This window comes from Pinus tabuliformis, chromosome 3_2, assembly GCF_031772625.1.
Source record: "Pinus tabuliformis cultivar Carrire ecotype Pingquan chromosome 3_2, CPIR1, whole genome shotgun sequence".
NCBI classification, from domain to species: Eukaryota; Viridiplantae; Streptophyta; class Pinopsida; order Pinales; family Pinaceae; genus Pinus; species Pinus tabuliformis.
Window position 1 is genome coordinate 283,291,304 of NC_142302.1, and position 72,089 is coordinate 283,363,392.

Consider the following 72,089-nt stretch of genomic DNA (forward strand, 5'->3'; position numbering starts at 1 on the left):
CATGTGATTTCTTGGTCATGAAATTTCATTAGCATGGAGGAATTCTTGGATTGACGTTGGATTGCTTAGCCTTTCCATTTCCTAGATAGCCATGGTGTTGTGGGTTTCTTTCCTTTTGTTTTTTGGTTGGTTCTCATATTCCTTTGGCTGTAGGTTGAGTTACTAGTTCCTGGAAGCCTTTGTTGGACAAACACTATGGAATACCTGTAACAACTTGGGTCGAGTTAGTGGTACTAGAAGCCTTGGTTGGTCAAACTCTTTGGAAGCCCTTGGTGGGTTGAGTTAATAGTCATGGAAGCCCTGGTTGGACAAATGCTCTGGAAACCCGATGACAGTTGTGGGTTGAGTTACTATACCCGGAAGCCCTAGTTGGAAGAAACACTTAGGAGCCCTGGAAAACTTGGGTAGAGACCAATCTGGCAATGGTTAGTGATGTCCGATCATGAGGTGGAATCATTGGTTGAGGGTTGAGGTGGTTCGGCCTCTTGAAGCCCTCGTTTGGTTTTGTTAGATGTGTTTCATGAGATATCACATTCATGCTTGGAATATTGCACAGGTATGGTTGGATGAAAGAGAGATTTGGTTCAACCTAGTCTATGGTCAGGTGCTTAGTGGAAGTCCAAGACGTGGTTGCAATTTTCATATGTTAATAAGAGCTTATTTCCTCTCGTATTTGATGGATAAATATACTTGTTTATATGTGGTTTTTTATTACTATTACATCCTTGCTATTTCTATTGGTTATGTGTTGGTTATGAGCATGTTTTATGATAGTGGTGATGTATGAATCTCATCATTTTTTTACTGGTAAATGAATGAAAAATTAATATATGACCTAATAGATGATAATGCAGTTATTGTGAGAAGGCATCAATTCTTCTTAGCGATTCTCAAATAAGGTAGAGACCCCTATGCTCAGATCTATTGTTATGACCTATAGATTTCATATTTGTGACATGTTTGACGAAATATCTGTCATGGCTAGTAGGGGTCTAGTCATGTCCTTGTTCAATTATTTGCATCTGTATCATTGCTTTGATAGTACTTTTCATTTCTGAAAGTTCCATGGAGTTATGGGCAGTGAACTGAGACTTGGCCCTGAAAACGTGGCACAGAATCTGGGGTCGTTGGCCCTGAACTAGTTGGAAAGGACCCTAGTTGCTTGCATGCCCTTGCTCTGAGAGCAAATGGAGGACCCCAGTCACATGCATGCCCATGTCTTGGGAGAAATTGAGGCTCTATGGAAGTGAAGTGTCAAGTTGTCTCAGGGATTGATCACTTGGAAGGTTTGGTTGGCTCCTGTAGTTTGTGTGACATGTGAAGAAGGCTAGATTGGTTGTGTTGTGTCGGTTCGACATCCTTAACTATAGATGGGGAGTTTAATCAGATCATAGTAGCCTCTTATCACATATTTAACCTAATAAACAAGTTAACGTGAGTAAATGTGTGAAGTGAGCATTACAATAAACTTATTTAAAACAATGCAATTAGGTGTTTCTAAATTTTTCCATCAAAATTGTGTTAAAATAGAATTTTGTTATTAAAATTTGAAAATAGCAAAACACTTTTTCTTCCACATGAAAAAGGTGTTTATTTCCTACTATTGAAAAGTAAGTTGTTTGGTACTGGAGTTTCTTATTTACAAAATACACTTTAGACTTTGTAACATAAATGCGCATGCTTGCTTTTTATGGAATCATTATTTTACGAATAATATATGAAAATCAATATATTAATAGTATTTTTCGCAAGTTTGTTACTCAAAGAATATACTTTAGGCTTTGTAATATAAATGTTCATGTTTTTTTTAATGTAAACATCATTTTATGAATGATATATGAAAATGGATGTATAAAGATGATTAAATAGTATTTATTATATGTTTTAGATTATTAAAAAATATTTAATATATTTTTTAGATTTTGGGACTGATGTATCAAAATCAACATGTTAATAATAATTTCTGAAGTGTGTTATTTAAATAATATATGTATGGTGTCATACGAATTTTTTCATAGGTTGTTATGAAAAATATTGTTAATACTCACTGCAATAGACTTTTATTTGTCGTTGTTTAGTTTTAAATGTGGTTTACAGTTATTTTAGTTTTATTTTAATTATTTTTAAGTTTTAGTTTATTTTGGTTATTTCAATTTTTATAATTTCATAATTTTAAATTTTACAATAATTTAATTCAGTTTAATTTCATAATTTTGTTTTGATTCTTAATTAATATATTTCTATATTATTATAATTCAGTTTATAGTTTAGTTTGAATAATTGATTTTTTATTTTATTTCTTAGTTAGGTTGTATTACTAATTTCATTTTAGTTAATATAATTATAATTTAGATTTTTAGTTGTTTTACTTTAGTTTTAAATGTGGTTTAGTTATTGCTTTAATTTTATTTTAATTACTTTTAGTTTTTAGTTTGTAGTTTAGTTTTGAATGATTAATTAATTTTTAATTTTCTTGTGTTACTTTAATTTTTATTATAATTTAGTTTAACTTAGTAACTTTATTTTGATTAGTAGTTAATGTATTTTTATATTATTTTTTAGTTTGCTATTGAGTTTAGATTCTTGATTTTTTAACTTTATTTTTTATTTCGGTTGTATTATTAATTTCGTTCAGTTTTAGGTAATAAGATTATAATTTACTTAAATATAGTTTTAATTTTAGTTTTATTTTGATTACAAGATAACAACCATGATCCCCATGAAATTTAGTGAGTTCTCAAAGTGTTCAAATTTCATGGGTGACATGGGACACATGTCAAGAAAGATGAAATAAAACACACAAACTCTAAGTCAATCAAATGCTAACAATTTTTTCTTCTTTTTTTTTGGCTGAAGCAAGAGTCATTCCTTCTATTTCATTAAGCCAAAAAATAATTTACATAATGTACAAACCTCCATCCGTCACCGTGGACCTAGGAAAATTAAAATGCTAAGGCATAATCCCCAACCCTAGAAAGGTAACTTCCGAACCCTTGGAATACTCACAATGTTTGTGCCATGAGATCAAAAGAACTTGTGAAAAACCATTGAGTCTCCCGCGCACCTGCAACCCGGACATGCAACTTTAATCAAGACCGTCCAATCTTCTCGCGCAATCCAACGACAGAGGAAGAGATCGGCCAGCTAAGACGTTCGAGGTTTAACGACCTAGCCCCACCAAACTGCACGAGCATTCTTGTCTGTAGATCTGCTCCGCGAAATCCAACGGATAAGAGTAATATCACAAGGTTCAAGATCACCGAACATTAGTGTGCGATAGGGGCAGTATTCCATTCCACCCCCTGCCACGTGTAGGAAGCTGAATGGAATCGATTCCAAATTGCAAAAACCATTTCCCACTTGAGAGTCATGCGATCAACTGAAAACCACCATGGAAGTGGTTTTACCTCCTGAAAATGGATATTAGGGATATTATGGCTGCCAGAAAAGACGGGAATCCCATCCCTCGCATTGTTTCTTCTATGCTTGAACCTGAAACCATAAAATGTTGTGATCCTTCCCACTATTCGACCACCCGATAAACTGAGAAATCCAGTCAACATACACCGGGGTTTTCTGAGGCCGACAGTGCCCTGCTCCCCACACAAGAACCTTCTGATAGACAATGGTGAATCAAACTGAGAACTAGTCATTTCAAACCTGCTTCCTTGGCTTTGTATTGAAACACTTCCCTATCCTCTTTCGCTTGCTCGCAACAAAGAGCTTTTAGTTTGCTCTAAGGCAACTCCTACAACTCCATCGAAACCTTGCATTCTATACAGCTCACACCTTGGTTGGCCAAAAGGTCTGCCAGTTTATTGGGCATTTTGCGAACATGGTTGAAACTTACTGTGCAAAGTCCTTGGAGATGACCCTGAATTCTTTGGAAAACCCGAATTAGCCTCGAGTGTTTTGAGACCTTTTCCGGCACCATCCCACAACTAATTCTTTTCACCGAGTTAATGATTCACTCATAGTCCACTTCTATAATTACATTTAAGCAGTTGTCCTGCTTCAGAAACTCTAGGCATTGCTCCAAAGCCATTAATTCAGCCATGTTGTTGGTGGCTCTTCCTAAATGGAAATGGTAGATGAAGATAATGCATCCTTCTTCATCCCTTAAAACTCCTCCAAAACTAGCAGTTCCTGGGTTGCCTTTTGAAGCCCCATCGATGTTATATTTCAAATAGCCTTTCAGGAGAGGATGCCAGAAATCCTTCCCGATTTCCATAGTGATTACTTTCCTCTCCAGTCCTTGAGGAATGAGCCCCTGCATACCCAGTTGCCTAAAGAATTCTCAAAACAGCCTCTCAGGGAGGATTCTTAGGGAGATTACGAACTGTGGTGCCAACTGTCTCCTTAAGCTGTTTCAAAATCAGCTCAAACAGTCGATGAGGGGGATTCTTTTCATCCTTGAATATTCTTTTATTCCTTTCTTTCCAGAAATTCCATATAATGAAGCTTGGTGTTAGGGCCCAAGCCAAGCTTAGAAAGTCATAATCTGAAAAGTTTCTTCTCCAATTATTTAGGGTATTAATAATAATCCCTTTGTCCCTATCAGTCTGTTGAAAAATGGTGGAAAATGTATCCCATAACCAGGAGCTCCATTGTCTCCTCTTTAGCTTCACAGAGCTAGCATCTAGAAGGCCCCAGAACACCCCTCTTCCTGATATTATCCCAAGTCAAGATTTTCTTGTGATGTACCAACCACATAAAGAGTTTGATCTTCATCCACCCTTGGTGCCTCCATAGATTCTGCCAGATCTTATCCGGAACATGGGAATCCAACTCAAGGAGAATACCTTTTGATTCCTTGAGATTAAAGGTGCCCTCTTTATTGTTACCCCATCTTAGTTGGTCCCGCCCCCTTGTTACTAAGATCATCCTTTGTTCCAACATTCTCATAAGTGCCTCTGCTTTTGTTTTCAAGGGGCTATTATCCCTATAGTCAATGTTTCTCCAGATTCTCCACTTTCGTGTATTATGAGTTTGATCCCAAAAATCCTTCACCTTATTTAATCCTTGGGTATCTGTCTCGTACTTAAGGCCCAAAAAGTCCTCTTTTAATAGTGTTGGTTCTTGTTGCCATTTGTCCTCCTAGAATAGTGTTAGATTTCCCTCTATGATTTCCCAGAAACTATTTTTTTGAACTACGCTTTTGTTCTCTGAGGCTTTATTCCAGATGTATGAGCCCTTTATATTTCCAGACATTCTTATGAGATCACTAGTTTGCCAGGAGCTGGCATATTTTTCTTTCCAGATACTTGCCCATTGAGCCTTTGGATCTTAAACCCAATGCCACCATAGTTTGGCCCCTAAAACTTTGCTAAGAATCTCTTGATCATCCAAGCCTAGGCCCCCGTGGTTCTTTGGTCTACAGATTTTTTCCCATGAAACTAAGGCCCATTTCTTCCTTGTCTCCTCCTTACCCCAAAGAAAGTCTCTTTGGATGTTTCTGAATTGTTGTAAGACTCCTTTTGGGGCTGGGAGAGCTGATAACATGAAAACAAGGATAACTTGCAGTACAACCTTTTTAAGTACCAACCTACCTGCCAGATTTAAAGATCTGATTGTCCATTTTCTGACTTTATCTTGCATCTTATTGATCAACGGTTCCCAAATGCTCTTGTGCATCGGTTTAGCAGTTAGAGGAGCTCCTAAATATTTTGAGGGGAGGGAATCCCTTTGAAAGTCTAGAATTCTAGAGATGTTTCTCTGAATAGCAATATTAGTATTAAAGAAAAATATTTTTGATTTAGAGAGATTAACTTCCATACCTGTAGCCCTGGCAAAGTCATTCAGGATTTGTTTGTAGGCTTTAGCTTCTTTAATTGTAGGGATTCCCTGTAACATGGTGTCATCTACAAATTGTTGATGAGTCTGTGCCTGACCATTCTCAGTTAGTTGAAGGCCCTTAATCTTACCTGTTACTTTAGCATGCTTGATAGACTGACCAAGTCCTTCCATCATGAGGATGAAAAGAAAGGGAGAGAGCAGGTCTCCCTGCCTGAGGCCTCTAGAAGGAATAAAAATCTCAAAGGGAGAGCCATTCACCAATATTGAAAAGCCGGAGGAAGTCACCAGGGCCATAACCCATCTGACATAGTTGTGATCAAATCCAAAAGAAATAAGAACTTTCTTGATATAGGTCCAGTTCACCTTATCATAAGCTTTGGCTATGTCCAATTGCATGATCATTCCAGCTTGCCTCTTGCTAGTTAACGAGTGAACCACCTCGTGAGCTTGAATGATGTTGTTTAGAATTTGTCTGCCTTCCACATAACCGGATTGTTCCCTTGAAACTAGAGTAGGAAGTAGAGGTTTGAGTCTATTGGCCACTACCTTGGATATTATCTTGTATACCACATTGCATAAAGCTATGGGTCTATACTTATCAGGTGTTTGAGCGATGTCCTGTTTAGGGATCAGGGAGATGAAGGAGGTATTGAGCACTTTAAGAATAGTTCTGTTCAACCTAGAATCCTCCACTACATTCAAAATATCCTGTTTAACAATATTCCAGCAAGCTTTAAAAAAATCCACATTGAAACCATCCGGGCCTGGTGCTTTGCCATTCTACATATCTTTGAGGACCTCACTGACCTCCTCTTTAGTTACTGGCCTGTTAAGGTTGAAATTGTCCTCTCTAGACACCATCTTAGGTATGTGTCTAGTTACTTCCTTGATGAAATGCTCTCTATCTAAATTGTTTTCCTGAGTTATGCCTCGGAAGTGCTGAACTAACATAGCTTCTATATCCTCATGGGAGATATGAAGCTCCCCATCCTCGTCCTTGATCGAAGAGATTCTGTTGTGAGATCTATTTGCCATGGCGGATCTGTGAAAAAATCTAGTGTTACGCTCTCCTTCTTTTAGCCATTGAACTCTAGACTTTTGTCTCCAGAATATTTCCTCTTGTTTACACAGATTCTCCCATTCTTGATGATGTTTAACAACTTGATCACTTTTGACTTTATCAAATCCTTCCGTAATCAGAGCTTGGTTGAGTTCCTGCATTTGGTTTTCAATAGATTTTGTTTCCACAAAAATGTTGCCAAAATCATTCTTGTTCCGATCTTCGAGCCTAAGCTTGATGTGCTTTAATCTTTTATGTAAAAGGAACATTCTTGTTCTCTGAATCTGCAAATCTTCTGACCACCATTTTTCAATATTGCTGATGAATTCTGGGTGGGAAAGCCAGATATTCTCAAATCTGAAAGGTTTGTTCCTAGGAGTACCTATGCCCTTGATCTCTAGTTGAACCGGCCAGTGATCTGAGCCTCCAAAGGGGAGAAATCTCGCTATTATTTCCTTATCTATAAGCATAAGATCCTCTGAGATAATGAATCTGTCTAACTTGGAGGCTACATGAGACTCTCCTCCTCTTTTATTATTCCAAGTAAAGAGGCCATTGTTCATATCAGTATCAACTAGTTTCATATTATCTGTAAAGGTTTGAAATGCTAAAGAGTCTTTACTTAGAGCTCTGGTTCCCCCCTTTTTCTCTGAAAGAGATTTGATCATGCTGAAGTCCCCTCCCATAATCCAAGGTATTCCTACATGTCTATCCCTGTGATCCACCAGAGAATCTAGAAACCTGAGTTTATCATCTATTCTTTGTGGGCCATAAACATTCGTGACCGGATAGGTATCCCTATCTCCTACAGGCTTAATAACTACTGATAAATAATTCCTAGATGCCTCAACATCTATTATGCCAATTTTTGGAGGGTTCCAAAGAGTGAGAATGCACCCTGCTATATTCTCTGCTTTGACTTCTAGAAACTCAAATCTACTAAGCAATTTGCTATGAATTTGTCTTAATTTTTGGATGGAACATTTCATTTCCTAGATGAAGATTATATTCGGCATTGCTTGTTTCATCCTATTACTAAGCATTTTCTGTTTTCTTTTACTACCTAGACCCATGATATTCCAAGATGTGAACTTCATAATTAAAGATTTGTAAAGGAGTAGCTAGCTAGATCCTTCATCTTTTCTGAATCTATCATTAGCTTTCCACACTCTATCAAGAGCTCATTCTGTTTTTTTCTACCTCTTTGCTTTCCTAGGATTCTAGTTGCTAATCCAGGAGTTGTTTTCATTATTTTCACACCTCTGTTATCCTACTTGTCAATGTTTTTTCCTTTCTCCAACCCCTTAGCCTGAGTTTTACATAAAAACAATTGTTGTATTCTATTGCGCTCTTCTTGAGGTAATGAATCTACCCCTCCCGTGGTTCCCTGTATCAAGAACCCTTCTAGATCTAGGTGTTCCTTGTCAAGAATCTCCTGTAGCTCATGGTCCTCCAGGTCCATTTCACTCTGGGTCATTTCCTGATCCATCTCCAGTTCTGCATCACTCATCATAGTCTCTTTTTGAATATCAATATCCTATGTTTGTTCATGATTTTCTTCTTTCCCCTTTTCCCCAGGACTTCCTTCCATTGCCTGATCCTCTTTTGTAATCTCTTCATTCTCTTCAAGAACTTGGAACTTGTTCTAATTAACCTGTTGCCCTTCATTTTGATGTTGCTTTAGCCCTCTTTTGTCGTTTTTTCCTCTATTTAACACTTTGTGAAAGTTATCAGTGTCCTTCATTGTGTTAGCTTTGCTTTTGTTTTCTATTTTACTGAGAGGGCAGTCTTTGAATAGGTGCCCATGTTCATGGCATCTACGACATCTGAACAGAATATGCTCATAGTCTACTGTTTGTGATGAGCCCCAATTTTTGGTAACAATTTGGGCTCATTTGGCCTACTTACCTTGCTCAACCCTTCATCTTTTATCACTTATGCATCATTTCTTAGTATATTCGTGTTATTTGTAGGAAGAAGGGCATGCATTATTCCTATGTGACTAATACATGATGATTTCAGGTTTTTTGACATTAAATGGAGCGAAGAACACGCAGATGGAGACAAGGAGACAGCAAAGGTGGAATTGCGGGTTTATAGGGAGGTTGTCTACAGCCTTGAATGACCTCCCTCATGATCTCCACCCTAACTCCGAGCTCCAACAGCTATCCCCACCGAGCTAAAAGGCAGCCAACGGATTCTACAAGAATAGCAGTTTACTTTTAGTTGGACAGCCAAGCTCCACTAATTGAGGAAGCCAGCTTGGCCCTCATCATGTATAAATATTGAAGTCGTAGCCTTTGATAGGAGATTTTTGAACCTTTGAACTACTGTTGCAATTTCTGAGTACGAGCTATAGCTCGGTGTTCTTGCTTTTTGTAAGCCAGTTTTGGCATGTTGTTAGACTCATGATTATTTAATAAAGGCAGGCAGATTTGGATTTGATCCGGAGTTCTTAAGAGGAGCTATAGCTCTCAAGTTAGGGCCCAACCTGAGAGCAATAGACCTCCTTTTCCTTGTATTGTTATTTGTCTTTCCTTTCAGCACTTCATTTCTTTGCTTTGACATGCATTTGGAAAACACAGTCTACTGATTTAATTTCTTTAATGTGATTGAGTAGGATTAGTTTATGGTTAAAGTGCTTTCAGTAGCTTAGATTAGAGTAGGAGGATTAGCATTCATTAGAGCTCCAAGAAAAGGCTGACAGTGCACTCACTGCCATCTCTGTTTAGAGATTGGGGGTGTAGACCATACCAACCACCAAAAAAACGCAGTCTTATACGTTCATGCAAGCTGCAACACAATCATTTCAGTCATAGAACCGTCCATGCATTCTGATCTTGAGCAGTACTTCTTTGTTCCAACACCATGTACGATTTCTCTCTGAAGTTTACATTGTTGTTCGTTGGTTTAATCACACAATTAGAATAGGTTGATGGAATTCTTGGTTTTGTGCAGGACATAGGTGATTTGTTCCATTTACACTGCGCATTATCACTCTGTTATCTTCTTCTTCTTCTCAACCGCGCCTAAGCCACCTGCTCAACCTCTGTTCAGCTCATTTGCCTTCCAACCCTTCTACTTTTCACGTAGCTCCATCTTTTTGACTTCTCATTGCTTCCACCCTTCTATCCACCAACCAACTGTATGCACTCTCTCTCCATCCCATCTCTCTGTCCCTGAACCATCACTAGCTCCCTTTCCATCCTACCTATCCACCCATACATCTCCTCCACTCCTCCATCACCCAAAACTCCAATCGCAGAACATCCTGTAGAAGTTAGCAAACTTCCTGTAGAAATCCTGAGCTTCCTGTAGGATCCCCTGCAGACATCCTGTAGAAGCCTACAAACTCGGTTGCTGAGCACCTGAATATTGTGGACTTCTGTGGAATGATGTTAGGGATCCCATGGAACCTCTCCTAGCCCTCCTGACCTTTTCCAAGCCTTCCTTCCCTTCGAACTACCCCTGCACAGTCAAAACCTAATAAGAAACAAAGTCATAATAACTCCAACCACTTAAGAAAAAATATAAAAACAATGTTCTTTTCAATGGAAGTAGTTTAAATTCATGCATCTCATATCACTAGAAGTAATGGCATCATTTTTAGGAGTTACATTCCCATCGTTGCATTGTAAGGATTAAACTAGTCAGATTAGGGTTTACTAGGGTTTCCATGTTTGGTTGGCTTTCAGTTCATTCTTGCAAAGTAGGTTAATTTCCTTTGAGATAGTCTTCATTCATCATTTAGAAAGCTTCTTCTGAGAACATATAGAAGTTGGCTTGAGCCCTAGCGGACTTGTGCCAGCTGACCAAGTGACAGCTGCGACAAGAGCTAGTACTTGTGCATACAACACCGTCGCTTCCAAGTTTGTTACGAACTACCAGGTTGATAAAATTAGAGAAGGAAGCTCCAGGAGTTGTAGCATTATTGCTACAATACTGGAGCCCACCATCTTTTTGGCGCCGTTGCCGGGGAAGCGTCAAAGTATTAGTAATTGTTGCTTTTCTTCTACTTTCCTACTCTTGCTTTCTGCTAAGTAGTTTATTTCATTTCCATTCTGCAAAAGTAGCACAGACATTTCCTGCTTTCATAGATTAGCTTTTCAATTCCGCAATTTCAATTTTGCAAGCGTAGAATAGTATTTTCAATTCTGCAAGCGTAGACTAGCATTTCCATTCCTGCAATTTCATTTGAGCAAAGTAGATTAGTTCTTTCCTTCTTTCAATTCAATTCTGCATCTTTATTTCAGTAAGATAGTTAGTTGTAGATCAATCTGTTTTAGTTTTGCAGGTACCAGAGAAAAAACAAAAGCAATCAAAAAAGTCTTTCCATTTCATGCCTCGTAGGAATCGAGATAAAACAGGCAAATTCTTACCCAACACCCCCACCACATCACTGAGTCACCCTTCTCTCTTCTTCAGTGACAGTGATCCAGAAGAACCTATAGGTGAACCTCCTGAGATATACGAAGATCCTATAGCAGAAGAAGAATTAGAAACCATCCCATCTGAAGCTATGGCTGACAATAGAGGAGAAGATGAGAGGATAGAAGGTGCCTTCCCCATCCGAGAGACCAATGGGGACATGAAAATGAAAAACATTAGTCCCTCCGCTCTACCTCACTTCCATGGACTGACTACTGAAGATCCTGATACCTTCCTGTTTGAGTTTGCTGTCCTTTGTAGAAACTATGACTATACTGAAGATGAGCAGAAGCTAAAACTCTTCCCTTCCACTCTTAAGGATGCAGCATTACGCTGGTTCATGGGCTTACCTAGGAATAGTATCACTACTTGGGCTCAGATGCAGCAAGCTTTCAATACTAAGTACCGGGATTACTGTAGGTCCAAGGAAGCCAAGGGAGAAATCTTCTGGATGACCATGGGAAATGATGAGTCCTTAGAGGATTATGAGGAGAGGTTCCAACTTAGCTATAAGCGGGCCAGGTGCACACTTGACCCTGAATCCCTCAAGTTGGTCCTGCTCCGAGGAGTCCCTGAAGACCTCTTAGATACCCTTCACATGTTAGCTGGGGGGGATATTTACCAACTGCCTTATGAGGACATCAAGACTGTGTTTAGAAACCACTCCAGGGCAGCTCGGAAACGAGGTAGAGGAAACCTCCTCTCAGCTGGTGTCCCTTTCTCCAAACATGAGTTTGCAAATCAATTAGAAGATCTTAAGAGCGAGGTGAGACAGACCATTGCCATGCAACTGGACACATTCAGGATCCAGCAGAAGAAGGAAGAAGCTGAGAGAGCCTTGGCTATCTTCTGCCCTAGATGTACAAGGAGACACCCTAAGAACGAATGCCCATTGCATTCGGTTGAAGTGTGTTTCGTTTGTGAGGAGGACCATCCCACAAACCAATGTCCAACCTTACCTGGATTTAAAGCCATGTACCAAGGGACAGAAGCTCCCACTGAGCCTCTCTATTTCCTCAACCAAAGAAGGCCACAAGGACCTAGACCTTACCAGCAGGGGATGCAAGGGGCACCCCAAGCTTATTACAGCCCCAACCAATCGACTCCTATGCCTTCCTGGGGTCCCCCTGCTCATCCTTCCTGGTCTATGCCTCCTCCATGGTCTTACCCACCTCAGTACCCTACTCAACCCACTACTCATTCCTATCACTCACATGCCCAGCCACAGCCTCAGTGGAATGCACCTCAGTCGGGGTGGAGGCCCCAGTACAACACTCCTCCCGCCATTTTGCCTCCACCACCAGTTCAACCTCAACCATTACCTCCTGCTCCTCCAAGGCAACCTCAAATACCTGCTCAACCAAACCCGAACCCCAATAATAGACAGGCCCAGCAGGTATACACTGGGGAAACATCATGCCCTACTTATGCTGTGGAGATCCAGGAGATCAATCTTTGATCTGGAAAGACTCTTCCGGATCGCCAACCTCCTCCCCCAGAGGATGAGGAAGATAAACAGGAAAGTGAACCAAAGGCTATTCCACCCTTTCCTGAGAGACTAACAGCCACCACACAACCCAACCCAGAGGAGGATGAGCTTCTGGGTGAGCTCAAGCAGTTGTGTGTGAAAATACCACTTCTCCAAGCCATCAAGGATGTGCCAATATACAACAAACTGGTTAAGGAAAAGTGTTTCAAACACCCAGGCAGGCGAAAGAGAGATTCTTCAACCATCAATGTCTTAGGACAGTTGTCTGACCTTATGTTAGGACAAGTCATCTGCCCAAAGTATCTAGACCCTGGGAGTCCTGTAGTAGATGTCCACATCAATGGCACCATCATACCTCACACCTTGATTGATTTGGGGGCTGCCATTAATGTGATGACCAGGGATACCATGCTCAAACTAAATCTTTAGGGCTCCTTGAGGAAGACCTCGACAGTTCTGCAACTTGCAGATCGCTCCATTGTGACTCCCGAAGGGATTGTGGAGGATGTCTTGGTCTCTGTCGACTCTTGGGAATACCCTGCAGATTTCTTGGTTCTGCAACCCAAGGCAAAGCTTACTGGATATCCTCTTATTTTGGGAAGGCCTTGGTTAGCCACTGCAGATGCTTACATAAGTTGTCGTGCAGGAAACATGACCATCAAAAATGGTCCCATGTCCAAGCAGCTAGTCCTATACCCTTCTGCCCAACCCTCCTTAGAGCATGACTTACCACTTTGGTTGGAGGAAGGAGAAGAGGATGAGGTGTACTCAACACCTTTGTGCACCCTAGATACCACTAGAAGAGACCCCCCAACCGAGGATGACTTGATTGAGACCTTGATCCAGAATCCACCTTCCAGTGCACTATCCTTAGAGGAATTGGTGGAGGATGCCCAAGCCAGCACCTTAGTGGATCTTTGTACAACCAACCCTGTCACTCCCAGAGTCAAAAATGTGGAGTTCGGCCCTGAGAGAACGTTGAAGATCAGCTCCTCCCTATCTCCTTCCCAGGAAAAGGAGCTGTGTAGCCTGTTGGCTAGCCACCTAGATGCTTTTGCTTGGAGCTATAAGGAGATGAAAGGAGTCCATCCTTCGGTTTGTGCCCATCACATATACATCAAAGAGGATTGTAAACCGGTTAGACAACCTCAGAGGAGAATGAATCCAGCCCTTAAGGACATTGTCAAGGAAGAATTGCAAAAATTGTTGGATGCCGGATTCATTTACCCCATCTCAGATAGTGAATGGGTGTCCCCTCTGGTGTTGGTTCCCAAGAAAAATGGGAAGTGGAGAATCTGTGTGGACTACCGAGAACTGAACAAAGCTACCAAGAAAGACCATTTCCCTCTACCTTTCATAGATCAAGTGTTGGATGGACTGGCAGGAAAGAAGTTCTTCTCTTTCCTGGATGGGTTTAGCGGGTACACCCAGATCCAAATCAACCCGGAAGACCAAGATAATACCACCTTCACTTGTCCTTGGGGTACCTTTGCCTACCGAGTTCTTCCCTTTGGGCTATGTAATGCTCCTGCTACCTTCCAGAGAGCTGTCTTAAGCATCTTCTCGAAGCTGGTCCATGATGCAGTGGAAATCTATATGGATGACTTCACTCCTTATGGGGCCAACTTCCAGGAAGCATTGTCCAATCTGGGAAAAGTCCTAACCAAATGCATTGAGATGAACCTGTCCCTTAGTCCTGAAAAATGTGAATTCCTGATGACTGAAGGGACCGTGCTAGGCCATACCATTTCTTGCCAAGGGTTACAGGTGGATCCTAACAAAATCGCTCTCATCAAGAAGGTTCCACCTCCTCAAAAGGTAAGGGATGTTCAGAGTTTCTTAGGATTAGCAGGGTATTACATGAGATTCATTAAGGACTTCAGCAAGCTAGCCTCGCCATTGTTTGGCCTGTTGGCAAAAGATGTGGAGTTTAAATGGACTGACGATTGTCAGAGGGCTTTGAATGAATTAAAGGACAAGTTGGTGTCAGCCCCAATCTTGAGAGGTCCAAACTGGGCCCTACCTTTCCACATCCACACTGATGCCTCGAACAAAGCCATAGGTGCAGCTTTAGGACAAGTTGAACAAAAACTTCCATATGCCATTTACTTTGTTAGCAAAAACTTGTCCAAAGCTGAACTGAATTACACTGTAACTGAGAAAGAGTTTTTGGTTGTGGTCCATGCACTGAACAAGTTTCGACATTATATCACTGGCTATCAAACATTTGTACATACTGACCATGCTGCAATTAGATATTTAATGAATAAACCAGATGTGAATGCTCGTATTATTAGATGGTTACTTTTGTTGCAGCAGTTTGATTTGACCATTGTTGACAAACCAGGTAAAGAAAATGTTGTTGCTGATTTTTTATCTAGATTGGATTTGTCTGCAGATGAGGATGGAACAGTGGATGACCAAATGCCCGATGAACATCTGTTTGCTATCTCAACACTCTCTCCATGGTTTGCTGATATAGCAAACTACCTTGTTTCAGCACAGTTCCCTCCGCACCTATCTTCAAGAGAGAAGAGCAGAATCATCAGAAAAAGTGCCTCATTTACTTGGATCGGGGGCAATCTGTTCAAGCTTGGCCCTGATCAGATCTTAAGGCGTTGTGTAAGGGAGGAGGAAGTCTTTGATATCCTCCTCACCTGTCATGATGGGCCTTGTGGAGGATATTTTGCAGCAAAGAGGACTGCCTTCAAAATCCTGCAGGCAGGCTACTATTGGCCCACACTTCATCAAGATGTCAGAAGATATATCAGCCAATGTGACCAATGCCAAAGAATGGGGAAACCGACTCAAAGGGATGAGATGCCTCTCCAACCTCAAGTGACTCTTGAGCCATTTGAGAAGTGGGGTATGGACTTTGTGGGTCCAATCAACCCTCCTTCGAGGCAAAGGTCTTACATCATTGTGTGTACTGACTACCTGAAAAAGTGGGCAGAGACTAAAGCAATCAAAGCAGCAACAGAAGAAAAGGTGGCCGAGTTCTTAAGAGAAAACATCTTCTACAAGTTTGGCTACCCAAGAGAGCTGGTCACCGATCAAGGAAGCCAGTTCACATCCAACCTGGTTGAAGACTTACTAACTCATCACAAGATCAAGCATAGGACTTCCACCCCCTATCACCCTCAAGCAAATGGGCAGGTGGAAGTCACCAATAGAGCATTAGAAGGGATCTTGACTAAGGTGGTGAGCAGCAGCAGAAAGGACTGGGCAGATCGCCTCGTTGAGGCCACATGGGCTTACAACACCACCTGGAAGACCACAACCGGCTTCACACCTTATGAGCTGGTCTATGGGAAGAAAGCTTTGTTGTCCATTGAATTTGAATACAACACTTTGAGGATGGCAGCTCAGCTGGACCTAGATCTCAGCCATGCACAACAAGAAAGGTTATTGCAGCTGAATGGACTGGACGAGCACCGAATGCAGGCCCTCCTTCACTCGGAAGTGGTTCAACTTCAGAGAAAGGTGTGGCATGACCAACACCTCAATGACAAGCAATTCCAGCCAGGAGATTGGGCACTGTTGTATGACTCCAGGTACAAAGATTTCAAGGGGAAGCTGAGAACCAGATGGCTGGGGCCATATGTAGTGGAGAAATGTCATGACAATGGATCTGTTCTTATCCGGACCATTGATGAGGAAGCCATCCCCATGCTTGTCAATGGGCATCGATTGAAGATCTACAGGAAACCTCTCTCAAGACAAGAGTTCATCAAAACTATGGAGAATCAGTGTTGGTCATAGAGAAGGGTTCTGCCTCTGCTTTGGGCATACCCTGAAAGATCTAAAAAAAATAATAATAATAAATAAATAATAAAGATCCTTGGATGAAAACCTTTCTGAGGCACCCAAGGCAGGTGGTAGGGGTGAAAACCTCACTGAGGCGCCACAATTGTCTTTCAAAAAAAAAAAAAAAGAGATTTGAAAAAGATCCTTGAGTGAAAACCTCTCTGAGGCGCTTAAGGCAGATGGCAAGGGTGAAAACCTCATTGAGGCACCCCTGTTATCTTTCAAAAAAAAAAGAGAGAAAAAAAAAGAAAAAACAATAAGCACAAAAGACAAGGACAACAAGTTCATAATGTGAAAATTGCATGCAGGTTGCAGGTGTTCTATGGAGGAGAGGAAGCCTCTCAACTCAAATCCAAGGTTCCTTATCATGCTATCAGGAGACCTCACCAGCACCTCCTCCAAGAATACTCATTTTCTCCAAGGTATATGCACAATTTCATCACGGCTTGAGTTTTCTACAGGAAGATGCAGATTTTCTACAGGAAGGTGCAGACTTTCTACAGGAAACGCAAACTTTCTACAGGAAGCTCTGTATTTCTACAGGAAACTTCCTGTAGAAGTTCGGGACGGCCCAGAATTCATTTTATGAGGAGATCTAACGACTAAGGATCAGTTTGAACGCATGCAAGCTACTGTTATCTCCCTTGCACACTGCTGTCACCTCGTTCTACCATCCTTGTCGACATGCAACGAAGTTACCTGCACCAGCAAAGCAGATCGTTGAGTTATCAAAGAGAAAGCAATTTTTAAGATAAAAAAATGCTGAGATGTCATACCATATCCATCCCAGCCATCCATGAGCTCTGGGAGCGTGATCGTGAGGCCAAATCCTTCGTCGTGCAGCAGGCACCCGAGGAGGAAGAACTGTTACAAGACATCCCGCGGGAGTCCTGTAACAGTTAAGCCCGCTAGAGTGTACACCATTCACAGCGCTGGGCCTATGCAACGAAAACACGGGCGCATGCAGCCAAGCATCAAATCCATCGTTGGTAGCCTGTAAACATGAACCTCCGGGCCTGTGCAAATTCATCAGCAGCAGATAGATCCACTCATCATCGTCCAAAAACCGAAAAATCGTGTTGCAGCCGCACAGGTAAGTGTCTCGACCCTTTCTTCCGTCAGATTGCATGAACTTTACTTTGAATTGTTTGCAAAGTGTGAAGTGAATGGGTTGAGCGGCCGTATGGCCATTTGACTGGCCACGTCGACCAGTTAATGGTCTAGTCGGATGTTTGGGTGGCGGCCATGAAAAAAGGAATGGGCAGCACACACGTGAGAGCAATCCCGTCGGGAAAAACGTATTTAGCAGAAGAGACGGCGGCGGATCTGCGGGGGGATGATGCGGCAGTAAGTGAACTCGCAGGCAAATGATGGGACGACGTCATCCAACGGTCCGGCGAGGACAGCTCACCCCCGCGCCACGGATTCCGCCGATTCAAATCTAATCGGCTAGATTGCACCCCATGCATTTATCATTCACCGTTTGGAACTCGAGTGATCATCCGGATCCCTCTGCAGTTCGTAACTCCGAGCCTTTGGCTATCAGAACACCTGTGAAGCAACACCGAGAGCGCAGACCAACTGCAGTCTTTCCCAGAAATCGCGCGCTGCTCCTACAGGAAAGTTGTTTCTACAGGAAGGCGGGTTCCTCACGTCAAAAGGTGGCAGATTAAAAAGGTAAACTTGAACTCTCCATGCAATTGGCTTTTGAAGGTGGCAGAATCGTCGTCTACAGTTTGGTCGTAGAAAATTGTTACAATTGTTGTCTGTTGTGCATAAACTGTCATTCTACAGGATGTCAGTGTAATTAAGCTGTGTTAAGGTCCTCAGAGATAAGCTTCGTGGATTATGTGCATGACAGAAGCGTAATTCTACGCTCTGTCTCAGTAAACCAAATTTCTTCCGCGTTGCCACCTCTAGCTAAAGCAACAGTTTTTATCATGCCGGGTGGGTTCATTAGAAGAGAACCCACTGATTCAACAAAGTTAAGGGAAAATCTTGAGGTGGTGGAGCTCTTCACATGGGTGCAATGGATATCCTTCTGTGACAAATTGCAGGGTTATGACGACGAAGTGGCAGAAGAATTTTTACAAGCTTTGAGGCCGAAATCTAAAACATTGGCCACCGTGAACTTCAGGGGCCTAAGCCTCACACTCACCCCGCAATATATCAGTCGAATTACTGAACTTCCAATGGGTTTGCCATGGGATAAGGAAGAAAGGAAGTTGAGCCAACAGGCCAAGAAAGAATTCTTTCCCCCAGAGGAGGAATTCTCGGAGGACAAAAATGGGGTGCGTAGAACCAGTTTGCTGCCACCATGGAATGAAGTTAGCCTGCAGATCATGAAGTATATAACCTGTGAAGGTCGTTTTAGCATTGTGTACGGGTATCACTTTAGGTTGCTCACTGAATTGAGGCACCAGATTGATCTTCCTGTAGAAAACAAACTGAGCATCCCTTATTTCCTGCTACAGTCTCTAATTGAGTGTGCCACAAAATTGAAAGAAGGCATACCAGACCAGGTAGCCCACCATGGATTGATCAAACTTCTCGTGGAGGATGCGCTTCATTCATACAAGGTTCCCCTCTCATGGGAAGCATTCAGAAATTTGACAAGAGATGGAGACATAAGGACGTTGACTGAAGAAAGTGATTCCTCCAGCAGTGAGGAAAAAGAATCAGTGGCCGCGGGAAAGAAAGAAACAGGCCAGAAGACCCTGACCACAGTGCAGAAGAAAGAACAAAGGAAGAAGCACGAGAAAAAGGATGCCAAGGAGAAAGATGACACACCCATCTTGACAGCAAGAGAGAAAAGGTTGCAGGGCAGAACGGACAAAGCTGAGAAGGTCCACATCAGCAAAAGTACCTCATCAGCACCCGCAACCAAACCAAAAAGCAAAACTCATGCAGCAAAGCAAGCCAAGGTGGTGACACCTGTGTCTACAGGAAAGCCGAAACAGGCTTCTACAGGAAGCCCGAAATTAACAGAAAAAGGGTCTTCTACAGGAAGCCCGAAATTGACTAAAACAGGGTCTTCTACAGGAAGCCCTGAAAAAGTGAAACCCAAGGAGAAGAAGGCGGACATTCTAGCAAGGGAGGCAGCAGCTGTGCTGGCCGCCCTCAGCACGCCACCTAAGCCAAAAGAGAAGAGAAAGAGGGAGACCCCTCTATACTTTAAAGCTCGAAGAAGTGACAGAATAAAGACGGGCAAGCCACAGCCTCCATCCAGCAGCCAAATCACTACAGGGGATGCCCCTACTTCACCCAGTGAGAAGTCCCCCTCGAAGATATCGGTCACCTACGAGAGGGGGAGCCCAAAAACAACTACTTGGAAAGGAAGGTTAGACCAATCGGCTTCAAAAGCCCAGCCCAAGGTCAAGAAAACAGAGAAGAGGGAAGGAACGGCACCCTCATCACCACCAAGGGCAGAACAGGTAGAGCCACCAAAAGTAGGAAAGAAAGAGCGTATTCCGGAGCCTAGTTCTCGGCCAAGGACTAGGAGCTGGAGCAAAATTGCTCAAGGATGAGCAAATATTTTAGCTGGGGGGTGATGATGAGCCCCAATTTTTGGTAACAATTTGGGCTCATTTGGCCTACTTACCTTGCTCAACCCTTCATCTTTTATCACTTATGCATCATTTCTTAGTATATTCGTGTTATTTGTAGGAAGAAGGGCAGGAATTATTCCTATGTGACTAATACATGATGATTTCAGGTTTTTTGACATTAAATGGAGCAAAGAACATGCATATGGAGACAAGGAGACAGCAAAGGTGGCATTGCGGGTTTATAGGGAGGTTGTCTACAGCCTTGAATGACCTCCCTTGTGATCTCCACCCTAACTCCGAGCTCCAACAGCTATCCCCACCAAGCTAAAAGGCAGCCAACGGATTCTACAGGAACAACAGTTTACTTTTAGTTGGACAGCCAAGCTCCACTAATTGAGGAAGCCAGCTTGGCCCTCATCATGTATAAATATTGAAGCCGTAGCCTTTGATAGGAGCTTTTTGAACCTTTGAACTACTGTTGCAATTTCTGAGTACGAGCTATAGCTCGGTGTTCTTGCTTTTTGTAAGCCAGTTTTGGCATGTTGTTAGACTCATGATTATTTAATAAAGGCAGGCAGATTTGGATTTGATCCTGAGTTCTTAAGAGGAGCTATAGCTCTCAGGTTAGGGCCCAACCTGAGAGCAATAGACCTCCTTTTCCTTGTATTGTTATTTGTCTTTCCTTTCAGCACTTCATTTCTTTGCTTTGACATGCATTTGGAAAACACAGTTTGCTGATTTAATTTCTTTAATGTGATTGAGTAGGATTAGTTTATGGTTAAAGTGCTTTCAGTAGCTTAGATTAGAGTAGGAGGATTAGCATTCATTAGAGCTCCAAGAAAAGGCTGACAGTGCACTCACTGCCATCTCTGTTCAGAGATTGGGGGTGTAGACCGTACCAACCACCAAAAAAACGCAGTCTTATACGTTCATGCAAGCTGCAACACAATCATTTCAGTCATAGAACCGTCCATGCATTCTGATCTTGAGCAGTACTTCTTCGTTCCAACACCATGTACGATTTCTCTCTGAAGTTTACATTGTTGTTCGTTGGTTTAATCACACAGTTAGAATAGGTTGATGGAATTCTTGGTTTTGTGCAGGACATAGGTGATTTGTTCCATTTACACTGCGCATTATCACTCTGTTATCTTCTTCTTCTTCTCAACCGCGCCTAAGCCACCTGCTCAATCTCTGTTCAGCTCGTTTGCCTTCCAACCCTTCTACTTTTCACGTAGCTCCATCTTTTTGACTTCTCATTGCTTCCACCCTTCTATCCACCAACCAACTGTATGCACTCTCTCTCCATCCCATCTCTCTGTCCCTGAACCATCACTAGCTCCCTTTCCATCCTACCTATCTACCCATACAGCTCCTCCACTCCTCCATCACCCAAAACTCCAACCGCAGAACATCCTGTAGAAGTTAGCAGACTTCCTGTAGAAATCCCGAGCTTCCTGTAGGATCCCCTGCAGACATCCTGTAGAAGCCTGCAAACTCGGTTGCTGAGCACCTGAACGTTGTGGACTTCTGTGGAATGATGTTAGGGATCCCCTGGAACCTCTCCTAGCCCTCCTGACCTTTTCCAAGCCTTCCTTCCCTTCGAACTACCCCTGCACAGTCAAAACCTAATAAGAAACAAAGTCATAATAACTCCAACCACTTAAGCAAAAATATAAAAACAATGTTCTTTTCAATGGAAGTAGTTTAAATTCATGCATCTCATATCACTAGAAGTAATGGCATCATTTTTAGGAGTTACATTCCCATCGTTGCATTGTAAGGATTAAGCTAGTCAGATTAGGGTTTACTAGGGTTTCCATGTTTGGTTGGCTTTCAGTTCATTCTTGCAAAGTAGGTTAATTTCCTTTGAGATAGTCTTCGTTCATCATTTATAAAGCTTCTTCTGAGAACATATAGAAGTTGGCTTGAGCCCTAGCGGACTTGTGCCAACTGACCAAGTGACAGCTGCGACAAGAGCTAGTACTTGTGCATACAGCACCGTCGCTTCCAAGTTTTTTACGAACTACCGGGTTGATAAAATTAGAGAAGGAAGTTCCAGGAGTTGTAGCATTATTGCTACAATACTGGAGCCCACCAGTTTGCACCCATTTTTCATCAAAAAATTCCAAGATTACCTCATCTGGAAGAGCTCCAGATAGATCCATTTCCACACATATCCTTGCAAAGGAAGTATATTTTCCCCTTCTTGTGGCTTCAGAAGCTTTGACAAAACAACATAATTTATTGCCTATGGCATCTAACGTTTCAGTTTTCCAATAATCAAGAGGTAGAGAATAGAGCCTTACCCAGACTGGTACCGAAGTAAAAGTTTCATGCTCCGGGACAAAATTCATCATCCATGGCCGCATATAGAGGCTAGCTGCTACATAGAAGTAGGGCCCTCCTTCAAACACTCTATCTTTATCTTCAATATTTGTGAACACCACAGTGAAGAATCCCTTTGACCCAAGATGTAGGTCAATGATTCCTTTAGGTTTCCAGTGGTATTTGATCCACGTCTATAAAGCTTTTTCAGTGGGCCATAATCCCATGAATTTACAGATGATAGCATAAGTCCGCATGTGATCCCTGTGCGCCTGCAGAGCAGGATCATTTAATACTACTCTGGGTGTGATCTCAGCTTTGGGTTTACAAGGTCCCTTTTGTTTTTTGTCTTTAGTTCCCTGTTTTTTGTCTTCTTCCTCCTTGTCTTTTGTGCTATTATTTTCCTTAGTTTTGGTTTCTTCTACCTCCTCTTCCATGTTCCTTTTCTCTTCCTCAGCAATACCTATAGAATTTTCTAGACGTTTCTTGCCTCTACTGGCTACGACCTCCTTATAGGAGGGAGTGGAGCTCCCTCCTCTGTGTCCCTCCATGTAGATCAACCTCCACAACTGTCTGAAACCCTCATTGTTCGCACCAAGAGAAACATCCCTCTGCTTCTTGCTCATCAATCGCTACATAACCATACACATAACATACTACATAAATCCAAATGCTAACAAATTATTATTTTTTAATTAAAATAAGAAATATTTTAATTATTTATAAAGTTAAACATTAGAAGTTTTCATGTTCAATTCTAAACTATTAGTGTTTAACACGAAAATCAATTGCTAGAGTCCTGCCCTTGCAAGGACTAATAAGATGATTATACATGAACTCATTAAGTAAAATATGCTTAATGGAACCATGGATAATAGAAATCCACCCTTGTCCACAAAATTTTGTTACAACTACATACATTAGTATAATTTTTACATGCATTTCATCAATATAAAATCACTCAGCTATAATGTTTATGGATCAATTCATTAATCAAAACATGCTTAATAAAACAATTGATAACAGATTTCCGTATTTGTCCAGTTGAGACCTAGAGTTTGAATTTTATAATTGACCAAAGTTTTCTCTAGTTGACCCAAGTGTTTGGAAGTTGACCACATACATTGACAGATGATCACAAGTTTCTGAATTAGAGTTTGGATTATTAGCATTGTTGAGTTCATCCCATGGATGTTGTTTAGTTTATTTTGTTGGATAGAATTATGGTTGAATAAATGGATCATTGTAATCTCTCTCTTGCTAAATTATTTAATGACAATCTACTAATAAGAATAATTTGAAATGGTTTTCCCAATAGTGTTTTTTTCTCTGGTCTCCGACCAATTATGGTCTCTCTCAATGAATGTTTTTCTTCTATTGTTCCTTTATCTTCCATTGCATTGATGATGATATTTTTCTTTCTATATAGTTTCATATGTTATTGAATAATGTAATGATGTTGTGGGGTGAATTTAATGTGTAAATGAAGAAATGTAATTATCAAAGCAAAGAACAATATAGCCCTAAGAAAAATTTAACATGGTATCAGAGTTGGGCTGAAGAAATTTGATTGAGATCACCCTTGAGAAGATACCTTTCATGGAGGAAAGAAAATATGCAAGATATCTAAAACAATACTAAGGTTTGATGAATATTATGAGGTTATATTTTGGAAGAAATCATGGGATAAGATGAGGGCTTGAGTTTTTCAATTTCGAAACATGATTAGTGTGAAGAAACATTGTATTAGGGTTGATGACCTTGGTTGTTGATGAAGTTGATGAAAATATGGAAGACATAATTTTTATGGACAATATTAACTCTTGAAGTTTGGTTCAAGAAGAAGATGATCACCTCTCATTAAAGATAAGTTCCTTTTAGACTTGTGATATTTCTTTATGACATTATTCTTGTTTATTTGATTATTTCATCGTACATGAATATTTGAGTATATGTATACTTCTAACCTCTAGATGAGATGTGAAAAGTAGATCCTTCTTGAGGATCATCTAATGTGAATGAAAAGAAATCTAGTTGAGGAAGAGAAGAGATAGTGGAAAGTTAACAAAGTGCTACAACTGCCAAGGACAAATAAGTGTTACAAGCTAAAAAGGTATACTGATACTAAAAGGTATGTAAGCTGCAATTTTGGATGGCAAGGTAAACGTTGAGGTATGAAAACAATATGAAAGTAAGTTTGATTTATGGTATGTGTGATATATATTGGTGCTCTCGATATTTGGCAAACATCTTTCAATTTAGACATGATGGAATTCATGATGAATTTCATAAAGAAGGCTAGAAAAGGTTTTTTGATATATGGTGGTGCTGACAGTGATGGACCCGCGAACATGTCAATGGGATCTCCTCGGTAAGAAGTCCCAATTATACCTCAGACCGTTTTGTGTAGGAGTCCCAGCAGTGGGTCATAAGGTAATGCCTTGACCGCGATGTCGCATAGAGGCAAGTAAGATAACTCTATCAATAGCAAGGGTGTGACTGATGTAGTGAATCAAGGAATGAGTATGAGAGGTTCCAACACTTCAAAGGGAGAGGAAGGTGAAGGTGAGTTCCAAGTTGAAAGGGATCTCGACTAAGAACACACAACACAAAGGACATGCACAACTTCTGGCAGAGCAGTCGACACGGATGCAACAACCCCAACATACAAGGTAAGATAACATGAACAACACTCATGGATCAATCCGAGACAAGTGTGACGGTTGATATAACAAGGTTCAGAGAAAGGTCTACCTGGTGTTTGGCAGAGTAGTCGACATGGATGATGACAACATTCACTACAAGAAAAAAGGACATTAATGAGGGTCGAAAAATGTCACCATAAGCTCATTAGTGATGGTCAAAAGAGCCTTTGTCACCAAAAACTGAACGTCACCAAAGGTGGCATCACCAAAAGTATAGGTGTTGTGGTGACATTCAAGGTCCGTCACCAATAATGAGTTATAATGACAGATAGTGACCGTCACCATTTCATATGAGAAATGATGATGGATCTTAGCTTCTGTCACCAAAAAACTGAACGTCACCAAAGGTGGCGTCATGAAAACTATAGGTGTTGTGGTGACATTTAAGGTCCGTCACGAATAATGATTTTACTGATGGATAGTCATTGTCACTATTTCATAAGAACAACGATTTATTGTGATGGACCTTTCATGGTCATCACCATTGATGCATATATATGGTGACCTTCATTGACTGTCACCATTTCATATTTTGGTGATGGTTGAAAAATGTCACCATAAGCTCATTGGTGATGATCGAAAGAGCCTCTGTTACCAAAATTATAGGAGTTGCGGTGACGTTCAAGATCCATCATGAATAATGATTATAATGAAAAATAGTGACCGTCACCATTTCATATTAACAACAACAATTTATAGTGATGGACTTTTCATGGTCGTCACTATTGACGCATATGTATGGTGGCATTGGTTGACTGCCACCATTTCATATTTTGGTGAGGGTAAAAAAATGTCACCATAAGCTCATTAGTGATGGTCAAAAGAGTCTCCGTCACCAAAAATTTATCATGACCATTCTATGTAAATATCAAGGCATGATGGAATCGAACCACCAACCTCCTGCTTGTAAAGCAATGCTCTTCCATTGAGCTAGAACACTTTAAAGAATCAGACTTTAAAAAATTATACTTTGAAACTTTATAAATTGCAAATTCTGCAACTTTCAATAAGTTATAAAACTTTGTAAAGTCTTGGCAATATTTTTACTAAACAAGAGCCACAAGATTGCAATCTCATTGCTTTTGTGGTTGTTGTGGTTGTTGTGGCTCTTGTGGAAACATAGAATATCATAAATTATTATCATGTTAAATCTTTTAATTATTTCAAACTCATCACATCGTCTAGGTTTTCTATTCTATTTGAAAGTCTAACATTACAATACTACATATGATTAATACATATGTTATTTTCTTCCTAGATGGATGACCTGACAACTTTATCAAGTTGGCAATAAAAATTAAATGTAGAGACTAATAATATTACCTTTTACAGCACATAATTCACAACACAATATAAATTGACTATAGACATGACATTATTCTATACACTGGAAATTCACCATACAAGGTAGATATAAACACAACATTATTCTACAATGAAAATTTTGATTATAAAGAAAATAGCTTGAAAGAATGAGTTTTTGTAATACCTCTTGACACAAAAAGATGTATATATATATATATATATATATATATATATATATATATATATATATATATATATATATACATGGAAAAGAACCTCCATGTTTTCCAGACTTTATATCAAAGTGAAACTCTAATATGATCTTTACATGTAAGTATAACTTTAGTAGTAGAAAACATTAACAATGTATGCTCTAATATTTTTTCATTAAGAAGACCATATTTCCATCCAGTGAGGATATTTCATGCCACTAATATCCCCAAAAATGTAACAATAAACGTGACAAAATTTTGAGTATCAATTGTTGCACCTATCTATCTCATATATATATATATATATATATATATATATATATATATATATATATATATATATATATATATATATATATATATGATTCATCATGTTCAATGTACTATAGTTAAGCACATGTGCAATGATCACGAGTCATCATTGGGGAAAAGAACCCAACAAAAGTTTTACTAAGAAGCCTGGTGGGATTGGGTAGTTTGTTGAAAAAGCTATTGTTGACTAGTACTCAGATGTGTATCCTCAGAGGTATAAGTATTGGAATCCTCTAGTTCATACACTTAGTCCTCATATGAAAATTCAACAGCCTAAAGTACAACTATTTCATAATCATCTTACTTGTTATCATATGAATTAAATGGTCATAAAAGGTAAATGTAGAAGCTTTAAAAGATGTTAAACCAACCATGTCAATTTTGCCAACTTCTGCAGAGTCAACCTCTTCATTAGCCTACAAAATAGATAGAATACAAATGAATTGTATATGGTTCCAAAAGATCAACAAAAAATAGATTATTGCACATGAAATTGTATAATGAGCATGAAACAACAAAAATTGAATGAATAATCTTCACATTCAAATAGAATATAATCAAACTAGTCAGACTTCTTCAAGATATTTAGTCGTGGCAATCTTATATTCCATCTTTAATGTATGAGCCTGCATAAAGTAAGTTTTTTTATCCTATCATCAGAAACCAATGAAAGAATTAGAGAATCCCATCAAACCATGCCAAAATTGGGAACTAAAATGAGAGACATTTTTTACCAAAATGCACTTATCTCTTTAAACCCTAAATGTTGAAAGAATACCTAACATCCACCCAAAAAAAACACAGATTTTATTCAGGTGATAGTGGTTTTATTTTAATCAGGAGAATTGGTAGACCTACTACTTGTCACTGATAAGTCTTGGATCAAGTCAATGAGACTGCCACTAAACTCTTGAGCCTAGAGCCACTGCCCACAAGCCTATCTAAATAGATAAACTAAGTTTCAACCTGAGTGAGGAAGCCCTATATTAGTTGGAAAGAACCTTGAAGTTTACTCAATTGATGGTTATTATTCAAAATCCACACAATGATAAATACTTTATATGTGAAATTTATCCATGACAGTGTTTTAATCGATGTCTATATTATGATCACCAAGAAAAGCAATCAATCATTTTCGTAAGAGGCCTTTAATTTTGGACGTCATTCTAATAGGTGTTGAATGTCATAAATTGGTTTTGTATAATACATAAAATTATTCACAAATTACTTTAAAAGAGACTTAAAAGTGAACCAATCAACACCAAAACCAAAATCCAACCATTAAAAATAAAAATTATGCAACCATTCTTTCAAAGTGTACCCTTACCTATTCTTTCATTGAATTCCATTTATCAGCTCCTTGTCTATTAACTTGCATGAATAATCCATATTTCAATTCCTACAGATTCACTTCACACATTCTAAACATATCCAATGCCCAACAAGACCAAGTTTACCATAGCTTCTCTGTATATAAATGAGATATCACACAACAAAATGATAACTTATAACTATGGGTTTTGAATCTAGCATACCCTTTTGGCATCAACATTATCCTCTTTGTATTTTTTTTCTGAATTCCTCCTTGCCATGATAGATTTTATAAGCAAGAAAACATGGTTTTTATTTAAATAGTAAAAAATAATACAAATCATTGAGGCATCTAGGTATTCATGCTTCTATGTGTACACATGCATATGCATTCACATTGTAAGAACATGATTCCCAATAGAGGTATGCTATGTTCGGAATCAATGACCTCAACACTACAATGTGTAAACTTCAGTGTATACTTTGACAATTGGTAAAGCATATATAATATAATATTTTCCCATAATAGCAACAGAAATTACAAACCAATAGATTAAACCATTCTAACTAATTGATTCAATTTTGAAAGGTATTATGGAAATATTCATATTCCCAAAATTGTAAAATAACTAAAACAAAATCGATTTTATTACAAGAATTGCACAATATTCTAGTTTTGTTTCTTAATTCTCCATCAATTATCGAATACAATATCTTAACTTATATTGGTTACAAACTCTAGGAATCTTATAGACATGAGTGAAGTCAATTGTTTGACCTCAATACTATTTTTCAGATTCTAAAATATTCCCAAAATCTAGAATCTAGCTAAAATGTCTGAATACAATAGCAATGCACTTCCATATGCTTTGTCCACTCCTTAAGAAAAGGATTCTTTGTGAGTTTCAAAATTCTCCACTTATCCTTGTGAAGTGTAGTACTACACTTTTGTGTGACATGCAAGTATCCTCCTAAGCCAAACTATATTACAAGCTACAACGATTGTTACCTTATATTTTGTTTTAGTAGTGGAAATAAATGATTTCATTGGTTTCTAATGATAGGATAAAATACCTTACTCAGTGACCAAAGATATATACCTTGTAAGTTAGAAAGCCTCTCTTCTACCATATAATGTGATTGATTCTATACTCTAAATTACCCTTCACATATGTCAAAATTCTCTTGATTGTCACTCAACGATCAACCTTGGTAGTTGTAATAAATTTATAAGTGTGATCTGTTAAAATCCCATTTAATGGTTGTCTTGTCAGATAAATGAAACTTCATATCAATTGTTTATACAAAGATGCATTTGTTATTTTAGAGTAAAATATGGTTAATAATTTCAAGTCAACCTCTATAGGTGTAGATGTTGCCTTACAACCAACCATCTTAATTTTTTCTAGCAAACTTTTAACATAATCTGGGTGTAATGCACATTAGAGAAATTTGAGAAATAAAATATTACACAGCCACAAGTTAAGGTTTAGAAGTGCTCTTAAGGGCAAGTTGTTGCCGAGATCTCTTCTTTTGATGAATCCACAACCAAAGATAAGGTTATTGTTGCCCAGACCGACTTTGTTGCCCTAAAACTACCTCAATCAGACCTATGTGCCAAAGCAATGCTCCATTGTTGCCTTGAATTGGCCTTATCAAGTTTACGTTGCAACCAAAGAACTACCTACAACCCAAAATAATGTTTTTACTGCCCTAAACTATCTTAGACAAACCTTAGTGCCACTGAATTACTCCTCAGATTAATCACTCGACAAAAACCCTTCCTTGTTTGCCAAATCAAATGAAAGATGCCTTGGAAAATTAAGCCAAACAAATTAGAGAGAGTTATGCAAGACAGATAATCAGATTGTGAATTGATCCGAGTATAATCAAAGTCCGAAAAAATAATCAGATTTTTGCAAGACACTAACTGTCGAGCAAGCAAAAAACAGTACTCCTAAAAAGAGAACATTCACATCTACTTAAAATATAGCACAAATTTCCAGGTTTAGATTTCGATTCTCTTGGAGGGATTGTTCAAAGCCTGACCATCAATCTATTTGATCTTGTGAAGGATAGATACCCCTATCTCACTCTCCACTCTTCCAACAAGATTGTCCTTTCTATAAATGAAGATGCTACAGGAGATGTTATAACTTTGAATATGCAAATTCAATAGTTGAAGGAAGAAGTTAGTCATCTGTGTGGTCAGCTCAAAGGAGTGTCGTCCACTCAAGAAGATGACTATGGAAGCATGGCCCTGTTGAGCTCTCTAGGATTATATGCATGGGATATGAAAGCTCTAGCAAGCCCACTACCTACTCATAACAAGGCTCTTCACAAAATAGATTTGGAATATGCACTTGCAAGAGCCCTAAAAAGAGAGGAATCTTTAGAAACAACAATGAAGGAAATGGCAGTTGAAAATGAACAACTAAAACTTTTGGTTAAACAATGCGAGGAAGATGCACCATGTGGAAAGATGATGCTCTATTTTCAAGAAGACAAAATTAAGAGATTGAAGGTAGTTCCTTCTAAAAATATGTCTATGGAAGCAGACCTTTTAGGAGAGAAGAATGTGTTAATGGAGGAGCTACAAATTCTAAGGAACCATCTTGATCATAATCCTGAGGTGAAAAGGTTTGCAATGGAAAATATAAGGTTGATGGAACAACTAAGAAGGTACCAAGAATCTTATGAGGGTGGAGATCTAGAGAAAATTTCAGAACATATAGTTGTATTACAAGATCAGTTACTCAAAGCTTCATACTAGAAGCTTATGCATGAGTAAGACCCGAACCTTGTGAACTAGAAGGAATCATTAGAAGCAAAGTTTTTTTCCATCAGTGAGTAGAATGAATTTCTTCTCAAACAAGTTGATATGTACCAAAGGGAAGAAGAAGTGCTTTGTAATAAATTATGCTTTTGCCTAGAAGCCAAAGAAAATTTGGAAAGGCATGTTGATGATTTGATGATCCATTTTGATAAGATGAAGCTTTTAGATGTTGATGGAGTAGTATAGTTGAACTCTGCAATGCATGCCTCAGAGTTGAAAGAGGAGACACCATTTAGAGATGGTTTATTAGTAGAAAGGGAGCTTAAAGATTTAGTTGAAGAAATTAGAGCAGCTAGTCAACATGAAGCAAAAACTTAGGGAACCACCTTTTTTTGGCTAGCGAAGTTAATGACTTACACAAAAAAGTAAAGGATTCAGTTGAAGACAATGAAAGACTGATTATCATGTATGAGAAATCCATTCGATAAATGGATGAAATAAGGAAAGTTAAGCAAGATGCAAGTGAAATTAATGAAAAATCCCAAGATTTGGTTCATTTTTTCAGGAATCAAGTGGAGGAACTTGAGAAAGAAATTAAAGAAAGGAATCATAAATTTTTAAGCAAAGGAGACATGTAGGGAAAGGATGATTGCTCAAATATCTTGCTACATGGAACAAGCGCTATAAATGATAAAGTAGAATATATAGTTCTTCATCTTAGAAAATAGATTGAAGAACTTCTAGTGAAATTGCCTGATACATCATAAGAGAATGAAAGACCGCTTGAGCTATATGAAAAAGAAATGTGAGAAAGAGATGATGCAAGAAGAATGTGGTGGAATTATGGAGGTAAGAGAATTTGTGGAGAGCATGTGCTAGACATGGAAGATGGAACAAGGGTAAATGGAGTAGGTTGTGAAACCTTAATTCAAAGGCATGACGAAGAAATTCAAGAAAATTTTGAAACTAAATTATTGCAAGAAATGCTAGTATCAATCGGGATGGAAAAGTAGAACTGGAGGTGATCCATATGAGAATGGAGGTTGAGGAGTGTCAAATGAAATCAAGGGAGATCAGTGAAGAGAATGAAAGATTAATTTACATGTATGAGAAGGCAATGCGAGAAAAGGATGGCATTAGGAAACTATGGCAAGACACTATACAAAATAAGGCTTCCATTGAATTAAATGCAACTATAAGGGGCATTATAGAATCTCAAGAATTGAGAAATGAGACTAGACAACTAGAAATGGGGATTGTGCCTAAAAAGGCTTCCAATGAACTGAGGATAGAGTTGGAAGATGGTAAAATATATTCAAAATTTGGCATGAAAGATGATGGACATCAAGAAGAGACAAGGGGAACACTAGGAGCATCAAATAGTAGGAATATATCACAAACATAATTTGTGTTTGCCTCCTCTGATGTTAAGTCAGAGCATCCAAAGCATAAATTAGAATTGTGGCAACAGGAAATGATTGATGAGATTCAAAATCTTCAAACAGAGCTTAGGAGGATGTCTCAAGAGAATGGAAAATTAGTTAAGATGCATGAGAAAGCTATATTTGAGAGAAATGTATTAGTAAAGTTGTGGAAGAAGGAAATAGATATAGATGCTCTGAAACATGCCGAGAATATAGATCTTTTGAAAGGAGATAGATGCCATAACATTGCCAAAAGTCTTCGTATTGTATCGGGGATCCCCATTTGTTCTTCTGTCACAAAAGAAACTGAAGGCCTCGAGGAAATGAAGTAGCAAGGACCAGAAAAGGACATTCGTATTTATTAAATTCATCATGGTATATTTTTTACCCACAAGGGAGGTGCAGTGGGTGCTCAGGAGCAGTTTGACTTTGGGAAAGACATGGATGACAATTTAAACTTTGATGGAATCTTTATCTTGTTAACAAGACAGGTGGATGAACTCTAATTGAAGATGATGGAAATGGCAGTGAATATGAGAAACGACCAGGAATGTATGAGGAAATTGCAAATGATAATGATAAGATGAGGAAAATATTCCATAAAACTAGTCAACAACTGGAAAATTCCACACAATAGAGGATAATTTTCTCCAGGGAGATAGAGGATCTCAAGTCCAAACTAAAGAACCTGATAGACAGTAATGAGGATATGGTAAAGGGGAATGAGAAATTTTTTCAACAAGTGGATGCATTAAACATAAGTAAGGACTCATCAAATAATGTTGATTCTTGTTTTGCAATAAACCAATTTGATGAACTCCAGTCATTGACAATTGAAAATGAGTCAGGCACATATGTGGGGAACTCAAGGGAAGCAATCATAGTGGCATTTTCTACAACAAATATAGGGAATTTTGATGCACTTTTTCCTAACTTGCATGCATGGGTTGGAGAGAAGCTTAAATCCTTGTAAGAATATGAACATCAGGTGCAAAAACTATTTGAAGAGATGGATGTCAAGCTTGGAAAATGTGGATTATCAATGGATAACCTTGACATTCTTAGAAAGAAGTTTGAAATTAATCTGGATTTAATTCAGGGATAGGTTACAGAGCTTCTATTTACTATTGCATTAAATGAGAAAAATCGTTAGGCTATGCAATTAGAGCTTGAACATCTAAAAATGAGACTTCAAGAATCTGAACACAGTAAAGAATATTTAGGCCATCTCTCAAGTGATGAAAGATACAAATGGGCTGAAAATGGTTCTAAACTACCGAGGGACAAAGATCTAATTGTCAATTGGGAGAAAATTCTTCAACAGGAAATAAATTTGGCAAGATCCAAGCTGAATTTTGCATAAGAGAGGATAACATAGATTACTTGAGTAGTTGACAGCTTGGGCTTGATAGATATATCTCACAATGAGATGGATTTTTTTGGAAAGGAATCAGTCTCTAAAACAAGAAATTGATTATAAAAATAGGAGATTGACATAATATAAAAGTGTGCCAATCAAATCCATGCAAAGAAAGTCCAGGTCTCTAACAAATTCAGTGCTATTGAGACACTTGTCTGATTTTTCTGCATCTGAAGAGTATTGGAAATCTCAAGAATCAAGGAAAAATTCAAAAGTAGAAACATTTGGTTTTCTTGTGAGGGAAAAGATGGAGGGAATGTCTCTTCTACAAGTTGATAACAAGGCACTATAAATTGTGTTAAATCAAACTATGGAGATTGAGGCAATTACACAAGATGGGGTATGTGATTTAATATAGAAGGTTCAACTTGCTAAGCAACAAAGAGTTGATGCTGAGAAGATAGTGGTAGTTATTCAGCTAGAAAAGAAGGTTGTTTCATCACCATATTTAGGATCATCTTCTGAATAAGCTTCTACACATTTTGGCAAGGTTGCATCCTTGTTGAAAGGTGAAGAAGAAATAAATAAGCTCTTTACTGCCTTGAAAATTTTTCTCACATCAAGTAAAGGAATATTATAAAATCATTAGATAGTATATATCCAAAACTTAACTCGAAATCAACTTTATGGAGACCAGTATGGAAAACTAAATAGATTCCATTGTGCATTAAATGAATTTATGGTTAGTGGGAAATGCTACTTTGCCTTTGATGTTCATCCGAAAGGTGATTTAGGAAGACAAATTTAGAAAGAGATCTCAGGCACATTGGAATTATTGTGAAAAATGCCAACACTCAGTTACACGTAGCTATGGTCACAAAACTAAAGCCACTTTGTAGTTTAAGATTAATTTTTAAAGGTGTTAATCTACAAGATTTAGGAAGTCAGTCACCTAGTTTCAAGGTAGTTGAAGTTTCTTCAGATGTATTGTAATGGAAGATACTAAACTACATGCAGTAAGCCAAGGATTAACTCATTGTCTTTACATCTAGCTTATTGGATGAGACTAAAGTGATATTCAAATAATAGAATGTAAAGTAGTAAATAAATGACTTACTTACTACAGTGTCCTTTTCGAGTTACTATATTATCAAATTATCCTTTTATAAAGGGTAGATAATGGAATTTTCTAAAATAAAAAATGGACAAAGATATGCAAATTTTGTCTATGCATACTGTTGATGTCATATATGTTATCCTATTAATGATTTCCACTTTGAGGCATGGGTATTTCCTTTTACATAACACCCAAAAGAGGCTTTTCCAAGTGAGGCTATGAAGTATAGATCCTCTTGTTCACCTCAGAATTCCACCATTGGTGTATGACCTCAAAAAAATAGAGAGGAGAGGTGGTTGATGGAGGGGTTTTGTAATTCTTCCTACTTTCTTTTGTACTTGTGACAACTGATTAATTGGGAAGAGAAATGAATATTGATAAAGGGTTTTTGTAATTCTTCTTACCTGCTTATGAACTTGTGACAAGTGATTAATTGGGCAGAGCCATAAATACTAATACCAGTGAATCCCCCTGCTTATGCTTAAGTTAATAGTGAAATAAAGATGTTTCCATGAGTTATTGATATGCATTTCACATAGAAATAGAGCCTAAGCCCCCATGTGTACACTTCAAACTAGAAGGGCTACATGGTATCTTGAGAATGTACATTATCACCTCGTACAATCTCCCTACACTTTTACTTAGTGCTTGCTAGCTAGTGCGGGGAATCCCTATGCAATTCATGAGTGAAGAGTGAACTCTAAAGACCACAACACACTGCCAAGCTATAATAAAATATTGTCATAATTCACTCAGATTTTTTCTCTCCCAAGTCATGATCTCATTCATAAAACCTCTGTGGTAGGAATGAGAGCTGAGGGTGGATTATAGTGTAGTCATTGGCATACCATGCCTATCCTATTTCTTTTCTTTTGGATCAAAATAACAAACCTGGAATCTGCACTTGAAAACACTAACCAAAAAACCAAATTGCATATTTACATCTAAATATTTATGTCAGCCTTAGGAAATGTGTAATTTTTCTATCACAACACAAAAATCTACTCCTAAAGGGACAAATCTGCATGCATAAAAGTAAGAAAAATGTGTAAATAGCAAAATTATGAGTCGTGACCTAAATGCCTTGAAGCTTTCGGGATATAGAGAGTAAAAAAATAACTATAGGGGAGTACGTGCTACTATCAATCAATTTGAGAAATCAAAGTAATGCAAAAGGCACCATAAACTAATGAGATATAGTTTCTAAATAGATATTACGCCTTTAATTCCAAAGTAGAGGTGTGGAGGATGTTAGTCCTTACAATCTCCTAGGTTGAAAAGGAAATCGACAAGGGTAACCTCAAACCACTTCAGCTCAGTAGCTAGCCCTACTGAGCATGAGAGGGATCTCTCTAAGTCTCTTATCAGTGATATGAATTTTAGGCTAGATATGTGTATTTGTTTGTTTGTTTGTGAAATTTGGTTTTTAAAGGATTTGCTGAACTTAGGGTTTGGAGCCACAACTAGGTCTAGGCTGTGGGAATGCAAGAGAAAACATAAGAAGGAGCTAGATATCAGAAGCCATGGTGTAATTTGAGTATTTTTTAGTGTAGTATAGAGGGTATAGTGTGGAAGAAACTAATGAGCATAAATAAACATGATCTCATTAGCTTAGGAAGACAAAACACATAACTATGAAAACCAAATAAGAGAGCTTGAAAAACAAGAATTATGAGTATTTTATCACAAGGCATTCATAGAAAGAAGAGATATAATGTAGATAAATATGTTTATACCATGAGAAAACAAAAATAATCAAGTACAAGCACCATGAACTCATTGGGATAGAGTTCCTTGAAAATAGCAGCAACCTATATCTGTATTAGCTGAAAGATGATTACAATGCAAGCCTCCTTCACAAAAAGTTCAACCCTCTTCTCTTGAAGTGAAATGATACATATAGACTCTCCTAGACCACTTTCCCACCTTCAGGAGTCGAATTGATTGGTGGAGCAACTGACTCCAAGATTCTCTCAACCAACAGGTGAGAGTGAGAACATGAAACTCAAACACTTCATGAAGAGTTTGTTTAGGAGTTTGCTTCTTTTATGAGGCCCAATAAACATAAAAAAACAACCTATGGTGTACGTTTATTCATGCCTACATCACCTAGCCTCGTAACTAGTGCCATTACATAGAGAATCTTGACTTTGACTAAGTCAAACTAGAAACTAGAAATTTACACAGTGAATTTTACAATTTGAAACATAGAAAATTGCAGAAGCGTAGCGCTGAATTTGCACTGAGTTTCAGGTCCTTTCCAGGGGTCAAAACACCAATATGAGAGAACGGTCAACTAGCCCTTCTCGTATAGTTTCCATAACAGTTTGAATTTTTGAATTTGGAGCATGGAAAGACCTTCAAAAATCCATTCTCCTAAGGTTACTCCAGAAGCGCAGCGCGTGTAAAAAAATGGTCTAGAATGCTAGTTTTTCACCACTATTTTGCATTTTTCTCCAAAACTAAGATACCTCTGCAAAATCTAGGCAAATCGGTTTTTATAGGATGGAAAGACCTTTCCAAAAATGTAGACCTTCCCTCAAATGGAGGCTTGAGGAAAAATCGCAGCGCCTTGTGGAGTAGCTGAATTTCTGAACTTAGACCAAAATTTCTCAAAAAACTCAAAATGCTCAGGATTTATTCAAAATTGGAGGGAGTGTGTAAAAATATATTTTTTATAGCTTCATGGATGTTTCAGCAAGCATCTCCAAGTTTCCCTCATCATTTTGATCTTTTTTGGCCTCCTTGAGTTTATTTTCAAGTTGTTTCACTTTGACATTGGCAATCATGTTTTGAGCTTGATAGTGATGCGCCATGTGTCTGAGCAATTGATTGTATCTATTTTCCTTCTCAAGGAGATTCTCCAAGTGTCCATTCAATCTATTAAGCCAATATTCCTTATGATCCATGTTGGCTTAGTGCAGCCAAACCCAGGTTCAAAAGTGATTTAGCCAAGCAAAACCCAGTACTACTGGCCCTTTCAACAACAGTCCGTGGAGCACGGACTGAGGTCTCACCCGAAGTACTATGGGGGGCTGCTAGAACCAGGTTTCTGCACCGTGGGGATGTTTTATATGATGGGATTGGTACATGGTCCAACCTTCGCGCTCACTATGCTACGCGCACCCGTGAGCACCTCGCGGCCTGTGATGCTTTCTTTGTGCAGTCCTATTTGCAACACGATCTGTGTTAGCTACCCAAGTCTTTCTTAATTATGCACTGTTAGCTGATTACTTAGATTATTTTCATATATAATTATTCTGAACCATACAAGCATTTACTCAATTGTGCGTAGTAAATAAACGGATTAAAGGTAATGCATAACAACAAAATAACGATTCAAGAATAGATGCATAGAATAAACTTCTCTTTATTAGCTTTCAGTCCCAATTATAGACTTGACTCCACCTTGCGCACTTAGCTGCAAGGGTCTGCGCACTCAGCTGCAGACTCTACTAAGCCTTTGCACACTCAGCTGTAGAGCCACTTCCTACCACTACAACCTAAGACACTTAGAATTCTACTCTAAGCTTGAACCATTCTTTTGCTATTCTCTAATTCACTCGCTACATTTACAACTTCGAGCCTCGCTCTATTTATACAATCCCATGGTCCGCGGACCATGGGTAGGCTGACATTACATCATACTATTTTACATAACTTAGGGTGGACTACCCTATGACTCATCCTATACTTCGTGCTCCGCACCCACAATTTGCGGAGTCTTACAAAACTTTTGACCAAAACTTGGCCTTTGAGCCCCGAAAACCTGTTATGGGGGATCCCATGCCCAATAGGCCCCCAAAAAAATCATCATGACTCCTCTTGAGTCACTCTGCTAGCACGACGATCTTAGCATAGAGCCCTTCCAACTGTTCCTATGCTACAGGGAGGTCCACAATGCACTGTTCTACAGTTTCCTAGATCTACTCCAACCGTTTGGCCGAAGTGTAGCTGTTAAGAGAAAATCCTTGTCTTAAGGCATGTATCACCTTCATCTGTGTGAGTTTTCCTTCAATGTCTGTAGTGATGAGGAAGGCCTCATCAATCCAAGGCTAGACGCGTGCTTTAAGGACTACCTATTTCTGCCGCACGACATCTGCCTGTTCCTTCAATGCCTTTGCCTGCTGTAGCTTTGCCAGTCATTGGGTTGGGACAACTGTCTATGCCATTTCACACACATTGTCATACTGCACTTGAAGCTCCCGCACCTTCATTTCTAGGCACTGTATGTTGGGGTCCTCCTGTAATGAAGTGAGGACTGCGAAGGATTCTTCCAACATAGTGGTGCAGTTCTATACTGCCTGTCCTATTTCCTCCAGCCCTTTTTGGATAGCGCCAGCACACTGTTCCCTAACTTCCGGGTGCGTAGAGGACTGTGCCTTTTAATCACATCTCAGCAATCTGAAGGTTGAGGTCTAGCGGTACCCTCATTTCTTCCTCCTTTGCCTTGCGGAATCCACTGGTTAATTTGTGGATTCGCACTCCAACTGGTAGGTCTGTCACGATATCTAGCTCTGGAACGCAGCAACATGATTCCTCTACCATTTTCTCTAGCTGCTGATTCTGTGTAAGAACTTCATCGTGTTGTAGACTAAGATGCTCAATGTTGATTCTCTATTCGCTGAGCATCTGTACTGTACATCCTTCCCTAGCTTGGAGTTCTGCTGTCACTTCGTCCTACAGCTGATATAATGTATCCCGTGCAAGGGCAACTAAGTTTAGGCCAAATCCATTGATCCTGCCCACCATGGAGCTATCCTCCTTGCTATCCGCTGTCAGTGCGCCTTATGGCAGCACTACGGTGTTGGCCATTTTTGCACACAGTAGCTGCTTCACTGCTGATGTACCTATGGCACTGTAGGCAGCTATTGTTCCTTCCTGTGGGGGCTACACCTGAAGTTCCTGCAGTTGCACCCTGAGGGCCCCCAACACATTCTGCTACTCCGTCATAGCTTCTGTAGTGCTTCCCTGGTGACCTCATGAACTGTGTCACTGATGTCGTAGAGGTCGCCCTCTGTCAATGTAATTGGTTCACTATCTAGTTTGGAAGCCTTGGTCTTCCTCTGTCGGCTTGCTCTTTCCATACCGCGTGGCCGTTTCAGCTGTGTAAATGTTTTACTTGGGTCCACACCTTATGTTGTGTCCTCTGCTCCTTGTCCTGTGGTCAAGTCTGGGCCTCCTTCCTCCTGCGTTTTGGTCACCCCTATTTTCTATGCTACTGCTTCTTTTTTGGCAGCCTTGGCTTGCTCTGTGGCTGCCTTCGCTGCCTTACTGGCAGCCCTTACCTCTGCGACCAACTGATCCTTGCACTTTTGCCAGGCCAGTTGGGTGATGCGCAACTTGGTGGCATCCTTCTACTTTTGTGCTGCTATTATGTCCTGCTCCACCAGATCTAGGGCATGCCACTTGGCAGGCCATGAGTCAAGCATGGAGAAGATGGAATCATCAATTGCGATGAAAGGAAGCTTGGTCTAGTTCTACAATGGATCCATACGCACCTTGAGATACACATTGTGCATATCCACCTTGAAGTCTGCAAAGCTCCGGATGCTCACCTCCATGAGCACCCAGATGATCTTAGCCTCACGAATCTGCGTGGCATCCTTCGTAGCCCAGAGCGACACATATTTTGCAGCCTCTGGCAAGACCTGTTCAATATGAGGGAACTGACTATCCTCAGGAAGTTCCCCTGTCACCAATAAGATAGATAAGAGCAACCACGCATAGTGGAAGGTCTTATCCTGCTCTTGGGCCTCTTTACAGTTTGTCAAAAACTCCTCACAAGGGAACTCAGCCTCGTTGAACTGGACTCCCTTCATGCACTGTTCTGTCAGCGCAACGACCGGCACCGGTACCTTGTCTTCACGACATTTTCTCATCACCTTCCTGGCCAATAGTTGGGTGGCTACACGCACACCTTTTTCTTTAATGCTACTGATTACGTAGCCTCTCTTCTTCTTTTCCAATTTGTACTTCTTCTTCATGGACTCTGCAAGTGCCAAATCTCCGCTTTTGCCAGCTATCTCTGCGAGGTCCTTTCCCTTACAGGGAAGTCGAGAGATCCTATGGATAAGCTTCGCCGTGATGGGAATAGGCTCCTCCAGCCATAAGTACCCATCATGCACCAGGCAAAGCAGTTGCCTGATGACAAAGATTGTAATAGGTGCACAGTGAAAATGCGGAATCCATAGTAGGTGGAGTAGCTTGGCCTTCTCCACACCGCACAGCCATTTCTGTGGCTCTAGTGCTGTAACTGACCCCTCCTTGCTCTGTTTCATGAGGTTCTCAATCTGTAAATGTGGGAACTTTTCACTGTTTGCAAGATCCTAGTCTTCAAATTTCATTGTGGACACGCAACCCAGGGCCGAGCCTTCGAACAAAATTCCATCTGGGAGGAGCGAGGTTTGGAGTGTGCTCTTAGTGGCATCCAAATTCTTAGGTACCTTAATTTTCCCTTTCTGCAGAGCAACATACTTAGGTAGTTTTACTGCAACACACACCGACTGGATGTCATCTGCCATTTCTTCATCCACCTCTATTTCGTCTACAAGAGCCTGTAGGTCCTCCTCCTCATCGGTTGTCTCAAGGTTGACAGCCTTTCCCTTTCTTCCATGGAAATTTTACCAAACCACGGATTTTGCGGGGACATGCAGACTGGTCCCACTGCCTGTTTATCCTTCTTGGGCATCAGCATCTGAGGTGATTTAAGAATTTCCGGCACATCCTGCACCTGCACCATAGGGCTCTGTGCGACTTCCACGATGGTACTCTCTACAAATATGACACCTCTCCTGGTAGTTGTCATCTTGTTCGAACTGTCTGTGGTTGTTCGTGAACTTAGGGGCTCAAATACCGCTTGGCGCTTAACACTTTGTGCTCTTCATAATAACTCAAATCTCAACTGAACAAGTGTTGTCTCGTGGCTAGCGTTGGGAGTTTTATAACATCTTTGGAATTTGAATTTGACCGTTCCCCCCACTTCTGAGTCATTAATGCATTTTTGGCGGCATATCGTCCCAAATCTAGCTCTTAATTCATGTCTTAATTGCCCGCCACCCACTCCCTTTTGTCTTAAATTGGACATCTAGTCATGAACAATGACACCAACGGTCACTTCCCAGCCTACCTGCATGGCAACACAACCCCTTGTGCATGAGTGAAACCCTTGTGACATGTTGATCCTGCATGCAACCTCCTTATTGCGCAGCTCCCACAAAGACTCTTTTATAGTCCCGCGCCCTCTTTCAACTGCCTGGAGCACTGAGACTGTGCTCCATACAGCTAGTCAGGTGGTCGCACCACCTGTGCAAGACTTCAATTCGCCTTCTAGCCTAGTCCATGGGCACTCCTCAATTACCCTTGCAATAGTCAGCGCTGCATGTTCTCCCTTATGCGGTGTGCTCCCCTGGCGACTACGGTTGGTAAGGTGCAGTCGTAGCCATGGTAGCATAGTCATAAATTTTCAGCGACAATCTTCTAATCCAGTAGTATGGCTGTCCGTATCTTGCTTGTCATTCTTAGTTTATCGACGAGACATTCTTGTGCGATCTCATTTTCCAGTTTTTTGATCTCAACATCCATCAACATGCTTCTCTCCCTCAATCGCACCCGATCCTCTTCAAGTTCACGAAGTCTAAGGTTCCCTCACCGAATGGCTTCCTGAATCCTCATATGTTCGTCCTTGTGTAGCTGGATGATTCCTTCATCTTGGTCTTCGTGTACTATCCCAACTATGTGAGCTATTACGTGAGGATTGCTTTCTTCCGAAATTATGGTTTCGACTCTGTTCTGCATCTTTGGAATCATCTCCGTGCTCAGGTTTTTTCACATGGTCCTATAGGCCCATCGAACCATTGGCATGCGCAGGTCTCAATCAGTTCGTCTCGCCTGGTGAACCTTTTTCAGGACTTCGCACACCTTATTGAATGCTTCTCTATGGAAAATTTATAGTGCGCGTCACCTTTCCTACTGTTGTGATTTGCTCTGACTTTCTATTCTGGTGTTGGGGTGTGCTTGTGTGGGTTGTACAACATATGTTTGTACCCATCGAGAAAGGTGGGTGCACAAGTTGTTTCGCCCTTGCTGACCAACTTTCATTCAAAGCTGGGGTTTCCGAAAATGTAGGTGCATCATCCTTCTACACCCGCGCCAGTCCTCAAAATTTCCTTGATGCGTACCCCACCATCGTGCAGGTGTTGCCCGCAGTGCCCACTTCAACACATCAAACTGCTACTGTTTTGGTACTGCGCTTTCAAATTTGATCAGAAATTCATCCACGACTGTCAATCCATCATATGTCGGCAGCTCCCTAGCTTCTGTTGTCACACAATGTAGTGATCTAACCATCATGTTGCAATTAAGCGTTGTCACCTCGTGCAGCCGATTCTACCATCGCTCTACTTCTTTGTCTGAATCTGAAGTGCAGGAGCTTTCGTGCTCCCACAAGATTCTTCCATCTATAGTCGGATTCACCCAATCCTAGTCATGTGTAGTTATCTTGTAAATACAATCAAGATCATCATCACTATCATCATTGTGCACTGGTTCAGTGTAGTGCACTCCTTCGGCTAGATCCAGTGGGACTATTACGCGTAGTGAATTTTTCTTGAAGATCATTTTGTGCTTCTTCATATTTATGACTCCATTCATATCGGTGGCCCAATCTATTTCTAGCAGTGCAGGATAGGGGTTACTGTCTTCGAAAATCTCTATTACTTCAAAATCTACCTGCACGCTCATACCCTCAATATCTACTGTTACGCCTTGCAATCTCCCCATGGGAAAAATATTCTGTTGGTTCGCCATTTGTAACTGAATAGGGGACCATTGTAGCACAGGTCTGTCCATGCGTTCCCACATTTTCTCTAGTAATACATCTGCGTCTGAACCCAGATCTAGGATTACCTGATCCATTTCATACTCACCAATCTACGCAGTCAACCTCATTTCTCTTCCAGTGTGCAATGCATGCTTCCCCAGTTTCTGAACCCCGTGCGATTCTCCTGACCCTGCACACCTGGTGATTAGTTCCTGTAGTCCCTTAACTACTTTGCTATCATGCAGCAGTTTCATGCATGTCTCTAGAAAGGTAGTGAGCATTGAAGGATCCATTCCTCATTCTAGTTTATCCTTACTACCTGAAGTGGAGGCCTCCATGAAGCTCTTATTAGCTTCCATGAATGTCTCCTTTGCGCGTTCTAAGTCAAACTTAGGTTCCTTTGTAGGAGCCTTGTGAACCCATGTACTTTCTTCTAGCTGCTTCCCCTTATCATCTCTTGTGGTCGTACCGCTTCTGAGCATCATGTTTACATTCGGGTCTTCTTCGCGCAGCTCAGACCTCATCATTTGTATATTCTGAGTCGGAGGAGGTTGGAATACCCCTTTTTCGTGCATCCTTGTGATCAACGTAGGAAAGTCTTCTGTCTCATGATCAAACTGAGCACAATACAAACATGATATCCTTGTTGGGTTCATACAATCGTGGGCATAATGCCTTGGCCCTTCGCAATTGTAACAAATTAGCTATCTGCGACCCCTTCCTGGTCCCATTCCACCTCATCCTCGATCGCGCCCCTGAAATCCAAGATACTCCATCCCCACATTTGGGTTGAGGGCTCACGTTTCAGTCTACATCCTATAGGCAGGGGTTTGATCCATCATTAGTTCGTAACTGTGGCAAGTGCATTCATCGTGGCCTACCGACCTGCAAAAATTACAAAATAATTGTTGGGATGTCTGCGTGTACTTCTGCAAAAAATGACAATTATTTGTCGTGTGTTTCCATCCTATCTGATACTTCACGCACCATAAAGTAGGTCTCGCGCCCGGCCTTCCCTGTGCCTCTAGTCTCAATGACATCGTCCCTCTTCCTACTAAGTAGTTCGTAAACATTGGGCAATGATCTTTGTCGTGGCCCTGGCCTTTGCATTTTATGCACCATACTTCCTCACGCGCTTCTGGCCGAGGTGCCCTATCTGTTTCAAACTCTGCATTTCCAAACACAGATTTTGTAGCTGCACGTGGATTTGTTAGAATCCCAACCTAGGGTCGTGTATAGGGTCTCATGTAATCTCATTGCCATTTCCAGTGCTTCAGCCTGGGTGGAAAGTTTCTGATGTGATAGCACCATCCTCAAGTGTAGTGTTAGAGATGCTACAAACCATGAGCGATGTTGTCCATCCATCAATGTCATATTGGCTTCGCAGATCATACTCTTCAGTCATTGATCCAGATCCTAGGGAGTCTCACCTGGGAACATCACAATCTCTTTAAACTAGATGATTGATCGTGTTTCTGACTTTAGCCTGCTAAATTCCCTATTTAGCGCACCCTGGATTTATGCAATTCCTGCATTTGGGTGGTCATTAGAATGCTTGATATGCCATGTTAGAGTGCGATCCTCTAGCATGCTTACCAGCATGGCTTTCTTAATGTTGTTATCTGTGACCCTTTGTGCTTCCCATACCGCTCTTACCACGAACCAGAATTGGTCCGGATCTTCATTCCCTACTACTCTAAATACTGGAAGTTTGATCGCGCTTACCATACTGAACTATGGGGGTGACGGAGATGTAGTGGGTGGAGATGGAGGTGAGGGGGGCGAAATGGGTGGCAGTGTGGGTGGAGGTGGTAAACGTGGAATCCGCTGCCTTATCAAATTGACTGCGCTTCTCGAAGAAACCTTCGTGAGCTCTTCCTCACTTTCCCGGCAAGGGTGAAATTAAGGGTCTGTTTTCTAATTCTTCACCACTTTTGCTTTTGTAGATCTTCCCACTCCGTGTAGTTACAAACATTAATTTATTCGCATAACTCGCTTTTCACACAATAGCATCTTAATCCAAGTGTTCAAAGATTTAATATACTTACCTTGCGGTCCTTTGAGAAAACATCATTCTACCTCACTGTAGCTCATGGTCATGTCTACTGCAAACTTAGTGATAAATCCTCTGATTATCCGGTCGAGCCAATGGTCCACAACTCACGCAATCTTGTCTTCTGACGCTTCTAGTTTGCGCACTAATTCCAGAGTCCACACTATTGGTTGGTTAAGCCTACACCTTCCCTGGTTGTCTACTAACTTCACGATCCACTCATACAGTTCAGAAGGAAAGGATGTAAAGAAAAATTCATGGATTTCCGTCTACAAGTAGCACTCCAACCACTGTTCCTTAGATACTCGTGGAGTTCTGTTTTCCTATGTCACGAACTCATGAATCTTTTTTTCCAACCACTCTTTGATTTCCTTCTTTGTTGGGTTCTAGTGGCACGACATCACACATCCCTTATGTAGATCCCGGTCCCAGAAACGAAACCATTTGTTGGCTTAGTGGGGCCTGACCCAAGTTCAGAAGTGATTTAGCCAAGCAAAACCCGGTACTACTGGCCCTTTCGGCAATAGTCCACGGAGCGCGGGCTGAGGTCTCACTCGAAGTAGTATGGGAGGGTGCTAGAACCAGGTTTCTACACCATGGGGATGTCTGATATGATGGGATTGGTACGCGGTCCAACCTTCGGGCTCACTATGCTACGCGCACTTGTGGGCACCTCGCGGCCTGCGATGCTTTCTTCGTGTAGTCCTATTCGCAGCATGATCCGTGTTATCAACCCAAGTCTTTCTTAATTATGCACTGTTAGCTGATTACTTAGATTATTTTCATATATAAGTATTCTAAACCATACAAGCATTTACTCAATTGCGCGCAGTAAATAAATAGAGTAAAGGTAATACATAACAACAAAATAACGATTCAAGAATAGATTGCATAGAATAAACTTCTCTTTATTAGCTTTCAGTCCCAATTAAAGACTCGACTCCGACTTGCGCACTCAGCTGCAGGGGTCCGCACACTTAGTTGCGGACTGTACTAGGCCTCTATGCACTCAGCTACAGAGCCTTTTCCTATCACTACAACCCAAGGAACTTAGAATTCTACTCTAAGCTTGAACCATTCCTTCACTATTCACTAATTCACTTGCTATCTTTACAACTTAGAGCCTCGCTCTATTTATACAATCCCATGGTCCGCGCACCATGGGTAGGCTGACATTACATCACACTATTTTACATAACATAGGGTGGACTACCTTATGACTCATCCTATACTTTGCGCTCCGTGCCTGCAATTCACAGAGTCTTACAAAAATTTTGACCAAAAATTCGGCTTTGAGCCCCAAAAACCTGCTGCGGGGGATCCCATGCCCAACAATCCAGGTGGCTCCAGCGAGACACATAGGACAAAAAGGACTGATGGAAGCTCAAAAACCAAAGTGCTTGGAAGATTCTCAAACCATGTTCAGGTTGTAGATCTCATCATCCTGATCGTAACAGTGTGAACGGTTCGTCAACCTGAGTCCAGATGAGGAAGATAGAAGCAATCAAATTTGGGTTAACTTTTTGCTGACTAGGCAGGCTTAAGGAGGGCATAATTTGGATAGAACCTGACCACCAGATCCCGACCAAATCCAACTAGATTTCGGGCAAAATTGTGGCCTCATTAAAAAGACTCCTTGGCCAAATTTCAGAATTTTCAAAAAATGATTTTTTTTTGTATTAAAAAAAATATAAAAAGGGCAGTGGTGGGCCACCATCCCCACCACCCACGCCTCTCCATAACAATACACTAAGGGCATTAAGGTGAGGCCAGTGGGGGTCAAACCTTCTTGGTCCACGCACGCCGGCCCCCAAGCGGGCGGCCCCATAAAAAGAACGTACCATAATACAACCCACACACAACATATAATACGCAACCACCAAACAGTACCAACGTACCAGCCTCCGGTCCAAACTTAATGTGGCAATGTGAGATTTAGGGGGTGGGCCGCCCAATGCAGACACAACACACTCTGTATTTTTTTTTAATAAATTTTGTTTAAAAAAATATATTTCGTGCAAAAAATAGGAGGGGCGGGGTTTGACCACCCGACTCCTCCTAAACTAATGCCTTAATTTACCACAATGCCAAAACCAATTTCTTATTTAATCTGCCCTCCAAAATTTAAAAGAACTCAATTTTCTCAGTGCACAAGAAGATGGAGGAACTAGGAGCGAGCATGAATTTCCAAACATAGGAGGCAGAATCTTGGCACACAGTTCAAGGCAACATTTTGCAAGAGGGGTGAAATTTCACTTTGTCAGATTTTGACAAATTTTATATGGTTTCAACACTTCTCGATGCCACGAACGCAATGGTGTTTTCCATGTCTCCATCAGATTTATGCATTTTTTGGCCATTTTCAGTATGAGGGTGGAACCATGATTGCTACAAAAACAGGGAGCATAACCATGATCCTTTCAATTTTCCTGAGGTAATTTTTCTCCATGATGGAATATAGTCAAGTTTACAGTCTTTTTTCATGGTTTTCCATAGGGATCGCAATGGCGAAGGCCGATTCACCTTTTGAGTTGCAGATTTCCAGTTCACCCATGGAGTAGAATATTTGAGGAATCTAGGGGGAATCTAAAAGACTCCTTGAGCCCCAGATTCTCAACTTCTCAGACTTCAAAGATTGGATAGTCATTTTTTCACTATCCGACATCACAAATCTGATGGTGCATTTAGATTTCTCATTCTCTCATTCTATTATTCACCGAATTTTCTAAGTGGAATGCAGTTGTCAACATCCATATGCGAGCAATCATGCGATTCATGCCGTGAGATCGATGGTCCGAACAGCTTCAGTAGTTTGACATCTGCTTCTTTAGATGGCCCTTGGTTGTGAGGTATATGTTGTGTTCATGTAATTCTTCTTTATGCATTGTGTTGCACATATCCTTGTTGATGCTTGATGTGGGATCTTGTTTATTACTTGTTCTTACAATTCCTACTTGATGTGACGCAGAGTCACCTATGTGATGTACTTGTTGTCATGACTCATCATTTTGTGTTTTGAGATCTCTTTGTTACATGTTAATGGGATACTCATGTGTTTCCATGCATGTTTGTTTTGAGATCCCTTTCATGCCATGTTGGCGGCATGCTCATCGTGCATGAGTTTTGTGTCATACTAATAGGAGTCTTTTGACTAAGAGTTCCTGTAGTGGAACATCTCTTAGATCCACTCCTGCGTGAAGGCATTTTCCTTGTATGATCGCGACATCATCTCTTATGTACATCATCATTACTGACAACAATTAATGTAGCAGCCTACACCATCTTGACACCGGGGCTTGGAGATGTAGTCCCTCCTGGACGAACTTCGTTATCAATGGCTTATGTTTTCATGCATTGATGATTGACATGTTCCTCTTCTTTACAGCATTGAGATGTATTCACTTCCGTTATTTTAAAAATGCAATTTAACACATCATGAAAGTAAAAGGTCTTGGAAGGGTCCTTCATCACACCCAAACTTGGATCAAGTGGTATCAGAGTGGTATTTGCGTTGATGTGAATTTCAGCATGAACAATGGAAGATGCAGTGATAGAGGATGAAAAAGCAATGTACGAGACCATGTATGAAACTCTACAGAAAAAGACAGAGGAAAAGCAGTTATTGCAGCTTTAGTTACAAGCCACAGAAGAGCCCCTGGAAGAACTGAAGAAAAAAAAACATAATCTTCAAATAGAGAATGTTGAATTGAAGATGTGCGTACATGAAGAGAAAGGATGAGGCCTTGGAAAAGCTGTAGTGAGACCCATGTGAGGTAAGAAGTAGTTTTCCATCTTCATGTATGTTTCCTGATGATGATTTCGTTGTTTTTGAAAATCATACCTCAGGAATTGGCTCCAAACTGTTGAAGAGAATGGGGTATGAAGGAAAAGGCTTGGGCGTTAATGGCCAAGGCATTGTCAACCCCATCAAAGTAGAGGAATTACCCCATTAGGCAAGACTTGGGTATGTCAAAAAGGAAGTTAGGGAATGCGCCACGACAGTTAGTGAACCACCAACAACGGATGATGAGAAACCCTCATTAGTTCTTTCCAAATTGAAAGAGGAGGTAAAAGATGCTGATTTACTTTCGGTTTCGTCTTCACATAGTATCAGTTCTATTGGAGATTTGGAGATCCCAATTACAGGGAAAAACATGAGGCTCCTTACAAGGATGAGGCACGAGGAGGAAGAAAAACTTGGTGTTAATAACCAAGGCATAACTCAACCTTTGGAGGTTGTGCATGAACATCGATTTGCAGGCTCGAGATACACCAAAGGAGAATACTTGAAGGTGTCAAATTTTTCCGAGACATCGTCGAAATCGTTGAGGAAAGAGAATGATGGGAAGACATCCCCATCATTCCATGAAAGTTTCCATTACAGGGAAAGAGCTGAGGCAAGCCCTCATCGCCATACTTACACCAGAGACAACAAGGGAAGGTATAATCAATTTTGATCTTCGAATGTTTATTTCGATTATGATCATGCTGATAATAATGAACGCAAAACATGGCGTCAAAAAACATGCGCCTTTTGTGGATTACATAACCATACATTTTCTAAGTGTTGGAAAAGAATGGCTGCACACAAAAGGATGAGGCGTGAAAGACCCTCTCAACATCATGAAAAGAAACAGGTTAAGCAGATATGGAGGAAGAAAACCTGCTACAGTCATTGCGATAGAAGTGGCCATCAAAAAGCCACTTGTTGGAGGCTCCATCTAGAGCAGTGCCTTAAAGACAAAGCGTCAGTGCATGAACTAGGTGAAGCAGTTGTTCGACAAGCAAAACCACCTCAAGGAGATGACCCATTCACATTGATAAGTGAAAAATGGTTTCTAGACATGTTATCATTTCATGATCGTTCTTTTGTAAATCATTTGCTGCATTTTAAAATGTAAAAGTGATGATGTGTTTCCATCACTTGTTCAACAACAATGATGTCTGGTCTTATTTGGTGTCACATGTTAAACTATGAAAGTGATGTTATGTTTCCATCACTTGTCAAAACAATAGTGTTTGGCCTTATGTTTGTAAATCATGTGTTGCAGTGATGATGTGTTTTCCATCACTTGTTGAAGCAACAATGATAGATTGGCCTTGTTTTCATAGTTGAGGTCTTGCATCCCTCTTGATGTAAACTTGACCACTGAGTATGTGTTATAAACTCGTGGCAAGTGTGGGACGTTTGGATCATTAGTTGGTCATAAAAGTCAAGCATGTAATTTGCAAAACAATATGCTACAGGTTGCAGAGGTAGCAAGTGTTGGCTCGTCACTTAAGGCTCCAAAGAACAAAGGTGAAGGAGATGGAAGCGAGACCTTTTTAGGATGCTTGTGATGTAGATAAGGTACAGAGAATTTGCAGATTATTTGTCATGCTTTTGGAGGACCAAAAGCTCCTCAGTGGGAAGGATTGATCTAGGTGGCTCTAGAGAGACACACAGGACGAAGAGGACTGATGGAAGCTCAAAAACCAAAGTGCTCGAAATTTTCTCGAACCAAGTTTAGGTTGTAGATCTAGTCGTCTTGATCACAATGATGTGAACAGTTTGTCAACCTGAGTCTGGATGAGGAAGAGAGAAGTAGTCAAAGTTGGGTTGAATTTTTCCTGACTAGGCAGGCTTAAGGAGGTCTCAATTTGGATAGAACCCGACCATTAGATTCCGGCCAACTCCAGCCAAATTTCGGGAGAAATTGTGGCCTAGTTAAAAACACTCCTTCGCCCAAATTTCGGAATTTCCAAAAAATGATTTTTTTTGTATTAAAAAAATAATATAAAAAAAATATAAAAAGGGTGGTGGTGGGCCACCACCGCCACCAACCATGCCTCTCCATAACAATACATTAAGGGAATTAAGGTGAGGCCAACAGGGGTCGAACCCACTCAGCCCACGTGGGCCGGCCCCCGAGTGGGCAACCCCATAAAAAGAACATACCATAATACAACCCACACGCAACATATAATACGCAACCACCAAACGGTACCAATGTACCAGCCTCTGGTCCAAACATAATGTGGCAGTGCGGGATTTAGGGGCCAGGCTGCCCAATGTGGACCCGACACACCCTGTAATTTTTTAAAAATAAATTTTGTTAAAAAAAATATATTTCGTGCAAAAAATAGGAGGAGCGGGGTTTGACCACTTGACCCCTACCCAAATAATGCCTTAATTTTATACAATGCCAAAAAATATGCCCTCCAAACTTTAAAAAACCCAATTTTCTCAATGCACAGGCAGATGGAGGAACCAGGACCGGGCACGAATTTTGAGACAGAGGAGGCAGAATCTTCTCATGCAATTTGAGGCAGCGTTTTGCAGGAGGGGTGAAATTTCACTTTGTCAAATTTTGACAAATTTTATATGTTTTCAACACTTCTCGATGCCACGAATGCAATGGTGCTATCCGTGTCTCCATCAGAGTTCTACATTTGTCAGCCATTTTTAGTGAGGGTGGCACCATAATTGCTGCAAAAACAGGGAGCGGAACCATGATCCTTTCAATTTTCCTGAGGAGGTAATTTTTCTCCGTGTCGGAATATAGTCAAGTTTACAGTCATTTTTCATGGTTTTCTTCAGGGATTACAATGACGAAGGAAGATTCACCTTTTGAGTTACATATTTCCAGTCCACCCATGGAGTAGAATCTTTGAGGAATTTAAGGGGAATCTAAAAGATTCCTTGAGCCCCAGATTCTCAACTTCTCATAATTCAAAGATTGGATAGTCAATTTTGAGCTATCCAACGTCACAAATCTAATGGTGCATTCATATTTCTCATTCTCTCATTCTATTCTTCAGTAACTTTTCTAAGTGGAATGCAGATGTTAACATCCATGTACAAGCAATCATGCGATTGATGCCGTGAGATCGATGGTTCGAATAGCTTCAGTAGTTTGACATCCACTTATTCATATGGCCCTTGGTTGTGAGGTATATGTTGTGTTCATGTACTTCTTCTTTATGCATTTTGCTACACAGATCCTTGTTGATGCTTGATGTGGGATCTTGTTTATTACTCATTTTTATGATCCCTCCTTGATGTGACGCAAAATCACCTATGTGATGTACTTGTTGTCATGACTCATCATTTTGTGTTTTGAGATCCCTTTGTTGCATGTTGATGGTATACTCATGTGTCACCATGCATGTTTGTTTTGAGATCCCTTTCATGCCATGTTGGCAGGATGCTCATCGTGCATGAGTTTTGTGTCATACTGATAGGAGTCTTTTGACTGAGAGTTGCTGTAGTGGAACATATCTTAGAGCCACTCCTGCGTGAGGGAATTTTCCTTGTATGATTGTGACATCATCATTACTGACATCACTTAATGTAGCGGTCTACACCATCTTGACATCGGGGCCTAGAGACGTAGTCCCTCCTGGATGAACTCCATTATCAATGGCTTATGTTTTCATGTGTTGATGATTAACATGTTCCTCTTCTTTACAGCATGCAGATGTATTCACTTATGTTATTTTAAAAATGCAATTTAACACATCACGAAAGTAAAAGGTCTTGGAAGGGTCCTTCATCACACCAGGACCTAGATCACCTTATCTTTATGAACCTCTAGGGTGATCCTATCTTCTAGGTCAAGATCCTCATTAAGAAAAAAAAATTTGTTGTTCCTCTTGCAAAGCTTTCTTGAGGCCTCTTGTTCTTGATCTTTTCCTTTTTCCTCTCACCTCTGACGCTTTAGGCTTACTTTATGTCATGATCTCCTTACCTTTGCCGACTTGCTCCATTAACTTAGCTTTTTACCTTTCTAGGATCAACTCCTTTTCTTTGAGTTGTCAGTTTTCCTGTTCAAGGAATGATATAACATACTTTTCCCTTTCCAAATTGATTGCCAACTCCTTGATTTGGTAGTCCTTATCCCTGATAGTCTGTCTCATGTTTGCAGTCTGATCCTTAGTCTCTGGATCAATTAGTTCAAACTCATGTTCAACTGTGTCTTTATTCTTTGTTGTCGATTCATGCTTTGTCGATGAAGAAGGATTGGCCCCTTTCTCTTTGTGAGAAGAAAACACAAGCCTCTACCCTTTCTTATACACTTTAGTCACCTCAGATTTGGAAGCTAAGTCTTCTCCATTGGTTTACTAGATGACCCCACCTCTGTTTGTTGTTTTGGCGCACTTGGAGACTAAGATGCTACATTTTCCTCATGCCATTTCAAGGCTGCTTCCAAAAATGTTTCCCAAGCCATACCTCTCTCTACTAGCTGGTGAAGGACAATGGTTTTGATGAGACTGTGATTGAACAAGCTTGGGGAGTGTTGTTTGTAATTTAATTGTATATTTCCAGACATTTTGGAAATGCTCCTGAATAGATAGTTACACATGTTGTGTGGCTTTTGAGATATGAAATGCATCAAGAGGCGAATATGATAGGCATACAACCTGGAGAATATACCTTCACAAGTGAAGAACCTCATGACAGTTTTCATTAAAGGGGCATATTTCTCCAATAAATATATGAAAGGCGAGAGGTGAGTATGTGTATCTCTGTATGGCGTCTTTAAGAAAGGCTTGTAGTTTTCAAGATCTAGGTTCCTTCCTTTGAACCAATATTCACCATTGTCTAGTAACCGAGTTGCTATTGATATGGAGGCCACTGAGAAACTGAACTCAATACTAGCAATGAAAATAGTCTCTCCTTTTAGTTGTGTTGCTATCCAATCTATTAGTTGCTCATGAAATCCTGCCTCGCTAATCGCTTTTGCAAAATTCCAAGCAGTGGACATCCTCAAAGCATTGTTTGATGAAAGGATAGGAGTTCATTGTGTTGCAGTCTAATGGTTCATATATGAGGATCCTCCCTCCTTTATGTTGTCTCTTTCTTTCTGGTGAGTATTCTTCCTCCATTATGACACAAAGCCCTAGCAATAGGAAGCGAAAATAAGATGTGAGGTGTGAATGGAAATTAAGTGATATGTAGGTGATTTTGACAAAATGATGGGAGGTGTCTTGGGAAAGATGAAATGGCTTTGGAAGTTGATGAAAATGAGTGGAGAAATAGCGGAAACATGCTTTTCTTGCAGGTGGAAACAATAGGGTTTATGATGAAACTTACCAAAAAGCCTCTAGGAATGAGCTAGGGTTTTGCTTTTTGAGTGTTTGAAATTTGTTTTGAGGTGGGTAAAATGGTAAAAATGGCTCATTAAACATGAATATAGGTGTAGGGTACCATTTTACATGTTTTGGAAATAAAAAAAAATGATGGCCATTTTTACCTTAACATTTCCCATGCAAAATTTGCTACAAACCCTAACTTGAAGAATTATTGACATGAGATGAAATTGGGAAAGGAAAGGATGGAGGATGATGGTGTGCTTACTTGTTCCTTAGCTTAGAAGTTAGTGAAATGAAGCTTGCAAGTGAAAAAATGAATTTTGGGAGAGTTTTGATGAATTTCGGGGTACTCTGTCCTGCGAGCAGTGCATTGTTCCTACACGTAGTGCCAAAGCACAACACAGTTCTTCTACGCGCAATGCCTATCTCCTAAGCACAGTGCTTCTATTCACATCACCTTCAAATTTTTGCTAATTTTTCCTAGGAAAACAAGTTTTTTGCTTTTTTGGGCGAGAGATCTTGATGATAAAGAGTGAATAAGATATGAATGAAGGAGTTATGGGGATTTTGAATTTATATAGGGAAAGTTTCCTTACTTTTTCAAAAAGAAATGGGACCCACCCTCCTTTGGAAACTGATTTTCACTTTGTGAAGACAAAATTTACCTTTACCATTGCAAACCTGAGATGTCATTTGCTTTCCTGAATGGTGAAGCTTCTTTTTCTAAAACCTTTGATAACATGAGAGTATCAGGAGTGTGTGAAAAAATCAAGATCAATTCTTCAAAAGTTTCTTTGTCATGTTTGACTTACTTATGGTTTTATTCATGGAAATGATGGACCTTGGAAACCCTAGTGACCTAATGGATGACCTGAGTCCTAATGGAATGATGATGATGACTGACCCATTTTCATTGTGACACCTTCATAAAGTGTGATAGGCAGCTAGCATGAGTGAATTTTCAAACAATGACTTCATCTTTAGACTAACCATACAATGACCAAATTTGTTGTGTAAACCTAGTAACAGAAAAATTTGATTTTGAAAGCCTGGAAGAACATAGTAAAAGCATTTTTGATCCAGGTGATAGGCTAACAAGACTGACACTAACATTGGCTCCATTTGGGGATGGCAGCTCCTTGGTGGTGTAAAGAACATCATAGACCAAGTAGCCTTATCCATTGGCAAATGGAGTCAACATGCATAAAAACTGACTTTTGACTTAAGACTGACTGACCTTTTGACATGACATAAAAACTGAATAAAAAGAATAAAAACAGTATTGATTTAAATAGCCTTAGGGCCTTCACTTTGGGCTTCAAACTCTTATGACAACTATCTAAAATTCTAGAAGTAAAGTACACACCGGTATGTACAATGATGATGACCTTTCGAGATTTTTAGACATAGTAGTGCTTGAGAATCCTACCATTGGTCACCCCTCCTAAACAATCTCTTCCATCCATTTCTTCCAACAAGAAAGCATTCTTTCCTCTGAAGGAAGAAATTTTGTAGGGTCCCTTCCATAAATTTTCAAACTTACCATGTTTTCGTCTGTCGTCATTTCTAGAATGCCACCTAAGGACTACATCTCCGAAATTGAAATTGTCCTCCTTGGTTTTACGGTCATAAATCCTTTTAATCTTTTCCTGAAGTTTGGATGTGTTTTGAAAAACTTCTTCTCTTGTCGGCTGTAAATGAATCATATTATTTATTCCCCTTTGTATGTCATTAGTTTCACTATCCAATTCCTGTAGGATTTTCATTACTGGGACAGCAAGAGATGAAGGAAATATTGTATCAACTCCATATACCAGTTGAAAAGGTGACATATCTATTGATTTTTCTGTGCTAACCCTATCTTCCCATAAGACATTGATGAGTTTTTTGTGCCAATTCTTCTTCTTTACCTCCAGGACCTTTTTAATGATGTTAACTAAAGATTTATTGGAAGATTCGGCAATAGCATTCCGTTGTGGATGATAAGCCGTAGAATGTCCTAGCAAAATATGATATTTGGCATAGTAGTCCACATTCGTTTTTATTTGAAAGCAATAGCATTGTCTGTTATTATTTTTTGTGGGCAGCCAAATCTAGACAAAATATTAGACTCCAAGAATTGAATGATAACAGAATCAGTAGCTTGCCTGGTTGGGATAACTTCAATCCACTTTGTAAAGTAGTTGGTGGCTCTTAATATCCATTTATGTTGTGCTGGAGATGATGGATGGATTTTGCCAATGAAATCAATACCCCATTGTTGGAAAGGAGCTTAAATCAAAATTAGTTGTAGTGGTAATGGCAGAAGTTTCCTCTTTCCTTGAAAAATTTGACATTCATGGCAGCTCGTGATTGTTTTGTATGAATCAGAAAAGAGGGTAGGCCAATAGAAGCCAATTCTTAAGATCTTTTTTGCTGTAGTTTTCCAAAAATTATGACCTCCACAATCTCCTTTATGAAAATCCTTCATTATATCTTTAGCTTCATTTTCTACTAAACAATTCAGCAGCACACCTCGAGGATCTTTCCAAAATAAAACCCCATCCAGAATAAAATATTTTGAAGCTTTGAGTTTCAGTGATCTAGCTTTACCTTTGGGTACTTCCAGAGGAGGGTTCAAGTGCTACAAGACATAGACAATATCGGAGTACCAAGGTGAGGACATGAACATGTCAGACACCTGTACAAAACGGTCATCTTCTTCTGGTTCTTCTGCTAGTGCAGCAATCAAATTGATATCTAGTGCATGTATATTTGATTCCACCATAAGTTTGGCTAACCCTTGTCCTTTGATGAGCTTTGTAGGTTTTATCTCCAAGTCATACTCCATCATGGCTGCAATCCACTTTCCTCTTCTGCCTTCAGGATCTAATTGCCTAAGAATTTATTTTATTGATGCAGTAGGGACATAAGCAATGGTATGAGAATGTAGAATATAAACTTGGAAATCCTTGAGGGCTTTTACCAACGCCAATGCATGTTTCTAAATGATATTGTATCTCAATGATGCATCCCTTATAGTGTGACTAAAGAATGCTATACGTTGCTCATTTTTCTGATCTCTTTTCTGCATTAGGACTGCTGCTAACGTATGCTCAGAAGCAAAAGAAAAAATGATGAAATCTGAAGTATAATCTGGGCTAATCAAAATAGGAGAAGTAGATAATGCAAAGTTTACTCCATGAAATGATTTCTTGGCCTCAAAAGACCACTTTACCTCGCTTTCCTTCTTCAACATATTTTTCATTTATTTCAAGTGCTCAACTATATTAGGAATAAATCTCCTCAAAAAGTTAATTTTCCCATTGAAGGACTAAATCTCTTTCTTGTTCCTAGGGAAGTCTAGTTGCTGAAAGGCCTCCACTCTTGTAGGATCGATGCGGATGCCATCTTTAGAGATGATGTGTCCTAATATCTTACCTTCCTCCATGGAGAACAAGCTCTTCTTTGCGTTAAGTGAGATGACAAATTTTCTGCATTTCTGAAAAACAATCCTTAAGTGATGCAAGTGATCTTCATCAGATTTTGAAAATACTATTAGATCATCTAAATAGATAACCATAAATACATCTTTTCATTTGCAAATACTATGTCCATAGCCCTTTGAAAAGTACCTCCTACATTCTTCAACCCAAAAGGCATCTTGGCATACATGAATGTACCCCATGGCGTTGTGAAGGTTGTCTTGAGTTGATCATCCTTTTGTACCAGAATTTGATTGTATCCAGAGTATCCATCTAACAGTGATATCCTAGAGGATCTGACCACCCTCTGTAGTATGTGATCCATCTTAGGTAGTGGATAATTGTCTTTCAAGGACACCTTATTGAGATTTCTGTAATCAATACATAAACGAATTTCCCTGGTCTTCTTTCTCACAGGTACTAGATTAGACATCCATTCAGAAAATTGAATGGGGACTATTATTCCAGACTTATAGTGTCTATTTACCTCTTTTTCAATTGATGGGAGCAACTTGGGATTGATTCTCCTCAATTTTTGGCGAAATGGCTTCTGATCAGGCTTAATAGGAATGGTGTGCTAAATGATACTTTTGTCATAAACTTTCAGATCTGAGTAGTCCAAAGAAAATGCATCAGCAAATTCCTTCATTAAAGACATATACTTACCCTTTGTTTCAGGAGATAAATACTTTGATAACTTGACCAATTTAGGATTTTTAGCTGTGCCAATGTTTAGATCTTCAACTCCCTTTTCTGTAGGAACCATGGTGGGCTTGTTGGTGATATCATCCTTGTCAAATAACTCTTCCAAAGGCACCAAGCCTCTTGGAATGTTGTTTTCCTTGAGCTATAATACTTCAATGTCAGCTAAATAGATGTTTGGATCATCAAAGTCATATGCATCATCAATGTGAGAATTCTGAAATTCTCCCTCCAATTGCAGAAAACTGTTTATTTGCTTATCATCACCAAACACTTGCCAAAACCTCATATTGTCTCGGAAAACTGGGCGATGTTTAACATGGATGGAGTACTTATGATTAGGATGAATAGGGATTTTCACCATACTTGCTGTAGTGGCAAGTGAATCAGCTATGACATTCTAAGTTCTAGGAATAAGAGATAAAGTATATTTTGAAAAGGTTTTGAGAATATCAAGTAAATCATTGTGATAAGCTCTCATTCTTGGGTGTTTGGTCTGGTATTCCCCTTTGACTTGCTTGATCACTAATTCAGAGTCGCCATAAACAAAAATATTTTTTTCTCCCATCCTTTTTAGAATTTTGAGGCCAACAATCAATGCCTCATACTCTGCCTCATTGTTTGAACATTCAAAAGCGAACTTGTAAGAGCTCATTATCACATTTCGAGGGATTTTATTTGACTAATGTAATGGACCATGTATCCAGACACCAATTCCTGCTCCTTCTCTTCCCGATGCACCATCGAACTACATGGTCCAAAGACCATTTTCTTCATCTGGAAGAAGGATTTCTAAAGACTGAATTTTTTGATTTTTAGGATTTTGAACAACTATCTCAAAACCTTCTGTTTTCTACACTATTCTTTGAATCTCCTCAATAGGATTTGCAGGCTGCCTATATTCCTCACCAACCTCTTTACCTTCTACTGTAATAGTTTCATGTATGCTGCCCATTACGTTGGGAACTTCTAAAATTTCCACTAACTGACTTTCATCATCAATAAAATTCATATCACTAAACAGAATGAAAGAGTCAAGATCAGTATGAACAACATGTATAGGATGATTGACTGGCTTCTCCTTACTACTAGTCATAAATTTCATCTTCTTTTCTCTATAAAGTTTCCAGAGCTGTCCAAAAATAGGGATAGTGGTGTATGAAAAGTCAAGCTGCAGAGTGCCCTTTAATTTTTCTCCCCAAGACCTTGAAAGCAACATGCCAAATGTAGGAGGAATATCGGCAACTACGACATCCATAAGTACATTTTTGGCTAGGATTTGGTCCAAGGACCAAGTCTTAAATAAGGCTAAGGCATTTCACTCTTCCAGAATCAAAATAATAAAGATCATGGTAAGTTCAGGTGATGCTCAGTCCTAGTTTACCCATGATGGCTTTAGGCATCATATTATGGGAGGTGCCAGAATCTAGCATAGCATTATGAAGGATAAAATCATGAAGTTTAAGACTCGGATAAAAAGGAGGAATTTCACTATCTTTAGGAGCTCCTTCTAAGGTCGAGCCAAAAAGGATTGTTGGATCATCATCAGCCACATTAACTGTATCAGACATCTGATCAGCCTTAAGCATCTTTGCAATCTGAAATTTATATTTGTCATTCCTTACCAATTCGGTGAGGGGAATGGAAATTTTCAAGTTAGAAATTTCATTCTACAAACTAAAAAGAATGGATTGTTTTTCTACCTCTTTTGAAACGATGTCCTTCATTTCTGTTTGGCCTTTGGCTTGAGGTTCCTTCCTTTGACTTTCAGTTTGTAATTCTTTATCTTTCCTCATATTACTAGTGGAGGCTTCATTCCTTCTATCCTAATTCAGTATGACAATGTCTATGTCTTTATTCTAGCCTTAGGAGTGGCTTCTTTGCTTCATGCATCCTTTTGTAGATTTTTTCTTTTCTGAGTTAGAGTGACATGTACATTTCTATTCCTCAAATTGTACTTCTTTTGGAAATGACTAAGGGAATTCTGATATCCTCTTTGGTACTCTTCAATCTGAACAACCCACAGATCTTCGCTTGCAAACAAAAATTGCTGATCATTTGGTATGAGAGAGTCTTTTGAAAACTGATCTTCCTCTATTAGGAAAGTAGGCAGTTCGTCTTCTTGAAAGAAGTGATTTGCTTCTACAATTTCTTCTTCATCTTCTTCCTAACCTTCAGTGTAATTTTGTTGGAATGGAGCTCTTACTTGACCTTGAGGATCTTGGTTTCGTCGTTCTTTCTGTCGATTTATGAATTGTTGTTGTTGTTGTCCGCAAAAGTTAGGATTCCTCACTGAAGGTTCAGCTTATTGATCAGTTATGGATATTCTATCCATCATCCTCTCCATAGTTTTTATCAGATTGTCAAGCTTTGCATTAGAAGATGATGCAAGCTCTTCTTTGAATACAACTTTCTTCTCCATCCTCTCTAGCTTTGATTTTGACTTCTTAATGAGCAAATTGGCTTCAACACTAATTGCATTCTACTGCATCTCTTCAAGAGTAGTGGGGTCTCTTTCTTTGAGCTGGTAGGCCATGTCTAGATCGAAAGCATCAGGATAATGAAGAAGAGCCAAACCAGGAGGAGGCTTCATATCATCATATATAGAATTGTACTCTATATTAAATCTTGATGTGAGTTCTTGAACTATTTCATTTGGGTTCCTTTTCATTGAATTATACTCAGCCAATATTTGTAATGGATTTTTCTTCTCTTGCCAACGAGCTAATAATAATTCAACCAATCTTTGAGAACTGTTAATAGAATTAGCAACCATACTTTGAAAACATTTCTTAACATCTCCTGAGAAACCCTAAGCTATAATCCTCATTTTGGCATTCTCCTCATCAATTTCTTCTAAATCAATGAAGTCTATTAACTTGTCAACATGTTGCTGAGCTGTAATTCCTGCACTTCCATCAAACAAAGGGAGTCTTTGACCATAGTTTTGAGGCAAAGCAGCAAGTTGAGTAGGCAGTAAAAGAGGTGCAAATCTTACCATGACTATTGGAGATAGTGAAGGAGTTACAACGGATTGTGTAAGTAAGGGTGGAGATGCTGATGAAGAGATGGAACTACTAAAATGGATTGTGGATGAAAAGATGGAATGAATGGGGGAGGTAGGAAAGGTGATGAAACTGAAACTTTGGGAGATGTACTAGATGTGCTTGGAGGTGAAAGAGAGGATGAATATGTGGCTAGGTATTCAAGTTGATATTGAACAAAAGATTTTTTAGTAGTGACCTGGATTTGGTCAGCAAGGCTTTGAAGCTTATCAAAATTTAACCATAGTTCATGATCAGTCTTAGCAGACAAATATTCTGAAGAGATAGAGTGAGTTTCAAACTTTAGAGGTTCTAATTTTATATCAGAGATACAAGAGTCAAACTTGGACCTTGTAAGTGATAATTCTATCTGCTCTTCAAAAGGAATTTGCTCAAAGGCGAACAGGTGTTTAGGCAAAGAAGTTGTTCTTTTAATTTTATGAACTTCACTTTTAGTGATAGGTAGTCTAAGTTTTCTAAGCAGTATTTTCGGATCTTCAACAATAAGATGTGGATTTGGGTAAGGGTTCGACCTGGTATGCCTTTTGGAAGCTAGAATGTATACACCCTATACTGATGAAATTTATGAATTCAGCCTAACTTTGAATACTGGAAACTGAGAGGTACAGAACCAGTTCTTTGAAAGCTCTTACATATTTCCCAGGAATAATTTAACAGTCATTCCCCGACAACAGTGCCAAAAATGTTATTCCTTACAATCTCCTAGGTTGAAAAGGAAATCGACAAGGGTAACCTCAAACCACTTCAACTCAGTAGCTAGCCCTACTAAGCATGAGAGGGATCTCTCTAAGTCTCTTATCAGTGATATGACTTTAAATCAAATGAATTTTAGGCTAGATATGTGTATTTTTTTGTTTTTTTGTGAAAATTTGGTTTTTTAAGGATTTTCTGAACTTAGATTTTGGAGCCACAAGTACGTCTAGGCTGTGGGAATGCAGGATAAAACACTAGAAGGAGCTAGATATTAGAAGCCATGGTGTAATTTGAGTATTTTTCAGTGTATTATAGAGGATATAGTGTGGAAGAAACTAATGAGCATAAATAAACATGATTTCATTAGCTTAGGAAGACAAAACACATAACTATGAAATCCAGATAACAGAGCTTGAAAAACAAGAAATCTGAGTATTTTATTAAAAGGCATTCATAGAAAGAAGAGATATAATGTAGATAAATATATTTGGACCATGAGAAAACAAAAACAATGAAGTACAAGAACCATGAACTCACTGGGCTAGAGTTCCTTGAAAATCGCTGCAACCTGTATCTGTATTAGCTGAAACATGATTACAATGCAAGCCTCCTTCACAAAAAGTTCAAACCTCTTCTCCTGAAGTGAAATGATACGTATAGAATCTCCTAGACCACTTGCCCACCTTCAGGAGTCAAATTCCTTGGTGGAGGAACTGACTCCAATATTCTCTCAACCAACAGGTGAGAGTGAGAACGTGAAACTCAAACACTTCATGAAGAGTTTGTTTAGGAGTTTGCTTCTTTTATGAGGCCTAATAAACATAAAAAAAACTACCTATGATGTACATTTATTCATTCCTACATTAACTAGCCTCGTAACTAGTGCCATTATGTAGAGAATCTTGACTTTGACTAAGACAAACTAGAAACTAAAAATTTACATAGTGAATTTTACAATTTGAAACACAGAAAATTGCATAAGCGTGGCACCTTCATTGAGCTGATTTTCAGGTGCCTTTTAGGGGTCAAAATGAAAATAGGAGAGAATAGTCAACTAGCCCTTCAAGTCTAGTCTCTAGAACAATTTTCATTTTGGCATTTGGAGAATGGGAAGACCTTAAAATAATCCATTCTCCCGAGGTTGCTCCAGAAGCATAGTGCCTATCAAAAAATGGTCCAGAATACTAGTTTTTTGCCACGATTTGCATTTTTCTTCAAAACTAAGCCACCTCTGTAAAATATGGGAAAATGGTTTTTAGAGGATGGAAATAACTTTCCAAAATTGTAGACCTTTCCTCAAATGGAGGCCTGAGGAAAAATCACAGCACCAAGGTGCTGCACTTCTAGAGCAGTTGAATTTCTGAACTTAGACCAAAACTTCTCAAAAAACTCAAAATGCTTAGAATTTGCTTAAAATTGGAGGGAAGGTGTAAAAATAGTTTTTTTATAGCTTCATGGATTCTTCAGCAAGCATCTCCAAGTTTCCCTCATCCTTTTGATATTTTTTGACCTCCTTGAGCTTATTTTCAAGTTGTTTCACTTTGAGATTGGCGATCATGTTTTGAGCTTGATAGTGATGCACCATGTGTCTGAGCAATTGATTGTCTCTATTTTCCTTATCAAGGAGCTTCTCCAAGTGTTCATTCACCCTATTAAGCCAATATTCCTTATCTTGATGAACCTCTAGGGCAATCCTATCTTCTAGGTCAAGGTCCTCATTAAGTAGAATTTGTTCTTGTTCCTCTTGCAAAGCTTTCTTGAGGCCTCTTGTTCTTGGTATTTTCCTTTTTCCTCTCACCTCTGATACTTCAGGCTCACTTGATGTCATGATCTCCTTACATTTTCCAACTTGCTACATTAACTTAACTTTTTCCCTTTCTAGGATCAACTCTTTTGCTTTGAGTTGATTGTTTTCCTGTTCAAGGAATGATATAACATACTTTGCCCTTTCCAAATTGATCGCCAGCTCCTTGATTTCATAGTCCTTATCCTTGATAATCTGTCTCATGTTTGTGGTCCGATCCTCAGTCTCTGGATCAATTAGTTCAAACCCATGTTCAACTGTGTCTTTATCCTTTGTTGTCGATTCCTTCTTTGTCGATGAAGAAGGCTTGGCCCCTTTCTCTTTGTGAGAAGAAAATACAAGCCTCTACCCTTTATTATACACTTTAGTCACCTCAGGTTTGGATAGCTGACTCTTATCCATTGTTTTGCTAGATGACCCCACCTCCGTTTGTTGTTTTGGTGCACTTGGAGGCTGAGATGCTACATTTTCCTCCTGCCATTTCAAGGCTGCTTCCAAAAATGTTCCCCAAGCCATACCTCTCTCTGCTAGCTGGTGAAGGACAATGGTTTTGATGAGACTATGATGGAAAAATCTTGGGGAGTGCTCTTTGTCCTTTAATTGTATGTTTTCAAACATGTTGGAAATGCTCCTGAATAGATAATTACACATGTTGAGTGGATTTTGAGATGTGAAATGGATCAGGAGGCGAATATTATAGGCATGCAACCTGGAGAATCTACCTTCACAAGTGAAGAACCTCATGACAGTTTTCATTAAAGGGCCATATTTTTCCAATAAATATCTAAAAAGAAAGAGGTGAGTATGTGTATCTATGTATGTCATCTTTAAGAAAGGCTTGTAGTTTTCAAGATCTAGGTTCATTCCTTTGAACCAATAATCACCATTGTCTGGTAACCCAGTTTCTATTGAGATGGAGGCCACTAAGAAACTAAACTCAATACCAACAATGACAGTAGTCTCTCCTTTCAGTTGTGTTGCTACCCAATCTGTTAGCTTCTCATGAAATCTTGCCTTGCTCACACTTTTACAAAATTCCAAGCAGTGGACATCCTCAAAGGATTTTTTGATGAAAGGATAGGAGTTGATTGTGTTGCATTCTGATGGTTCATATCTGAGGATCCTCCCTCCTTTATGTTGTCTCTTTCTTTCTGGAAAAGATTATGCCTCCATGATGACACAAAGCCCTAGCAGCACGAAGGGAAAATAAGAGGTGAGGTGTGAATGGAAATGAAGTGATATGTAGGTGATTTTGACAAAATGATGGGAGGGGTCTTGGGAAAGGTGAAATGACTTTGAAATCTGATGAAAATGAGTGGAGAAATAGTGGAAAGATGCTTTTCTTGTAGGTGGAAACAACAGGGTTTATGATGTAACTTGTCAAAAAACCTCTAGGAATCAGCTAGGTTTTTTCTTTTTGAGTGTTTAAACTTTGTTTTGAAGTGGGAAAAATGGTCAAAATGGCTCATTAAAAATGTATGTCGGTGTAGGGTATCATTTTACATGATTTGGAAATTAGAAATAATGATGGTCGTTTTTACCCTAACATTTCCTATGCAAAATTTGCTACAAACCCTAACTTGAAGAAATATTGACATGAGATGAAATTGGGAAAGCAAAAGATGGAGGATGATGCTATACTTACTTTTTCCTTAGCTTAGAAGTCAGTGAAACCAAGATTTCAATTGAAAAAATGAAGTTTGGGAGAGTTTTGATGAATTTCGGGGTACTCTGTCCTGCACGCAACGTAGTGTTCCTACCTGCAACACCAAAGCGTAGCGCAGTTCTTCTATGCACAACGCTTGTCTCCTAAGTGTAGTGCAATGCTTCTACACACAGTGCCTTCAAATTTTTTCTAATTTCTCCTAGGAAAACAAGTTTTTTTCTTTCTTCTTTTTCTGCGAGAGAGCTTGATGATAAAGAGTGAATAGGATATGAATGAATGAGTTATGGGGCTTTTAAGTTTATATAGGGAAATTTTCCTCGCTTGTTCAAAAAGAAATGGGACCCACCCTCCTTTAGAAACTGATTTTCACTTTATGAAGACAAAATTTACCTTTACCATTGCAAACTTGAGATGTCCTTTGCTTTCCTGAATGTTGAAGCTTCTTTTTCTAGAACCTTTGATAACATGAGAGTATGAGGAGTGTGTGAAAAATCAAGATCAATTCTTCAAAAGTTTCTTTGTCATGTTTGACTCACTACTGGTTTTATTCATGGAAATGATGGACCTTGGAAACCCTAGCGACCTAATGGATGAGCTGAGTCTTAATGGAATGATGATGATGACTGACCCATTTTCATTGTGACACCTTCATAAAGTGTGATAGGCAACCAGCATGAGTGAATTTTCAAACAATGACTTCATCTTTAGACTGACCATACAATGACTAAATTTGTTGTGTAAACCTAGTAACAAAAAAATTTGATTTTGAAAGCCTGGAAAAACATGGTAAAAGCATTTTTGATCTAGGTGACGGGCTAACAAGACTGACACTAACAGAGGGGATACCAATTTCACCTACAAGAGCTCTTGAAGGTGTTCCACCACTTTTGAGGAGCCTTGGCCCCTAGTGTTTAGGGATAAAATCATGTGAATAGAATTCAAACAACCTCTACCTCTACTCTGCACTCTCACAATCATTCCAATCAAGAAAAGTGTTTTAAGTGACTAGAATTCAAGAAAAGTCACTCGTGAATAAAATCTTATCTCTCTTCACTATACTCCTCCCACATTTACAAAATAGGCACACAAATATACAAAAATATTACAGTTAAGGAATTTAGACTTCTGTGATCCATAACATTGTCTGGATAATCTTCGGCAAAATCACATAATCAATCTTTTGTCGACGCGTTTCGAACCAACCAGTGTGGTTCATCGTCAGGACAAGTTGAAAGTGCAATATGCTAAAGATGGATCATCTCAATAAGGGAGAAAGAGGCAATAAAATGATCATACATAAGTCAAAATAAAGCAAGTATAAATCTACACCAAGTCATGCACTCTATCTCTTTTCTAAAAATAGGAGACATAAACTAAATGAGTCTTGACGATTTTCTTAAGTGAATTTTGATCTTCTAATCTGATAATTACTTCCAATGATTTCTTTAATCAAGTTTACTTACACCACATACATCATTAAGAAACTATACATAGAAAATATCAATAGTAATGCAATAATAACAGTAGGATCATAAAGAGACAACCATGCACACAAGTAGACACAAATTTTTCACCTCGGAAACCCAACCTCAAAAGAAAACCCAACAATATTTTATAAGAGAAATTGTTCACTTCAACAAAGTACAATCTGATTTCCATAAGTCAAATTAGGTCAAATAGATAATAAATAATCCGAAAAGTCAAACATGGTTAGCACAACAACTTGGTCAAACTTCGCATAATAAAGCATGGTCAACTGCCTTAGAAATGTAGTCAAACTACCCATTACAGACTCGGTCAAAGACTCAGAAAACTTGGTCAAATTGACCTCAAAACTCCAGTCAAACAACCTCAGAATTTTGGTCAAATAGTAGTCAATGTTGCTCAAACATCGGAAGACTCCAGTCTACTTATCCTCCTCCTCCTCCTTTGCACAAGTGATCAGAAAACATGTATATTTTAGTGATTTGAATTCATATCCAATTGTAAGAGGCCGAGTTTGTATTTACAGTTGTCTAGATGTGCCCAAGGGGCACACCTCCTTGTGTTAGGGCAACATGACCATTTGAATTTAATTATTTTAAATTTTCTCCATCTTTGAATTCTGATCATAGACACCAAAAATTAACAAGTCTCCCAGCAAAGCATTTCCAATCCTATGCACTTTAAATTTGGGAGAAAATAGAAAGTATATACTATAACGAAGCCATTTCCAAAAACAGTCTTACCAACCATTAACAAATTAAAAAATAGAAGGAAAAAATACAATTTATAATCAAGGAAACTAAACAAGATAAGCCTCCTTGACCCATGTGATTTACCACTTGAACAAAACTAGCATTATTGTAACTAATTGGAACTCTTGATTAAAATACACTAATTGGAACTTTTGATAAAAGTACTTCGCGTGCTAAAGTAGCAATATTGATTGTGTTGTATAATGTATATTTTTCTTTCAAGGATCTAGGGTTTAAAGATTATATGCCCTAGCAAAGCCCTAGGGTTTTGGATAATCAAAATTGAATACCTAGGTTGAATATCTAGGGTTTATAAACCCTGTGTAAGAATAAGAAAAATCTAGGGTTAATGCATACAACCTTAGGACTATTATTCTAGGGTTTGTATGGATCTAGGGTTTGGATATAAAACCCTAGCTAATTAGTAAGCCCTAAGGATTAGGGTTAGGGTTTATGGGTTAATCCCTAGGGTAAATTGTTTCTGGAAACCCTAGTTCCATGATGCATACCTATCAAGGCTCGGTAAAATTAATTCCAACCTCCATATCAAGGTTGTGATGGATGAACTTGGGAATCTGCTTCTTTATGTATTTGACTTCCCAACGAAAGAGTTGGTTGCTTAACTAGATAAGAAGAATATTGGGTTGATTACCTATTTGGGATTGGAAGTATAAGGTTTCCATTGGGCCAGGGAAGAATGATATCAAGATTCTATTACATGCCTATGATCATCATGTGTAGGCAACGAATTGGGTTGCAAGGATTCTCTTATTAACTTAGAAGTACTGATGATAGAAAAAGCACAACTAGTGGTTAGGTTTGAATCTCCTGTGATTATAAGAATCAATGTTTTTTGGCACCTAGTTATACTAAGGAAGGGTGTATGGCAGCATGTGAAAGGACTTACGAAGAAATTGCTCGTTGGTTTGTTTTGAGAAGCTATATGAGAATCTAGTCCTCTATCATAAGATAAAGAATATTGGCATTAAGTATCACCACTTTCATGACTTGATGAAGAAAGGAGCGGTGAAGCCCTGTATATCTCCACTATTGAGTCCTTCTAGGATGAGTCCTAGAAGAGATACAAAACTATGCTACTCTTGCCCAAGAAGTCTAGGCTGAGACCTAGAAAGGATGTGAAAATCTACTATATTGATGCTATGGCACTCTATATGATTATGAGTCTAGGATGAGACCTAGAGACACCTCAAAATTAGTGGGAGAAACAAATAGGCTAAGACGTAGTGTAACTTGTGATTCAAGGCATGCTTATTGTTGTGGGGAAAAATGCCTATGCAGGACGATCCTATCCACCTAAGGTGTGACAGTGCCTTAGCAACAAACAGAAACAACTATTCTAGTATTCTTCCTTTATGAATTAAGAATGAAGAGAGATGGATGGACTAACCGGTGTCTTCCGTTTGTCCCTCGATCAGGTTTCTCTTCTCTTTGAGAGCTCCCAGCTACTTGCCTTCTCGCTCGCCAAGCTTCAACAAATTCCAGCAAGATCACAAGAAGGGAACACTACACAAAGACATAGATTCATATTCATAACTAGTTCAGGATTAGAAATAAACTAAACATACTAATGCAATCATACATCAAAGACACATCAACATGTAGGAGAAACCAAAATAGCTTTATTGATGAATTAACAAGGTTCGGGAGGAGATACAACCAAGAGAGTTCTAATCCAGCATCTACCTCCCAGCGAATGAAATCCTTTCTTCACCTCCCTTCAAAGCATAAAGCACCCAATGATTCCAATCTCAAACCAATAGCAATTCTTTGCAATATTCAAATTCCAGCCTCTAACCTCTGGATCTCTGGGATGAGAAATCTATATATAGATATTTGCAGAGGTGTGAGTCATCTCTAGGTTTTTGATTAGTGTCTTCTCTCTGATAGTTCTTGATGCCACTTGGAGATCTCATTGATCTCTTACTCATCCTTGGGTGATTTTGAGAGGCAAGTGTCCCATGAGAAGTTTCTAGAAGATTCCATGATCATCCACCTCGCAAACTGTCTCCGCCACTTGTCTTTTCTCGTCCATAGCACCCTCATAGTTTATTTAGGTGCACTGATCAACGCATCAACGCACTTCCCGTGTGTACAAGGTGCGCTGCATAGCACCCTGGTAGTGCATTTATGTGCGCTGATCCAGTTTTGACCAATTTTGAGTAGTTTCTGGTGGAGAACTTCTGGGAGAAGCTGTAATTGGTTGACCTTGTTCCTCTAGGGGTAGGAACAACACTTTTAGGGACTTTGGATCCCTTGGATTATGGACATTTCATGCTTAGAGCTGTAAGGCACAAAAATGTCTATAACAGTTGCCCCTTAAAGTATGAGGTTGTTTATCTGGTGAAATGCTTTATTAGGAGGATCCGAAGTTCATTCAATGCTGGGAGGAGACCTGTAATAAGATACAATACAATACATTATTTTCATACTGTTTTCATGATCTAGCTGAGGCGAGCATTCCCTTGCTGAGCTTTATAAATTGATTTTTATGTACACAGGACAAACAATCATCTGATGGTAGACTGATGATTTTGATGAAGTCATCATCCTTTTGGTAGGATGATCATCTGTGCTGCAACTGTACATGTCAATGTCTTTATTTTTCCTGAATATATATCGCAGCCCGGATGGATGAAACTATATCCGGGGTCTTCAATCTCGTCCGATCTTCACTCTAAGTACAAGTCGATCCATGTGAGAAATGTTTTGAAGTCGAACATGGAAAGACATTGCTTGATTACCAGTCAATGATGTAAACTGTTAACAAGCACGAGAGGAATCACTGATAATGATAATGACCCTCAAGGTACTGCAGTACAATTCACGTGGTGTGAATAAAGGACTTGGCGTCGAACACCACACAAAATCTTTCGGTCAAAGTTCATTGATGTATACCTGTCGCCAGAAGTGAGAAACTTGCCATTGAGGCATGCAAGCTTCAAAGTACTGAAGGGGGTGTTCCTAGATCAACTTCTTGGATAATGAGCTGATGTCGACAAGAAGCGATCCATCAAAGGAGGGCCTTGATGTATCCCTCATCAATGACACGGAACGGAGCAAATGATTTTGATGGAGGTGAAAACGACCTGATGATATATGGTTCAGGGTGGCGGTCATGAAAGAATGAAGTATAATGTATGGTAGTGGATGGGACACGGGTGACTTCTCTGGATGACTTCTCTGAACGACTTCTCTTGAACATGTGGCGACACTTATGCGATGGATTGGTAGCATTTACCCCAAATGTGGATGGTATGGTGAGACCATGGTGATGTGACCGGTGAATGAAACAACCCAACCCGATTGTGGTACGGAGGAGAAGTGTCATGTTCAAGAGTGACTTGCTACCAATAAAGTTTCTTTGAGTTTTTCCCAATTTTTCCCCAGTCATTGCTGACCAGTACCTCTTTATTTTTGTCAAGCTTGAGGAGGATAACATATGCTTGTTCTATAATTTGCCCTTCGGGCAAACCCATCGCTATGTTTTAACGAGCCTAGCGATAGTGAAAC